The 65,969-nt window shown below is 46.7% G+C and overlaps 7 protein-coding genes, 1 long non-coding RNA gene and 1 pseudogene across 31 annotated transcripts in view; 3 read left to right on the top strand and 6 right to left on the bottom strand.

Moving 5' to 3' along the window:
- The window catches only part of LOC107507935 (histone H4 transcription factor), a 9,742-nt gene extending 7,157 nt beyond the window's left edge, over positions 1 to 2,585 (bottom strand). For 2 of the 3 annotated variants that reach the window (XM_016139386.2, XM_016139388.2), the window contains exon 1: positions 2,484 to 2,585. The gene's annotated coding sequence lies outside the window, so the exon portion shown is untranslated. The other variant, XM_016139387.2, reaches the window with a different exon arrangement.
- Positions 2,586 to 5,471: 2,886 nt separating this feature from the next.
- On the bottom strand, positions 5,472 to 15,094 carry C2CD2L (C2CD2 like). Of its 12 annotated transcripts, none has more exons than XM_036220908.1 (14): positions 14,327 to 15,091; positions 12,255 to 12,350; positions 11,781 to 11,906; positions 11,502 to 11,612; positions 11,297 to 11,413; positions 11,091 to 11,202; positions 10,840 to 10,948; positions 10,061 to 10,125; positions 9,844 to 9,971; positions 9,579 to 9,753; positions 8,773 to 8,895; positions 8,518 to 8,654; positions 8,145 to 8,430; positions 5,472 to 7,106 (listed from the first exon to the last, which is right to left on the bottom strand). In XM_036220908.1, the coding sequence occupies exons 1-14, from the start codon at positions 14,678 to 14,680 to the stop codon at positions 6,895 to 6,897; spliced, it is 2,151 nt and encodes a 716-aa protein (XP_036076801.1). In that variant the 5' UTR covers positions 14,681 to 15,091; the 3' UTR covers positions 5,472 to 6,894. The 12 variants fall into 12 exon arrangements, with proteins under 12 accessions (XP_036076801.1, XP_036076802.1, XP_015994844.2 ...); XM_036220909.1 differs by having other exon boundaries at positions 8,518 to 8,651; positions 8,794 to 8,895; XM_016139358.2 differs by having other exon boundaries at positions 8,794 to 8,895; positions 11,781 to 11,900; positions 14,327 to 15,090.
- A 2,622-nt stretch (positions 15,095 to 17,716) lies between these two features.
- LOC118602819 lies at positions 17,717 to 18,716 on the bottom strand. Its single transcript, XR_004950836.1, has 2 exons — positions 18,643 to 18,716; positions 17,717 to 18,438 (listed from the first exon to the last, which is right to left on the bottom strand). It is a non-coding gene; the product is annotated as an uncharacterized LOC118602819 (long non-coding RNA).
- On the top strand, positions 18,437 to 24,025 carry DPAGT1 (dolichyl-phosphate N-acetylglucosaminephosphotransferase 1). The gene is made up of 10 exons (XM_036220657.1): positions 18,437 to 18,777; positions 18,899 to 19,766; positions 20,085 to 20,205; positions 20,329 to 20,542; positions 20,800 to 20,946; positions 22,008 to 22,092; positions 22,463 to 22,651; positions 22,981 to 23,068; positions 23,231 to 23,386; positions 23,489 to 24,025. The coding sequence occupies exons 2-10, from the start codon at positions 19,606 to 19,608 to the stop codon at positions 23,552 to 23,554; spliced, it is 1,227 nt and encodes a 408-aa protein (XP_036076550.1). The 5' UTR covers positions 18,437 to 18,777; positions 18,899 to 19,605; the 3' UTR covers positions 23,555 to 24,025.
- A 137-nt stretch (positions 24,026 to 24,162) lies between these two features.
- Positions 24,163 to 26,152, top strand: LOC107507926 (histone H2AX). Its single transcript, XM_016139351.2, has one exon. The coding sequence runs from the start codon at positions 24,778 to 24,780 to the stop codon at positions 25,207 to 25,209; it is 432 nt and encodes a 143-aa protein (XP_015994837.1). The 5' UTR covers positions 24,163 to 24,777; the 3' UTR covers positions 25,210 to 26,152.
- A 317-nt stretch (positions 26,153 to 26,469) lies between these two features.
- Positions 26,470 to 33,909, bottom strand: HMBS (hydroxymethylbilane synthase). Of its 6 annotated transcripts, none has more exons than XM_016139350.2 (14): positions 33,147 to 33,905; positions 30,938 to 30,991; positions 30,509 to 30,581; positions 30,082 to 30,131; positions 29,934 to 29,989; positions 29,475 to 29,552; positions 29,172 to 29,249; positions 28,970 to 29,045; positions 28,075 to 28,188; positions 27,797 to 27,835; positions 27,444 to 27,563; positions 27,158 to 27,211; positions 26,961 to 27,047; positions 26,470 to 26,869 (listed from the first exon to the last, which is right to left on the bottom strand). In XM_016139350.2, exons 2-14 carry the CDS (start codon positions 30,971 to 30,973, stop codon positions 26,696 to 26,698), a joined length of 1,035 nt encoding a protein of 344 aa, XP_015994836.1. In that variant the 5' UTR covers positions 30,974 to 30,991; positions 33,147 to 33,905; the 3' UTR covers positions 26,470 to 26,695. The 6 variants fall into 6 exon arrangements, with proteins under 6 accessions (XP_015994836.1, XP_036076552.1, XP_015994833.1 ...); XM_036220659.1 differs by having other exon boundaries at positions 30,938 to 31,047; positions 33,215 to 33,905; XM_016139347.2 differs by having other exon boundaries at positions 33,215 to 33,905.
- Positions 33,910 to 35,005: 1,096 nt separating this feature from the next.
- Positions 35,006 to 44,023, bottom strand: VPS11 (VPS11 core subunit of CORVET and HOPS complexes). 3 transcript variants are annotated; one of them, XM_016139344.2, is made up of 16 exons: positions 43,798 to 44,022; positions 43,056 to 43,204; positions 42,823 to 42,958; positions 42,353 to 42,516; positions 41,534 to 41,781; positions 40,614 to 40,815; positions 40,066 to 40,217; positions 39,263 to 39,449; positions 38,651 to 38,797; positions 38,344 to 38,532; positions 38,075 to 38,236; positions 37,473 to 37,612; positions 37,180 to 37,382; positions 36,882 to 37,053; positions 35,656 to 35,878; positions 35,006 to 35,534 (listed from the first exon to the last, which is right to left on the bottom strand). In XM_016139344.2, exons 1-16 carry the CDS (start codon positions 43,982 to 43,984, stop codon positions 35,370 to 35,372), a joined length of 2,826 nt encoding a protein of 941 aa, XP_015994830.2. In that variant the 5' UTR covers positions 43,985 to 44,022; the 3' UTR covers positions 35,006 to 35,369. The 3 variants fall into 3 exon arrangements, 2 of the variants coding, with proteins under 2 accessions (XP_015994830.2, XP_015994829.2); XM_016139343.2 differs by having other exon boundaries at positions 36,882 to 37,382; positions 43,798 to 44,023; XR_001596218.2 differs by lacking the exons at positions 37,180 to 37,382; positions 37,473 to 37,612 and having other exon boundaries at positions 35,393 to 35,534.
- A 5,528-nt stretch (positions 44,024 to 49,551) lies between these two features.
- LOC118603096 lies at positions 49,552 to 49,669 on the bottom strand (annotated as a pseudogene).
- Positions 49,670 to 50,586: 917 nt separating this feature from the next.
- Positions 50,587 to 62,164, top strand: HYOU1 (hypoxia up-regulated 1). 4 transcript variants are annotated; one of them, XM_016139341.2, is made up of 26 exons: positions 50,587 to 50,724; positions 51,756 to 51,853; positions 52,088 to 52,181; positions 52,364 to 52,442; positions 52,595 to 52,749; positions 52,838 to 52,914; positions 53,173 to 53,354; positions 53,583 to 53,698; positions 54,809 to 55,001; positions 55,214 to 55,348; positions 55,517 to 55,599; positions 55,709 to 55,841; positions 56,002 to 56,189; positions 56,433 to 56,571; positions 57,086 to 57,146; positions 57,315 to 57,394; positions 57,758 to 57,943; positions 58,081 to 58,253; positions 58,405 to 58,492; positions 58,608 to 58,730; positions 58,900 to 59,033; positions 59,168 to 59,252; positions 59,887 to 60,121; positions 60,215 to 60,262; positions 60,530 to 60,580; positions 60,710 to 62,164. In XM_016139341.2, the coding sequence occupies exons 1-26, from the start codon at positions 50,603 to 50,605 to the stop codon at positions 60,769 to 60,771; spliced, it is 3,120 nt and encodes a 1,039-aa protein (XP_015994827.2). In that variant the 5' UTR covers positions 50,587 to 50,602; the 3' UTR covers positions 60,772 to 62,164. The 4 variants fall into 4 exon arrangements, with proteins under 4 accessions (XP_015994827.2, XP_015994828.1, XP_015994826.1 ...); XM_016139342.2 differs by having other exon boundaries at positions 50,672 to 50,861; XM_016139340.2 differs by having other exon boundaries at positions 50,689 to 50,805.
- Positions 62,165 to 65,969: the final 3,805 nt, after the last annotated feature.

Raw genomic sequence — 65,969 nt, 5'->3', positions numbered from 1 at the left:
CTCCAAATGGCATCAATTTTCTTCTCCAGAAGCTGGGTGAGGAAAATAACACATATTGAAGGCCCACCATGTGTTGACCCTGTGGTGAGCCCTCTCTAAACTTTATTTCATTTGGTGTAAAGTACTCTGATTCTTGTCCAAAGATCATGCTCTTCCCCCGCACACCATGCTGGTTTTCTAGCCTCCTCTCCTATCATTTTCCCCTCTTCCTTTCTGATTCAATCATCTTCATCGATAAACAAGCTGCATTCCTTTAAAACTCTCTATCTAAGCAACTATACTCACCCTTTAAGCCCCAATGTCCCCTCTTTGGCAGGCCCTTTCTCAATCTATCCAGGTACATATACCTAGATTATTCTACATACACGGTGTCCACACAGTACTTTGTACACACCTTCATTACAGCGCTTGTTACAAAGGAATAGAATGGAATGCCTGTCTCTCCTAGACTAAGAGCTTCTTAAGGCAGAGACCATCACTTCTTCATTTCTTATGCCCAGAATCTGCACAGAGCTTTGTACTCTCCAGACACGCAATAAATGTCAGGATATGATCCCATTCCAGGAAGCCTACCTAAACTATCCCACCCCTCAGATTACTTTTGCCTCTTGGTTCTATGACTGGTATAGCTGACAACAGAAAATCTCAACCCTATTTTTATGCTGTTCATGGTCGGTCACTCGTGGTTATGAGTATGTTTTCTATTCTCATTTACCTGACTGAACAATAATAGCTACTTCAGAGCAGAAACCATTTCACACCCACCTGTGCCCCTATACTGTGTCCAAATATTCTAAACTCATAGCTGTTGTTAGACTGGTGGGTAAGGCCCAGAAGGCTGGCTATTCAGATATCTAGAATATCTTGAAGCTTAGCAAAGCACCTTGAATCCCTCTTTCACTGTCCCCTAGCCTTCTTTACATTCTCTCTCTCTTTCTGTGCCCTGCTTATTTCTAACCCAGGGAGCTGCAGGAAAGAGTGACTATCTGATCACCATGCTTTCCATGGGCAAGAAATGAAAATGAGGCAACCTGTGTACTACGGAGGACACTGTACCAGCTGTTGGAAAACCTGGGTTCAAGTTTCTTGTCTCAATGACTTTGCTCTGCCTAGAATACAACAACTGTCAAGTACTGTTCAAAGCATCTTATATGTATACAAACTCATGAATATAGGTACCATTATTCTCCTACTTCACTGATGAGGAAATGGGTCCAGACAGGTTAAGTAATTTACTCAAGGTCACAAAGTTAGGAAGTGATGCAAATGGAATTTAAAGCCAGGGAGTTTAGCTCCATTTTCCTTCTACATCTGCCTGTCTTACCGCTCTTTGTCTGATTCCCTCTATAGATTTGGTATCTGTATACACACTACCCCAAACATATTTTATTAAGTATTTATTTTGTCAGTTTACTCCAATAAGCTGTGAGCTACTAGAAAGACTGCCTCCTGCCCTATTCAATTTTAACTACAAGGCCACACATACCTACTGGGGCTCTTTTAATGTTTAAGTAAATCTACAACTTATTACTTTACTTTTGAACAAATCACTTAACTTCTCTAAACCTATTTCCTTAAATGTTAAATGGGATACTAATATCACAGCAACAGGTAATGGATTCAGATCTTGTTAGAAAGCTCCAACATTTACTAGCTAAGTGACCTTCGGCAAGTTACTTAAGCCTGTATCCGAATGTAGCATGGGGATAATTATGCCTGTCTCAATGAACTTATTTATGGTCTAAACTAGGCACAAGATATTTAACTGTGTAGCATAAAACACAGCTAGAACTCAGCAAGTGTTATTTGTGCCCTTGCTAATGAGCGTGAGATCCAAGCACTAATTCTACAAAAAGGTCAAAAGACAATCCGAGGGATCCTTAACACTTCGTTCCATCAGGAATCACAGTAAAAGGCAATGAGCAAATATTTAAAAGTATATATTGTAATGCAAAGTACCGAATGAACCTTAAACAGTACTCAAGAAAAGGAGGGACGCAGGTTCTGAACCTCCTAAGGACTTACAATTTGGCCGAAGAGGTAAGACTGACGTGTGAAGGCAATGACCAAAACAAAGCGCCCGATGAGGGAGATCAGGACAGAGAAATCCCAGTGGGCAAGCGAAGACAAAAAAGCTTGCCCTAAGCAGTGGGGATTTGGCTGCTGGAAGGGCGGGTAGAATTCGAAGAAAAAGAAGACCGTCTCAAGGGGTAACAGCTCTCCCTCGCAGCCCCTCAGGCTTCCCAGAGTCCTTCCCCTAAAGCGCGGCGGTGACCGTGTCTCAGCATCAGCTGAGCCCGAGACGAGAAAGAGGGTTAGAATCGGCGTTAGAGGCCGGGGGCGCTTCAAGCGCCAGGAGGACCAGCGAGGCCGAGCTGCAAGAGGAAACCTCGTTGAGGCGGCTGGGGTTAGAGTCTGGCCTCGAAACCCGCCCACAGCGCACCCACCGACGCTACCCCGCCAAAACAAAAACCCCATCTTACGGTCCCTCAGCTCCCGGGTCTCTTCAGCTCTCCTCCCAGCTCGAACCATATCCGGAAGGGCGCTTGAAAGACGGCCAGAGACAGCCAATCGCCGCTCTCGGATCCCTCTAACAGCCAATCACCGCTGCGATAGACGGAACCGGTGCGCGCCAAAACACGGAAGGGGCGGGAATGAGGGGAGGCCGGCTGCCGGGAAAGGTAGCGTGGTCCGCGCGGCTGGGCTAAGGAAAAACCTGTGACAGCGATCCCAAGGCCTGGAATTACCCCAACCGCGCAGGCTCAGCGTACGGCCCCCCACTGGGCCTGCGCAGGGCTTGTGCTGGGCGCCGACTGGGGTCGTTCCTGCAGGTTTGGGTTAGTGCGTTAACTGGCAGCGTTGGCAGTAATGAGGCGGCCTGATACCCAGTGCTCCTCGGCCCAAACTGGGGTCCTACCTTCATTCGTCATACTCTTAATCTTATCTCTTAAATATCGGTATTCCTGTGCCATCATTTCTGTGTCACCACAACTCTGCCTCTTGTGTTATCAGCCTCAGTGAACATCCAGCCATTCCTTAAAGTCAGAAAGCGGGCAGTCATCTTTGAGTCCTTCCTCGCGCGTCACATCCAATCCACTGTCAAGTCATGTGAATTCTACCTGCTCAAACACAGGATCTCAGATTCATTCTCTATTCTTAATCTCCGCCCCCTCTCTAGTCCATTAACGATGCCCAGTCTGGATACCTGCACTAATCTAACTGGTTTCACTGGGTGCACAGTGCTTCCCTCAAACAGTTCTCGGTGGGGCATTCAAAGTGGTGTTTACAGAAAGCAGGTCTGATCAAACCACCGCCCTACTTCGAACCCTCAAAGGCATTCTGTTGCCCTTAGGGCAAAACCCTAAAACCATACTGAAGCCTTATAGACCCGTCAGCATATGTCCTGCATACTTCTCCAGCTGTGTCTTGAGTCCTGGACCTCACTTCCTAATCTCCAGCCCCAAATTTGTTGGTTTTTCTATCACGCCTAGCTGCTTTTTTCCTCTCCTGCCTTGTACTTGCTGTTTCCTCTACCTGAAACATCTTCCTCTTTTCCCCCTCCCACACTTACATTACTGATTCCTACTCATTCTTCTGGTCTTAATAAAGATGCTTCTTTTTCCAAGAAGTCATCCTTGACATCTCTTTCCTGTACTTCCTCATCACAGCTCTATCACTTTGTATTGTATTTGCCTGTTTCATTTTCTTCATTCTGCACCAGATTCAACTCAGTGAGGGAGGGCAGGGATTGTATATATTCTTCACCTTTATAACTAACTACGTCACCTAGCCTAGTGGCTGAAACTCAATAAAGGTTCAAGATATATTGGTAAAAAAATCTGTACTTTAGTAAAGTTCATTGGGATTGATACTTATTTTGTTGTGTTATTAAATCCTAAAAATAAGCCTAATTTATATAATCAGAAAACACATTAAATGTTCAATATAAATAACAAAGATACCATTAAAATAGTAACGTCATAGTAAAAAAAAATCAGGAATTTAGGCATGAAGTTTATTAACTCTAAATTATAGCTTCGTCCTTGTTTTAAAAGTTTTTAAAATAAATTGAACAGTAAAACATTTTATCACCTTTTCTTTCAGAAGCATATAGTAATACTTCATGAATTGCTAATCTTATTTTAATTCAGATCTATACCACTGAAGATGGCTATTGGCTTTAGTTTAGCAATTTCATGAAGAAAAATTTCATTCAAAGAGCTGAGTAGGGTCAAACAATTTTTATTTACCAAGAAAAAATTTCAGAGTAGCTCTGGGATCCACAACATTTCCAAAATTTGAGGCACTGTCTTGCTGTGTAGCATAATTTCCTTCCATTTCAATCTGCTTCTCTTAAAAACAGGCTACAATTTTGGCTGGATAATTCAGACACATCTTAAGATCTGTTCTTTAAAAGCTGCCACAAAAACTTAAAGCATAATTCATACACATCAAAAGCTGTGGATCTCTTGATATAAAATGGATAACATTAATTAAATTATGTTCGTGGCTCTTTTGCATTCATTTTTAAAATCCCTATTTTGAACATGATCAGACTCTTCTTCATTACAAAATATGTGGTTCCACGGAGCTCTGGGCAGCTCAGCACTGAAAGCAGAATACAATTTCTAGTTACCCTCCACTCAGTCCATAGGTCAAATGGGAATCTAAATACTTGCCCTCTGGAATAGGCAAATCCGGAGAATAAAAAGCATATTAGTGGTTATCAGGGGTTGGGGAAGAGGGGAAGAGGGCCTGATTACTAGTGGGTATAGGGTTTCATAAAAAGGTTCTGAAATTAATGGTGATGGTTGCACAACTTTGTGAATTGAACTCTTTTAAATGGTGAATTTTAGGGTATGCTAATTAAGCTCAATAAAACTTTTTTGTTGGTTTGTTTTAATAAATACCTGTTCTCCCATCAACAAAAGTTTCTTGTGAAATTTCAGGGTCAGTGTGTTTGGCTGTCTTGTCATTTTGGTAAACAAATAAACTGCTCCTCTAAGATTTGAACCACGAAGATTTGTATTCCTTAGATCAGTGGAAGTAACTTGATAAATCTTGAGTTTCCATGACCAAGAGTTAAGCATATTATGTACAAACCAAATATCCACAGTCTGCGACTCTTAAGTATCACATATTCTATGACAGTATGGACAGGCTCACGGAGAATATTAAAAATTCCATGCTATTTACCCAAAGACACATACCCTGAACCCCCTGTGATGTAGGTAAGTCAAAATGGCAAGTCTGGGAGTAACCTGAATGATTATCTAGGCCAGCCTTTATTTTAGAGACAAGGAAGTTGAGGTCCAGAAAGGAGAAGTAGTCCGCTCAAGGTCACTGATGTGTCTGTGACACACTCAGATTTTCTGTCCCTGGTCCAATGCTCTGCCATCCTATAGCAGTTTACCTGGTTCAAGTCCTGTGTAAGGTCCCAGAGAACAGAAACCAGGGACATAGAGCCGACATTTAGGAACATAAGAATTTTTATTATAATGAAACCCTTTAAGACTTCCCCCTCTCAAACTGTCTCTTCTGAGGCAACAGTTAACACTTTTTCATCACTGTCTATATGCCAGTAAAGTACTAAGCACTTTAATCATTTACTTCCCATTTATGAATGATAACTACTATTATCACAGTCCCCATTCTACAGATGAGAAAACTGAGGCACTCTGACATTACATAACTTGCTGAGGTCACACAGGTAATTAGTAAAGCTGGAAGTCAGATCCAGGCAGTCAAGATCCAGAGTTCATGCTCTGGACTATTATATCCTAAAAGGAGCAGCCTTTTCAATAGGGGAATGAAGATGCCTGTACTAGCCAATTGACTTCTTTTTGTTACAACTTCATCCTTCAAAGACTCTTGTTCTCCCATCCTCTTTCTAAATGTCCCTTCCTCAGTGCAGGAACTTCTCAGCAGACCCAGCATATGTGTCACCTAGCCCACCCATCTGTTTTCCTCCCACTTCATCAACACCACAGCCTCACTGCCCCTTTGCCTTTTAAAGGATAACCAGTTGTCCAGTTTATAAACTCCAGTTTGACTTTAATAAATTAAATTCCAAGCCATCACACAGCAATGGACATCTCCCAACATACAGAGGTGCAGCCCTGCTCTTGCTCCATCATCACACAGTCTTTAAATAAAGCCCCTAAAACCATCTCTCCAGGGAAGGCTTCCCACCAAGCTCCTGGACCCCTTCTTCCAACAGAGCCACTGCTCATGGAGAAGGCATCAAGTACAAAAATGGTAATAAAGGGGGAAGGAGGGATGAGGAACAGAAGGGGAGGCAGGGAGGTGGGGAGTACCTGCCCCCCATCCTGGGCACCAGCCCAACTTTCTGTGAGCTGCCAATGTCCTCAGAGGCAGACATTGGTTCTGGTCAGAGTAGGGACCTGAGGGTGGTATAGGAGCCCCATCCCAAAGGGAATTGCCTACCCTCCTAAAACAGGAAAGAAGGGTCACCTGGGAGAGATGCCCTCTATCATCTGTTCCCTGAGGGTCTTGGACCACACATATAAATAGAAAAGGGAATAAATAAGGGAGGAAGGATGAGCTGAGATGCCAAGTACCCTGGGACTCCTCTGAGGGGCCAGCATCAATTTCTGAAGAATGCCCATACATGCCAGGACAGAGCTCTCCTCTTACTCCCCGCCACCACTTCTTCTTCTGTGTCCTCAGCAATGGTGCTCACTTTTCACATGCGTCCCATTGCAACTACTCTTCCAACCGGCCCTCTGGCCCCAGGTAGACAGGGCTTCCTGGAACCCAAAGAGCTTCCCTGGCCCAGGCTGTTGGGAATCCAGGAAGGGGAATGGAAGGAAACGTGGGGATTAGGCTGAGAGGGCTCCTGTCTTCTTTTAGCTCAGGAGGTAAGGAAGGCCCTCAGAGCTGGGGGCTGGGGTTGCCATTGGCCTTGGGTTTGGATTTGAAGGAAAAGCGCTTAATAAGACGGCGAGAAAAGCTGCCAGCCTTCTTTCGGACACTTGGTGTGGCTGTCGTGTTGGAGAGGTCATCGTGTGATTGGCTCAGACCAGCTTCCTTCTGTCGAGGTCTCCGGCGGAAGATGAGCTTAGTGCCACTGCGCAGGAAACTCACTGTGGGAGAAGAATTGAAGCTGTGGCAGAGAAAGGGGCACAATAGGGGTGTGGTGAAGTGGGGATCAGAAAAAGACCAAGCATGGAGGGGTCGAAGATTTAGAACAGAACCAGGCCCTTGGCCTAGAAAAGCCAGGATTCCTTAGGAAAGAAAGTAGGGACAAAACATGCCCTTCATTCTTCCTAAGGAAAAAAAATGTGGTGCTCATGGGATTTTGCATGCACTCCTGACTAAACTGGCCCTGAGGACAACTGTCATAGGGCCAGCTCCTCTGTGAGGACTGATTGAAAACAAACTGGGGTTCTTTACTATGGAAAAACAAAGGTTGAGCAAAAGGTATTCCTAAAGGCCTATAAGATCATGAAGGGACAAGGTGAGTAGATGGTGACCTGTCACATCCAGGACGTGAACAGGAAGCAGTATATGTGGAAAACTTCAAAGAGGTAAATTCAGACCAATATATTGAGGAAGTTGCTTACATAGCAGGTTTTGGACTTAGAAATCTCAATATCCCAAAAAATGATGCAGGCTTAAATCATAAATAGTTAAATACATCTGTGGTTGATAGACTCACTGGCAGAGAGATGAAGATGTTTGGGGGCAAATCTTTCATACTTAGAAGTTAGAAGGATCACAGCTACCCACAGACTGTATCACTGCTGAGGGTTATCCCAGGGTAGAATTTCTTATAAGCATAGGGGAGAGAAAACAGAACGAAAGGTAAGAAAGGAAAGGGAAAAAGAAGGGAAGGAGGGAGGAAAGGGAGGGAGGGAGGAAAAAAGAATGTGGGAAGGAAGATGTATACTTAGACCTAGGAAGAAAGAACAATGGTGGTAAAGGATGCCACAGGACCCAAAGCATCAAGATCCCCTTCTCTACTCTAGCTTGGCTGAAACAGACTGGGAACTCTGGTGATCCTTAAGGAGAGGAAAAAGAAGGCAAATTGGCTTGGAGATTCCATGTCCCTAAGGGTCCGATAGGACCCAGGTCATGATACTGGGTATAAAAAATGGGAAGACCTTCCAATATCTCCCCACCTTTGTGATCCTTGAGGCTGCGAGTCTCCAGGGCACCCGTAGATCCTGTTTCTGACTCAACGTCATCCACAGATGGCCTCTCGGAAATGTCTGAACGTGTCGTCTCATCTGCTTCCTGGACACTTGTGGGACTGGAGAGGGCATCAAGGGGTCCTGGGGACATGGCTGATGGGTCTGAGGGAGGTGAAGAAGGACCTCCGCTGCTCCCTGCATCATCCTGCATTGAGGCTTCCAGAGATGCTGCATAACCCAGAGACAGTGCCAACTCGTCCTGAGCAATGGGCACCTGGCAAGAGGGATAGTTTTAATGGGCAGGAGTGACCCATTAGGGCTTTCTCTCTCTCCTCCCAGCTCCTTTTCTTTGAGTTGTTACCTTGGAAACACCAGAGATGATCAGAGTGCTACGTTTGGTGGGTGTCTTCTTGGCTGCCCGCCCACTGGGCTCAGTCAGCTGGCGAATCGCTGTCTCTGCTACAGGGTCCAAGCCATTGGAAAGGTGGCTCTCCCCTGCTGGAGGTACAGAGAATAGACAACTTGACTCCTCCCCAGTTCCTTCTTGGACCTGAACTCCTGTGCCCTACCCAAAGTGGTTTTTGACTCTGGAGCCCTAGTGCCAACCAACACTTACACTTCCCAGTTCCCCACTCACGGCTGCTGTTGTGGGAGGTACTGCTGGGGCCACTGCTCTCACTCAGCACAGTTGTTGTCTTCTCAGTCACCTCCACCTTGGACGGGGAGCGGGAGGGGGAGTCTGGTGGGTGGGGGAAGGTCAGTGAGCTGGGAGGTGCTTGAGAGTGCCTCCCCCACTCCTATCTTTGTTGAGATGCAGACTTTGGTGACTCAGAGGGCACGGGTGACTAAGAGATTATTAATCCCAGGGGTGATTAAGAAGATGCCACGTGGATAAAAAGACACCATAGAAACCAATGGGAATGTGAGAAAGTGCCATGGGGCCTTCTGAGGGTATGGGGAGAAACTATTAAAATATTGAGAGGTGTAGAGATGGCACAGGGGTCCACTGAAAGTAGGGAGAATTCCATGGGACCCCTAGAGATAGAAGAAATGTCATGAAGGGTCCCTGGGAGTGGGAGGAATACCAGAGGCCACTGGGTATGTTGGAGGATCCCACAGAGTGCTGGAAGGTTGAGGGTAGAGGCAGGGACAATTAGAAGCTGGGGCTGCGGAAAGGGAGGGGAAGAGACTTGTGAAAAGACAGAAGGAACTTGGGGAGGTAGAAGTGCAAAAGTCCCATGTGAGGAGCTGGTGGGTCCAGGATGGGGGAGAGACGGAAATAGTAGGGGAAATGAGAAAGATGTGATCGGAAACCAGGAGGAGTTGGAACTAGGGCTTTCCTTGCCCTTTCCCTGTCCTTTCATGGATCTGCAATCCAGGGGCCCCTGGCTAGAGCTGGGCTTTCAGACTCCTCTTCTTTACCTAATTTGCCATCTACACGAGGCCGGGACTGGACAGTAGTGACCGTGGTGACAATGGTGCCATCGGGCATGATGGTCCGGTCCAACTCAATCTTCTTGGTAGGTGTGATGCTGGGGTGTGGAGTGGAGGGAGTGGGAGTGCCCAGGTTCCGGGGGGAGCCATCCTCATACTGAAGCTGTCGAGGGGTGGAAGAACAAAGAGGCTGGGCCTCAAAGGCTGCCCTCCCCTGCCTCCTCCCATCTTCCCCCAGGGGTCAGCTTCTCACCTCTACTGCCATGGTAGCTGCTGGTCCCAGGGTTTTCCCTGGCCCAGGGATGAGTGGGCACACCTGTCTTCGGGACAGTGGTCTGGAAGGGGAGCCCACAGGCAGTGTGGCCTGGCCCAGGAATTCAGCTGGGGAAAGGGTAGCACTGTGAGCTGGTCCCATGACCAGGCTCCACTCAGCGCTCACCCAGAGGTGCTCCTTCCTGCCCCATACTCACTGTCTCCACAGCTGCTGCTCCTCAGCACTTTGAGGGCCAGCTCCCGGCTCTGGGGGCCCAGATCTCTATGACCAAGAGGAGGAACAGCAAGTAGGGGAAAGGTTAGCAAACAGAATCCACCCTCAAGCTGATCACAGACCAGAAGCAGAGAAATGCACAAAAATGCACATAAATAAGATGATACAAGTACTCCAATCAGATTAATTCCTGCCCTCCAAATATTTTCTCTTCCCAAGAGAATGGGACAGGGTCCAGTGGAGTCCATACTCCCCAGCTGGGCATTTAAACCCTCCCTTGTTCTGCCCTACCCTGCTTTCCAAGTCTCTATGTCAAACCACTCCCCTTCCTTTGTGTAATCTGTTCCCTCTGCCAAAAAACACTTTTCTCTCACACTGTTAAAATCCTACTCTTACTCTAAGGTGTGGTTTAAATGTCACCTCCTCCATGAAGCCAACTCTGATCTTTATTCCCCTACAAGAATTAATCTCCCTCACCTAAGCATTCCCATGTACTTTTTGTAAACCTCAAATAGAGCACTTATATTATCTTTTTATGTGCATCTATCTCTGCCTTGAGCCTGAAATCAACTCAGGGATTTGGAGTATATCTTGGTTATGTCAGTATTCCCAGGACCCAGGTTGGAGTCTAGGGGCTCACAATAAGGGGCTCACACCAAAGTTTACTGAAAATAGAGTTGGTTCAGGCAAGGGCTATGCTGAATGGGGTGATTCTTAGTCTGCCCATGGGAATGAGGGGATGGGGGAGAAGTCACTCCTTACAGTGCCAGATCTTCCGTCCACTCCACCTCGGGACCAGCCCTCATGGGCTTGGTCCACTTCTGTTGCATGGGGTTGTCGAGTTCAGCTACACAGCACAGGTCCCCAGTGCCTATGAGGAAACAGAAATTAGAAGATGCTTAGATCAAAGATGGGAAGCCACTGAAGAATAGAGAGGCTATACCCTTGGCAGAGGAGAAGGAAGCACCTGCGACTATAGCCTTGGCAGTCCCCCAGCTACTTCTAGGTCTCACCTTCCAGCTTACTTCCCAGGTGTGATGCTCGAAGCTGCCGTAGGAATAACCGGGTAGGTCTGGGGATAACTAGCTGGGCCTGGGGTACCATGGGTGGCTTCTCACTGGGTACCTAAAATCAGAAAGAGGTAAAAAGAGCAAGAACTCTGATATAGTACCCTGGGGACAGTATGCCTGCAAACTATTTGCTTTGAGTGCCTACTTACCAAACCCCCAGGGGCAGAACAAGCCCTGAGGTTGACCATCATGGCTGGCTGGGTGCTGACTATGGCATCCTCAATCAATTCCTCAATAGTGGAGAGCACTAATTGCTCCTCACCTCTCTGCAGAGAGAAGAACAAAGAGGTAGGGCCCCCAGTTCTGCCTTCCCATCCCTGTTCTGCCTCTTTCCCCCTAGCCATACACCCTTACCTCTCTGGCTTGCAGCTTGGGAACCACTGTCAGGCTGATATCTGGGCGATCACTGAAAGCCCAGGATATGAGCAGCCCCTCACCAGGGATTTCCTCCAGGTTGACTTCCAACTGGGGACAGAGACAAAGGGATTAGGTTAACTTGCCCCACTCCTTGGACTACTTCCACTCCCCAGGACCCTCCCAGCCCAAATTCTATCCAAGAGAGGAACCAAATTGAAAAGGATGAGGCAATTAAACCACCCCCTGCCCGACTCCATTTCCTACACCCCACTCTACCTGTGTTGGTGGCAGTGTCAGAGTGACGTGGTAAGTCTCCATGGAGACGGCAGCGGGGGACTGCTGGGTCACAGAAACTGGGAACATCACCTCCTCAGCAGAGAGCTGGCAATGCAGCACCTCAGACAAAAGAGGAATGGAGAAAGGATGCCTAATCCTGCTATGCCCTACCTTGTAATGGGTCAACAGACCCCTCCCCACTTCAGTTTTCCTTGAGATTTCACCTTTTGGGGGTCACAAGCCCATAAAAAATCAGATAAAAGCCAAAGACCTCTCTCCAGAAAAATGCAAATATAAAAAGATGTACTATATTTTGCATGTAACTTCAGTGGGATCCTCAGATCTCCTTAAGCCAATCCTTGGATCCCTAAGGCATTCATAGACTTCAAGTTAAGAACCCTTGGAATAAAGGGAACTCTTGGGATCAGCCCACCTCTCGGATCCTAAAGAAGTCAGTGCCCAGCAGATCCTTACCATGGCGTGCTCTGATTGGTCTATGCAGGTCACATGACTAATGCTGGCTCCGGGTGGGAGTTGGGGTACCTCTTCAAAAGTGATTTGGATGGAGCTCTGAGGGAGTAATGTAGACAGAGGGTCAGGTCTCTGGAGCTGCCCCCAGCAGGGCTAGCCTGCTCAATTGCTGACTGGGCCCTGGCACTGCCTAGTCCTCAACTGCAGGCTGGCTTCTGGCCCCTCCTTGGCTAAGGACTATTCGACAGGAAGTGTTTTCCTCAGACCTACCTCTCTGGGGGCTTGCAGCTGCTAGGGAGAGCCTCAGAGACCAGATCACCTTAAGCTGAAAACCCTATATTCCTTCCGGAATACCAGAAGCCTCCCTTTTCTCCTCCCATCCTCCTTTTCATCCTCCACCGTCACCCCAAAAAAAGGGATGCATAGAAAATAATAAAGGTATTGGTTGCCACCTATATATAATAGCTGAGATGAGAGAGACACAGCTGAACTAAAGGTGAAAGCAGTACCGCCACTTATTCAAGACAAGAGCTAGAGATACAAGCTAAGCCTTCTTCCAGTTAAATAGGATGCGGAGGTGCAAGAGTATGCCTCTATTCATATTCCTGGAGATGAAGACAGCTCAGCATGGGGTTGGGGAACTTTACCAGAGACTAGAAAGAAAACTAAGCTCAAAGGGCTCAGGGTCCAGGGGCCTGGCTAATTCCTCTAGGCAGACAGCAGGGTGGTATTAGAGAGCAGAAAGCTGCTTAACTTAGGTCTTGAAAGAGCTTTCCAATTCTTCCACAGCAGTGAAAGCAACCTACTGCAACCCCATCTGGAGAGCTGAATGGGAAGAATTGAGGAGGGGGCACAGACTGAGCTAGCACCTCTCTTTGGGTCTTGGGATGGAAGGAAACAAATCCACTGGGCTCATTTGCCTGGCAAACTGCTCCTGCAGTTGTCTTGTTTGAAGGGCAGGCCCAGGGAGATGGGGAGATGGATGCTTGGAACCCCAATCTCCCACCCCATGCAAGGGAGGCCAATGTCCAGCTGAGTCAGCTGCCTTAGGGAGTCACTTCTGACCCAGGGACAAGGTACAGGGAAAGCTGAGTGGAGGGGTGAGTTTGAGGTATAGACTGACAGAAGCCATCTGGCTTTCTGCTGGGCAGAGGAGAAAAGCAACTTCTTGTTTGGCCACTTCTGTTTCTGGGCATCTACGGAGCTAGTAAAGTTAAAGCCCTTACACTAGGGGTGGCTGGAAATGGAGAACCCTCTGAGCAAGGACCTGATAGATGTGAGGGCAAGGATAGATTATAGTACAGGATGGGAAGGGGCCCCATGAGAGGAAGGCCTCACCTAACACCCCACCTCTCAGGCTTCTGATCATGCTTCCTGCCCCACTTCCTGGGAGGCCAGATGCCCATGGTGCAATGGGAGGAAGTAGGCTGGGCTGGTTTGTGACTGACCCTGGAGGGGCAGCTCCAGGCTCGTCTATGGAAAGGGTGTGAATTGTCAACCTGCTCTCCACCTGAACACTTTTCCCTCAACACATATACTGCAGATTAGCATGGAAAAAGATGTGTTGACTGCAGCAGGGAAATTACTGCGGAATGGGGGCAGGAGTAATTCCCTCTTTTTGGGAATCTGCCTGATCACACCAGGGATTTGGGATACCAAATGTTAAGTAGGTGTTGTGGCATGAGGACCAGGCAAATTCCTTCCGCAGGTGCACCTGTCTCTCTTCTATCTCCGCCCTTCCCACCTCCCCCACCCCGCTTCCCAACACAACTAGCACACAGGCTAGGGGTAAGTGCCCTCAGGCACAGGGATTAGCGTTGCTAAGAGAACAGTAACTTGTGCATAGGTTTGAAGCCAAAGAGTACTAGACCACAAGAATTGCAAATTTGGGACACAGCCAGATTTCTACAACCTCCAGCCTCACCAGCACCCTTTTCTGATTCCATAAAGGAAGAGAAGACATAGGGATCCCCAGTTGATCCCCACCCTCATCCAACCCTCCTGGTATGAACAGTCCTTCCCCTGGAAGGAAAGGCTGAGTGAGGAGACCACCTAGGTGCTCCTGTTCAACTCACCCCGTCCCTGCAGGCCTGCTCGTTGAGCGCTCGCACCCAAGCCCGCTGCCAGTTCTCCCGGAAAGACTTGAAGGCGAAGAGTGACGCCAGGAGGCCCCGGACTCCTGGCTCCTCCCGGACGCCGGCCTGAGTGGCCCGCAGCCGCAGCAGCGAGCGCCATACGCCCATCTCCCGCAGGGAACCCCTAGGCTCGTCAGCTAAGGTGGGTCCTGGGCCTCGGGACCCGCGGGCCCGCACCAGCCACAAGCCCCGAGCATACTGAAGCAGCCAAACGAGCACCGTGAGCAGCGAGGCGGCGAAAAGGATCAGCAGGGCCGCCCAGCCCACGTCCCGCTGCTCCCAGCCCGGATCCATGCTCCGCGCGGGCTCCAGTCCTAACCCCAGACCCGGCTGCCGCTCAGCCGCTGCCCCGGGGGAGCATGGCCCCAATGGGCCGCGGAGCGGGGGCGGGCTCCCCCGGGGCTGGGCGCACGGGCTCGGGGGCTCTCCGGCGCTTGGTGTTCTGCACTAGAAGGTGCTACAGGTCAATAAGAGGTGGTCCTGGGGGTCGTGACGCCGGAGTCCGTCTCTCGGTAGTCCGAGTCGCTCCTCGACTGGTCTGGCAGACCGACCCGCGTTAGTCGCCGGCGGGCGCCGGACTCCTCCCACCCACCACGCGGGCCCCGCGGTACCCGGGCTGGGACTAGTCTGCAGAAACGCGGGGGCTCGCCGGCTGGCGCCGGCTCCGAGAACGATGCGTGCGCAGAGCTGACACTGACAACACGGCCAGCACCCCGCCCCCACCCTCCCTTAAAGGGGCCGCACCCGCGCGGGGCGGGGCTTAAGGAGCCCTGCTTTAGAGAGCTCGAGGAGTACTGGAGGACTAGGCGGGAGCCGAGAAGGTTCCGGAGTTGAAAATAGGCGGGATCTTTGACTACCCCGCCCCATTCTAGAATGGGGGTACTTCCTCCTTCCCCGAGCTCACCGCAGGAGTAACCGCTCACCTTGCTTTCCCTATGTTCCTTAGATTGTTTTAGTTTGAACACCTGTGGTGCTAAGAAGGAGGTGACCCCTGTGGACAGCATTGCCCCTTTTCCCAACACCCTCAGGCTCAGCAGCTTCTTGGTTCCCATTTCCTGGCCGAAGTTAGGCCCTGGGTAAATAGAGCGCCCTCCTAAATAGAAATGTCTGGCAGAGGGCCAGCTGATACCGACCAGGGAAAAACAGGTTGAGAATGGAACACGGAATAATAACCCCCCTTTACTACCCTCCTTTTGGAGCTAGGACATAGGAACAACCTATTAGACTCCTGCTAGTGTACATTTGTTCTGGAGATATTTCCCAAGTTGGGGCTGCTTCTGTTTTTAAAAATAATATATTTCCATAGTAACAGCTCCTTCGAAGCACGTGTAGAGTGGTAATAAGCAGGGAGCTGGCAATGTAGTGCTGGACTATTAATAGATTCAGCCAGAGGACCCTGCCATCCAAATATCTAATATCCCAACAAGCACCTCCAAACTGATGTTATAGGTACACCTTTTCCTAGATTTAAGAGAACCGATTTTATCTCTATAGGACAAGGACCTGTCATTGCTATCTGGAGTCAGGGGAAGAACAATTCTACAAAAGGATTCAAAGGAATCTCTATTTTCCAAGAGGTCCTTCTTCTCTACATACATATGGCAAAGTCTGTGGCACTTAGTGCGTTCTTTAGGGAGTTAAACAGAAAATGTTAAATATCTCTTTCCTAAATCCACTAGATAGTCTTGAGAAATAAGTACCTGGGAGTAAGCAATGCCCCCTAAAGTATGGAGTTTCAGAGCTAGGCAGAACTTGACTGATAAGCATAAGAGGAGGTGGTGAGTGGTGGGGGAGCCTGAGGCATCCCTAGATTTCACTGTAAGGAATGGTGGAGGCTGGGGTAGGGAGGGTGGGAGAGGAGGTAACCTTGCTGCTGCCCTGCCTATGCATCACCTTTGGTCTCTGAAAACAATGGAAGATTCCTAGAGTGGAGGTCTCTAATCTTAAAGGAAGAAGACATGAAATGAAAGAAGGAGAGAACTCAGGGCCAGAACCCAGGGACAAAGGAGCAAGCTGTCAGTAGGCAGAACATCTAAGGAGAGGGAAGCAGGTTCCATGGGAAGTTGTCTGGTGCAAAGTTTCACTATAAAGACTCTCTTCCCCACGAACCCTTCTTTGAAACCCTCCGACCTCCCAGGGGTCTCAGTTCTCTGAGTTCTTGGATTTACTTTCTCAACTCCACTGAGCACTTGGTCCTCTGCTGCCAGATACAGCTGCTTCACATTTCAGTCTTCCATGAGTCTCCCTAATTAGTCCTTCCACTTCCTTCCACTTGTTGCTTAGACCTGTAGCACTTATTTCATTTCCCTTATAGTCTAGCCGGTTGTTTATATGTCTGCTTTTCCCACTCACCAGTAAGCCGCTTAAGAGTGAGGACCATGTCTTACTCATCTCTCTTCCCTCATATTCATCCAAGGTACTTTAATATGCTGAAGTAGACTCCTTGAGGCAAACAACTGCATTTATATCTCTTTGTGCCCCCACAGTACTTAAGAGTTTTCCATTCACATAGCAGAGATTAGCAAATTCTTTGTCATTTTTTAGAAGTCTAACATAAAATATTCTAATATACATGTAAACACTAACATTTTTAAAATTGTTTCCTTCTTTTGAAAACTCATTCATGTTATCCCAGTGGAATGGGAGATCTGTGGCTTGGTTTCAGCTAACAGCTTTTGATAAACTGATAGGAGAGAAGTAGGAAGGGAAAAAAAAAAGACTAACTTAGCTGTCTGGAAAGAGCCACAGATCTGGTCCTCAAGTGTCATAGCCCCCAGGCTATCCAAAGCTGTCTCATGGACTTTTTAGGCACTGTGAAACACTTTTGGGACAGGTTTTGTCAGGTAATCACACTTAATAGTGGATTGGCCTTGCTCACTGGGAAACACTCAGAGCTTCCTAGGAGGAGAAGCACATCTCAGATATTGCTCAGCCCAAGAAATCAGCCAAAGCTATCAACAACTCACCTGATTTGTGAGTCCTAGAACCAGCTTCAGCTTTCAGGCAAATTCTTTGAACTCTTAACAGGAAAGGTACAAAATTGCAAGGGTGGCCAAGTCATGTGTTTGTTTCTCCTGATCAATATGATAATCAACTGGGCATTTACCATCTTGGGAACAAAAATATTCAGATCATATGACAATATCCAAGTAACTATGTTCTGATGGTAACATGTATACTGGATGATGAATCCCTAGTCTTTGAACAAGTCCCCATACCCTCTTCCAGTAGAGGTTGCAAGAGGCAGGGGGAGGGATAATGATCTCTGCAGAAGAAAGAGACAAAAAAAGTTCTCAGTGCACCACTGAGGAGGAAGATTTACTAGGATTGGCCTCCTAATAAAAAGAGAAATAGATACAGATTGTTCCTCAGACATCTAGGGAGTCTTAGCCTGCTCCTCCTGATCAACAGGATAACTGAATGCTGCCTCCTCTGGGGCTCCCATAAGCTCCTCCTTTCCACCTGCTCCTGGCAGCTCACTTTCTCTGTTTGGAAGGCCTTTTCACTCTTGTCACTTACTGAAGTCTATCTAGATGCTACTCTTCCTCAAGGTCCTGTCACTTCCCTTGGTCACAACTAATTGCTCTTTCCATATGCTCCTATTGCCCTGTACCTCTTTCAGACACAGACTCATTCTGTTTGGTGATGTTTTGTATACAGATATCTGTGTGTCCTTAGTCCCTTGGGGATACCCTTTGGAAGAGAAACACTTGCCTCTAGGGAGTTTCCAGACTAAAAGGCACTGATGCACACATATGTGCAGCACACACAGAAAAACAATACCAGTGGGATAAGTTCTGAAACTTTGGTGAAATACTATCAAGTAAATTATTTCATTGTTAATTAGAGCTGCCTTCAAGAGAAGGGACATTTCACACCTGGTTTTGATAGACCAGTGAGGTTATCTTTGGCCTGAAAAGAGTTAACACTTACTCCTAGAGCATGTCATATTCAAAGGAGTGGACAAAATGTCAGGATACTTGAGTTGTCTTCCCAACTTCCTGGTGGTGATTTCATCTCTGAGGAATCGAAATAATTTGCCACCTAGGAGCCTGTGGGTGAATGAAAGAGAATGAAGATTCCGGTGAACTGTTTCTTTGCAAGGAAACAGGTGCTAAGCAAAGGCACGGTAACCTGGAGAAAGAAACCGGGCTGGGAGTTCCTCAACCTCACAGGAAGGCACGTGTGGGTCTGATTCCCCTGCTTCTTTACGCTTTACAACGCCTCAGCATCACTGACTCCGTTTGGGAGCTTACCACAAAGCTGTGATCCAGGGCCAGAAAAGTCAAGTACCGGGTTAAATCCAAGGCCTGAGGGCGCTCCCATCCCCTTCAGCGGTCAAGTGCTCCGCGGGGTTGCCCGGCAACTAACTGCTACTGCGGGGCAGATGGGTGAGTGGGATGATTAAGGAAAAGTACCAGGGTCAAGGATAAGAAAAACATGCAGTGGGAGGGAATTTTTGTCTGCGCTTTATAATTTACATCGTCTTCCAAACTGTGGTTGCGTTTCCAGGAACTGTGTTGTATTTATCCTGGCTTCCGACTACATTGGGAACATTTTCTACACGCAGCGGGCGCTGCTCTACATATCGTCCCTCTTGCCCTCCCTCTTGCTTCCCTTAGCCGTCTTCCTTGATTTCAGAGGCAACTCAGAATAAACTCAGGGTACTGGCCCTTTAAACGCTGGAGGCCGACAGAGCTAAAACTGACGTGGAACCAAGAGTAAGTGGCGTCAGACCCATGGTAGAAGGAGGCGTTCATCTTGGAACCGGGCAAAGAGTTTTTCCTCTTTGGGTTGTACACGTGTAATATGATGATAGGAAAGTATCCGCTTTTGTCTTTAATTGCTTTCCAATATCCTCGGAATGGCTCAACTCTCGAACGACGGACATAGTTTTAAATAACACTTTTGTCCGCACGCTTTTGCCCATATTAAAAATGGCTGCCGCCGCCTTCCGCAACGATAGTTGCTTTGCGAACAAGATTTGTGCGGAAACAGTGGGTAGGAAAGTGCAGTGGGGCTGAGCAGAGGTTGCTTCATATAGGGTCACAGGAGTTCCGAAGGTGGCTCAAGTTTGAGTTGTTGGGGTTTGCTCTGATTAGTGTGGGGACACCCAGTCTGTGGGGAGCGGCCAGTCGTTACTGCAGGGGCTTCAGAGTTTATGCCCTGCTTGAGCGTTCGCTGAGGAGGAGGCAGAGCGGGCCCCCTGGCTTGTCACCATGTGGGCCTTCCCGGAGTTGACGATGCCGCTGCTGGTGAATTTGATGGGCTCGCTGCTGGGATTTGTGGCCACACTCACCCTCATCCCCGCCTTCCGTGGACACTTCATTGCCGCGCGCCTCTGTGGCCAAGACCTCAACAAATCCGGACGGCAGCAGATGTGAGCGGTGGCACACGGTTCCCGGGCAGGGGACAAGGGCTGAGGCAGGGCTGGGTACGGCAGGGGCTGGGACTGGGATGCTTGACTGCGCGCACAGATGCAGCGCCAACCCAGCAGACAGACCCTTGGGAGGTGAAGGGCCAAATTGGGGAAGGGATAGGTGGGGGGAGAGAGAGAACTTTGGCGTGTATCAGGGACTCCAGCAGTGGTGCCCTCCCTCCACCCCAAATTAGATTACTATACTATAATGCTTGCACTAGTGAGTGACCACGCCCCCTTTCCTCTTTCCCTTTCACCCCGCTTGCTGCTGGGCCACAGCCCAGAGTCGCAGGGAGTGATCAGCGGTGCTGTTTTCCTTATCATCCTCTTCTGCTTCATCCCTTTCCCTTTCCTGAACTGCTTTGTGGAGGAGCAGTGTAAAGCCTTCCCCCACCATGAAGTAAGTAGCTACCTGAGAGAGTTGGGGTCTTTTGGGTTTGGGGGGAGGGACTAAGAATAGGAGAAAGACAGGAATTCCTGGAAGGAGTGATTTTGAGTCCTGACTTACCCGATCCTCCCCCAGTTTGTGGCCCTGATAGGTGCTCTCCTTGCCATCTGCTGCATGATTTTCTTGGGCTTTGCGGATGATGTACTTAATCTACGATGGCGCCATAAGCTGCTGCTTCCCACAGCTGCCTCACTACCTCTCCTCATGGTCTATTTCACCAACTTTGGCAACACGACCATTGTGGTACCCAAGCCTTTCCGACCAATTCTTGGCCTGCATTTGGACTTGGGTGAGTAGCCCTGCTACTACTGCCCCTATGTTCTCTACTTCAGGGCACCCTTACCGCCTGAGATATCCAGCAGAGAGCATCCTTCCTGGTGCTCCATATTCTCCGAGTGTCTCTGTTTTGACCTTGTGTCTTCTCAGATCCTTTCTGTGGGCCCTTCATCCGTATCCTCTATCATCACTACTCTTCTTGGAAGAATATCTTTAAATCCTCATTCTGTAGGTGGCATTACTTCTTTTCTTACTGTCTCCTCCTCTCAGGGATCCTGTACTATGTCTACATGGGGCTGCTGGCGGTGTTCTGTACCAATGCTATCAATATCCTAGCAGGAATTAATGGCCTTGAGGCTGGCCAATCACTAGTCATTTCTGCTTCCATCATCATCTTCAACCTGGTGGAGCTGGAAGGTATGTGGGATTGAGGGTAGGTTGAGAAAGAAGTCTGAGTGTTAAGGGAGTTGCTTGATATCTGGCTTTAGGGAATTAGGGGGCGAAAAGCAATATGTTAATTATAGAAGATAGAGAAGGTATTATTTTGCAGATAACAACTAAGATTTATTAAACGTCATTTATAGCTAGATCAGCTCTAATAGGTAGATCATGGTGTTCTCCTATTGAACATAAACAGTTTCACAGAATCCCTAAATCACTCTCTGACATTGATAAAGACAAAAACCAGACCCCTCTATAATGATATCTGAGCACAGACAAAACTACAACACTGTGTACCCCACAAAAATGACCAAGATCCCCCTCTTCTGGTTAACACGAGTGATTGCTGCTTCCTTCTAACAACTCCGTTCCTCCCACTTCATAGACAAAAATTAAGATGCTGAGTCATAGAATTATTCCTGTTGATAGTCCAGGGCAAAACTCTGCCTTGCATCATCCCCAGAATTATTTAAGACAAATCTTATAACAAGTCCTCCTAACACCCCCTTACTGAGGCGTCCCAAGGTTCCCCATGGTATGTGGTTTCCAAAGTCTTCCTTGTTACAAGTTAGTAAATCCAGCTTTCATTACAAGTGTGTTCTGGTGGTCTTTGGTTGATGGACATCAATAAGTGTTTATTAAAGCTAAGCACTTTTCAAACATTTTCATTTAAACTTTGTAACGGTTCTATATGTCAGGTGTTATCAACTGTATTTTACAGGTGAGGAAACTCAGGCTTAGAGAAGTAGTGTATCGTGATCAAGGTTACATAGGAACTAAAGCTTGTATTCAAACCTACATCTGATCAGTCTAAACCATTTGAAGACAATAACTAGTTTAGGAAGCATTTGTGAAAGAGGTGGAATGTTGACAGTTGCTTGGGTGACATGAAAGGGGTAGTGAGTTCCTGAACGATTTGGGAGAGGTAGACAGTACAACTTGGGATATAACTTAGAGGCAAACAAAGATAGGACCAGGGTATGCAGAGGAAGTGGCTTTTCAATTTTTCCTTCTTTCTTTTCTCCCTGCTTCCAAAGGTGATTGTCGGGATGACCATGTCTTTTCCCTCTACTTCATGATACCCTTTTTTTTCACCACCTTGGGATTGCTCTACCATAACTGGTAAGTAGGCCTGTGGATAGGAGGACAGCTATTTGAACATGTGGCAAGTATGATCCTGATCATGACCCAACTCCTGATGGAGAGGCTAACCTAAACGTGTGCATACTCATGTTGAGTGTTTTCTGAGTCTTTGGTTAGTAGTATTCTTAAATTGCTCTCTACCCATCAGTGGTTGGTGACAAGTACTATGGAGCCTCAGGAATAGATGAATTCAAGACCTTGGGTTCTGAAGAACTGCTGGGAGAACTGGAGGGAGTCTCCTCTGAGCCAGAACTAGGGTCAGGGGTAATCCAGTGCCCAGGGTCTGTTATATGAGAGAAAGGATTGGTAATGCTTCTTGCCACTGGCTCAGATTTTCTCCCCCATGCAGGTATCCATCACGGGTGTTTGTGGGAGATACCTTCTGTTACTTTGCTGGCATGACCTTTGCCGTAGTGGGCATCTTGGGACATTTCAGCAAGACCATGCTACTCTTCTTCATGCCCCAGGTGTTCAACTTCGTCTACTCACTGCCTCAGCTCCTGCACATCATTCCCTGCCCTCGTCACCGTGTGCCCAGGTAGCTGCTTTGGGATTTAAAAGGGAAATTAAAGCTTTTTCATTTGGGATTCATAAAGCCAGCCTTACACATTTGCTGTGCAAAGGGAGTGGACCCAAAGAAGGACAGTTTCCCTGTGGTAAACCCTTTATAAATTACAGAGCACATTTACTTACATAATTTCATTTAATGTTCATAGCAACTCTGATCACACAGTAGTAAGCAGCAGAGCCAGATATAGATCTCAAGTTGTTGGACTCCACATTTGGTGCTCTTCCTATTAAATAACTACACTGAGGAGAGTTCTTTAAGTAGTAGCCCAGTCACATAATGCTCTCTTTCCCCTGCAGACTCAATACCAACACAGGCAAACTGGAGATGAGCTATTCTAAGTTCAAGACCAAGAGCCTGTCTTTCTTGGGCACCTTTATTCTAAAGGTAACAGGGGAACAAGGAGGTAAGGCTCTAGGCCACCATCCTGAATTCGGGGAATGGGGAACCTAGGCCTACATCAGATTCAAGGGGATTCTGAAAGTGTTAAGCAGATTCCTGTTCCTGATAGGTAGTAATTGAACTTCTCTCCACTTCCGGCCCTTCCAGGTAGCAGAGAGCTTCCAACTAGTGACAGTGCACCAGAGTGAGAATGAGGATGGTGCCTTCACCGAATGTAACAACATGACCCTCATTAACTTACTACTTAAAGTGTTTGGGCCCATGCACGAGAGAAACCTCACACTGCTCCTGCTGCTGCTACAGGTGCGGTTGGGGATGGGTTTATTACTCTTTGTTTCTCTTTCTCCATGGTTTTTACCCTAGTCTTTTTTTTTTTTCTTTTTTTTTTTTTTTTTTTTTTGGCAGATCTTGGGCAGTGCTGTCACCTTCTCCATTCGATACCAGCTAGTCCGACTCTTCTATGATGTCTGAGTTCCCAGATCATTGCCCTTTTCTTCGTAGTCTCCGGGGTTTCTGACTCAGGACGACCTCATTCTAGACTAAGACTGCCTCTCAGCCCAGGCCTTTCTCACCCTCCATTCTCCATAGAATTTCCATTCCCCTGTGATTATTGACATACTGGGCCTTTCTTGCCCTCAAATGACTGTTGATTGGACTTTGCCTATGATTTTCTTCAACTTGCCACTCTCCCTGTCCATCCTGTCTTTGCAGCCTAAGGTGGGATACTGGATCTGTTATGCAGTTTTCCACAACTCTGACTTTCAAGGACTAGGTTGGGCCTGGTGATAGGGACACAGGTTCAGAGATGACTTGAATTTGACTATAAATTAAGTATTCTAATTAGTAAAAGCAGATGGCGTGTGTGTGTGCGGTGTGTGTGTGGGGGGGGGGGGCTGCCGCAGGTGCTCCCAGTGGTGACAATAAAGTTGTTTTTTTCTTGTTTCTGTAGGTATGTTTCCTATATGGGCATTTTAGGGTAGATTGGGAGGGTTAGTAGAGGCACCTCTTTCAAGAAGATGCCTCTCTCTGACCCATCCTTTTCCTTTTAGAACATCAAGCCCCTTCTAGCAAGAAGTGAGCAGGAAGAACAGACCAGACAGAACATGTTGAAAAAATATTGAAATCCTGATATTTCAGGTGGCATGGAGGGCCATAAGATTGGAGTATGGAATCAAAATTTCAGGGGGTCTCATTTCTTCCCTTTTATCGGACAGGAGTAACCAGACCTGGAAGGGGAGTCAGAGGTAGTTGTAGTGTTGACCCTCTTTAAAACTCTCAGGCCCCCACGGATTTCCCAGAAGCTCTTGAGGTGACTTCTTTTACTACCCTGTTTTCCGGTTTAGGTCGCCGGCTGTAGGGTTTAAATCTCGCGCGCTTCACGTGGATTGGCTACCTGAGGGAAGGGTTGGCTGTCTGCATGCCACCACTCCTCCTCGCCATTTTCCCCGGGCAAAAGGTTTTCAAATTCAGCCAATCGGCGGGCGCGCTCCTCCAGCCGAGGCGCGTCACCAAAGGGTTAACTGTAACCAACCAGAGGCGGTGTTAGAGAAAAGAGCCAATCAAGAAGGCGCGGAGGTGTGCCCTGGGGGCTTATAAGGGCGACCTCTGGGCGCGCGCGGCACTGTTGGACTGCAGCGAGCTGCTGTGTTTTGTGTTCTTTAAGTGCTCCTCGCGGTTTTTCTACCTCGCGCAGCATGTCAGGCCGCGGCAAGACTGGCGGCAAGGCCCGCGCCAAGGCCAAGTCGCGATCGTCACGCGCCGGCCTCCAGTTCCCAGTAGGCCGCGTACACCGGCTGCTGCGGAAGGGCCACTACGCCGAGCGGGTGGGCGCCGGCGCGCCGGTTTATCTGGCGGCGGTGCTCGAGTACCTGACCGCAGAGATCCTGGAGCTGGCGGGCAACGCGGCCCGCGACAACAAGAAGACGCGCATCATCCCCCGCCACCTGCAACTGGCCATCCGCAACGACGAGGAGCTCAACAAGCTGCTGGGCGGCGTGACGATCGCCCAGGGAGGCGTCCTGCCTAACATCCAGGCCGTGCTGCTGCCCAAGAAAACCAGCGCCACCGTGGGGCCGAAGGCGCCGGCGGGCGGCAAGAAGGCCACCCAGGCCTCTCAGGAGTACTGAGGGGTGCCCATACTGCTCCCGGCCGCCGAGTCCTCCCCGTGCCACCACAAAGGCCCTTTTAAGGGCCACCACAGCCCTCACGGAAAGAGCTGAGCTGCGGCGGTCGGCCGCCCCCTCCCCTCAGCCCGCCGGCACTGGCCGCCCCTCCCCCGCGCGGGCTCGCGGGTTCCGGCTCCCGACCTCCGTCAGTGAGCGGCGGATGGACACCGCTCGGCCTGGTCCCAGTAGTCTTCGGCGCTGTGACTCAGCCGCCCTGCCCTCCGAGTGGCTGACGGGCTGTGGTCAGGCAGCTTCTGGAAGGCTGGACCTGCCGCTCTGACGCAGGGCTGAGGTGAGCGGCCGCGGCCTGGAAGGTGAGTCGCCGGCGGAGCCCCTCAGCGCGACCCGCGCGTCTGCTGCTTCTCCAGCTCGGTGCTTAGGCCGCGACCTCAGACATGGCTGTCGACTTCCAGGTTTTGGTGGGGGAGACATTAATCCTTAAACTCGTTCGGGTGCCCCCTTTGCTGCCAGACGCCAGGCCTTTCCCATCTGCTCCTTCCATCTTCATTGTGGGCCTGTGCGGCGCGGCCAGGACAGACGCTGTAACGTGCACACCTTTCCCCGCAGATGCGCTCCTCCCGGGGAGATGCTGGGGCGGGAGAGGGGGCGTCAAGGCCTCCTGCGGGGGTTCGGACGGGCAGTGCGGACCGCAGGGCTTGTGCGTGCCCCTGCAGCTGACGCGCAGCGGGGCCTCACCAATCCACCCATTCATTGCCCCTCCAGCCAGCCCAGCACCTCTATAGATACCAGCACAATCCGGCAGCCCCCGTCTGGACCTAGCCTCCGCTGGCTTCTGAACTGAACTGGAATTTAGCAGCTAACCCATCTAAGACTAGTACCTTAGGTATTGGGTAGTTTCAGATGGACTAATTTTGTTTATTAAAGGGTTGTTTTTTAAAAATGAGTCGCTGTTTTCATTTTGCCGAAAATGTGGGATAGATGACTTTGTCAACTCCTGAGGTAGTGGGGGTTAGGGGGACTATGATTAAAGCCTCTGTGGTTAACTGGAGAGGGGCAAGCTATAGGATTTTAAGGTTATGGCTCACTCGGTGTTTCCTGGGAAACAAATTGCTGTTAGAAGTCAAATGAGAACTACTAAACCAGAAAACAGGAGTGTTCCGGAAGAACTTTGGACAGAGGTCCCAGCCGCCAAAGTAAGGAGTAAAGTGTTTCATATTCTCATCTTTGCTGCAACCCTACCAAAAAATAAACAAACAAAAAAAAACTTAAGAGCTGGTTTATTAGTAGAGTTGGTTACATTCAAAGGAGGCTTAGACTCTCTTAAGATGAAGCCTCCACCTACTGAGAAGGAAAGGCAGTCCCTGGAAGTCTCTGACTGCAGTTCAGTCTTCTGGGGTAAATTACTTCCCCATTAGCAGTGAGAATGGGGCAATAAGAGTTGAGATGTAGGCACTGGACAGCAGCAACCCTGTGCCTCATAGACCAGTTAGTGGGCATCATTAAGCTGCCGTGCAACGTCCAGGATGTTCTTGGCTCCTTTGTTCAGCAACAAGTTGGCCAGGCTGATGCCCAGGTTCTCAGCAGCCAGCTGGGCTACTCGTGGAATGTTCTGAGCAGTGATGCCCACCAGCTGTGGATCATCTTCAGGGCCATCTTCATGCTGGGTAAGAATGTAAGATTTGGTAAGCACAAAATGGGAAGGTAAGGCAGACTTGTTTCTTATCCTCTCCCTCACCCTCCAGCCTTGGCACCTGGGCAGGGACACCAATTGAAGCCTGCATGGTCTCTTGCATGCTGTCTGAGCCATCCAGACTCCAGACTCCTCCAGTCAGGTACAGCTGGGAAAGAAAACAGTTGCCTCAGCATATTCTGAGTGGGAACTGCTCAGAAACCTGGGCTCTTTTTGCTGGCAACTGGGGATGCCCTCCCACCCATCTTCCCTGCTTACTTGCCCATCCTTCATAGCTGTATGCACTGCTACTGGCACACTGCAGCCTCCTTCCTGCAATGAAAAGTTCTCCCTGTGAGGGCCAGAGACCCTTGTGACCAGAGCCCTCAGAAATCCAGAGGGTCGTGAGAACATAACTAAAAAGGAGGCTAGAGACCCAGACCTGGGTCCTTTCTATATACAACTCTAAAAAATGATTTGCCACTAAATACAGAGCATTAATGTGAGAAATCTCCCCACCTTCCTTCCCAACTCCCCACCCTTCCACAGTTGGAACATGACCTACCAGGTGCCTCAGGAAGGCCCGTTCAGCAATGCAGCAGAGCAGAGTCTCAGGATCATGCAATATACCCACCAGATCCAAGATGTCCTGGTCCTTGGCTCGGACTTCCACACCCAGGGCCCCCTAATGAAAAACAGCCTAAGACATCAGGTCTAAATTTTCTCTGACCAATGGAACTAAGGATGAGAACCAGTCCACCCTCACCTGCTCCCCAAGGCCTTTTGGTACAAAAGCTTCCCAAGGCCTGCCCCTCACTAGGAACATTTATGCTCGGGTAAGCAGATGCAGAAAGTATGACTAGCTTCTTGATTGAGAACAAAGGGGCATATCAATATGGCTTCCCTGGTCAAGCATACCTGACCTACAGCATACATGCATTCCTCAGGGTGCAGGATCTGTGGGGGCAGAAGAGGCAGAAGGGTGGAGATGGGGATACCTAAAAGCACGCAGCAGTGAAATGGGGCTTCCTTATCATATAGAAAGCCTGCACAGAGAGAGTCTGGCCTCTGATCCCCAATCTTCCTAGCCTGGGACTTGTTTCCAGCTTGTAGAGTTGGAGGCAAGGTGTTCGACAAGAGCATATAGCAGGAAGGAGATAAAAATCCATTGGGGAGGGAATAGGAGCAGACCTTACCTGCCCCACCCGGTTCTGCCAGCCCATGCGTTTTAGGCCAGCTGCAGCCAAGATGATGGCACTGAACTCCTGCTGCTCGTCCAGCTTCCGAAGCCTTGTATTGAGGTTTCCCCGCTGTGAAGAGATGCTAAGGACCATGAGCATTGTTCCTTCTGCCTGACACATTCTCCTAGCTGGATAACTTCTCATCTTTCAGTTCTCAGCTTAACAGCTACCACCACATACTTACTACATGCCAGATACTATTCTAAAGTGTTTTACATATGTTAACTCATTTAATTTTCACAGAAACTGAGGTACGTTTTATTATCGCCACTTTACAGATGAGGAAAATGATGCAGAGAGGTTAAAAAACTTGCCCAAGATTACAAGAGCTCTAAGAAGCTTTCCTTGGCCCCCAATTCTGTGTTTAAATGTTCCAGTTAGAAGCTTCCAGAGAATTCCCTACTTTGCTCATTGAAGCACTTAACACATACTATTTTCATTTTACAAAATATACTACATATTCATTGTAAAAAGTCAAAACAATATAGAATAAAAAATAAAAATGGAAGCACTCTCCAACCTCCCCTTCATCCCCCTGAAGTAATCAATGGTGAATATCACTTTGTATTATCAATGCCTTTTTGTCTCCCAAAATGTAAACTCTGTGTAAGCAGGAACAATGTTGATCTTGCTCACAATGATCCCCAGTGACAGGCACTTAACCTAGAGCTGAGAAAACATGAAGGAATATGAATGGATGAATAAGTAGATGACTGGGAGGACAGACATCCCTCTTACTGCCCCCATGGACCACTGCCTCGAGAAGCCCCTTCCACTCTCAGGACCCCCAGGGCCCCCTGGACCTCATCTTCCTTCTGGGCTCCTGCCCCCTCCCTCCTCTAAAGGATACAATACTCTTGAACTCCAGATGTGGGAATTTCCTCTGCAGCTGGGCTGCTCTCCGCAGGGAGCTGGTTCCCACCACACTGCTCAGAGAGAGGGTTTAAAATGAGATTTAACACTAGGCAGGCATCATTCCTTTCTTCCTCCTCCTTCCAACCCTCCATCTTCTGTGCACATACCATCCAGATGCATATCCAGACCCTACTCACCTCTTCTCTGGCAAGGTTTCTAGGGTCTTTCCAACAAATCTGGGGTGAAAGACAACAGCATCACAGGGGTTCTCTCGTCTGCGGGTGGAGGGAAAGTAAGAGAATGAGGGAGAGATCTCAGTTCGGGTCACTTACAGTCTCTTGACAGCCAACTAACTGGCATTTTCTGAGTTTTCTGCCATGCTTGATACTCCTCAGGGCAGAGGAGACAGCCCTAGAGGCAGAGGGCCAAGTCTCAAAGGGAAAAGCCAAGGTTACTATGCTGCCTACCCACCCCTTGGCCCTGACTCACAGGACACTTACTTGCAGATGGCTCCAATGGTGAAGCCCGGAGGAAGCACAGTGGGCAGGTCCTTCAGGGAGTGAACAACCAGATCTACTCTAGAGATTGGGATGGGGGTAAGGAGAGGGGGTTTGGGCAGATGGCCCCTGCCCCTTTTCCACCTATCCTTGCCTCTACCAAAGTGGCAGAGTTTGGAACAGTTTAGGAAGTAGGTCTCTCTGAGGGACCTCAGAACCCTGAGACCTGCTCCCTTTCTCCCCAACCTCCTACCCCTTCTCCCAGTCAATCTTGCACTATAGGCAGCCAGATGGCTCAGAACTAGGTCACTCTTTTTCTGATGCCTGAAAAACACACATATGACTCCCTCTCTAGCCTGTACAAGGGTTTAAGACCGGCAGCCTAGCTGATATCGAGGTCTGATGTACACTGGGGTCCTAGCAAGAGGCTGGGAGGCCCACCCTTTCCTGTCTTTCGCTTACTCATTCTTCTCCAGTGCATATTCTAGCTCCTTGGTAAACAAGCTCTTTTCTCCAATCTGCCAGGCAAAAAAGAACCTCAGAATGAATCTTTTGGGGTAGGAAAGAGGAGGGGGCCAATGACTGGGGGGAGGAAGGGGAATATTGTTACCTTAGAGAGTGCAGTATCAAGAATCTTGTCTCCTGTGGTGGACATAGCAACTGAGGAGACAGTCAATCAGTCAGGTGCTCATTAAAAAGAATTTATTGATCCCTTACTGAACCCAACACTGTGCTAAGATTCAAAGTAGACAGGGGCACATAAGCTCCAGTCCCTACCTTTTGGGAATGTATGATCTAGCAGGAAGCCCAGACACCCTCATAAAAAAACCAGAACAAATGTTAATGCCAGTCTAGCCCAGGTAGTCAGAGCTGGAGGAATGCAGAGGTGGAAAGGGCCCTCCGAACTGGAAACAGCCAAGAACTCTCAGAGGTGATGGGACCAGGTTTTGGTCCTAGGCAAAGCCAGAAAAGTTGTGTACTCCCCTCCGGGGGGTAAGAGCTTCCCCTTAGCTTCCATTCCTGTCCAGAATACTCACTGATATCAAACTGCAGTCCTGGGTATAATGCTTTCAGCGTTGCTACCACACTGTCCGTCTGTATGCGAGCCAGCTGAGGGCAGAAATTCAGATTAGTCCTGTCCTTTCTTGGCCACTGCCTTGAGCTCAGGCTCTCATAAGGTCAGGGCAATTCTGAAGGTATTAGGATTTAGAGAGGAGGTTGAACACTCACCTAGGAAGGAGAGAGGGGTCTGGCCTAGAAGTCCTTTGCACCCCAATGACTTTTCCCTGGCCTAGGAACTATCTCTCTACAGAATGCAATCTGCTACTGCATGAATTTAATACCCAGCTGCCCCATTTCCTCCATCTCCAAGCTGCTGAGAACTAACCTTCTGAGCCCCCTAACTTGTAATACTGTGAGTACAGAACTCTTCCGACAAACCTCCTCCTTCCAGTACCTGCACTCACCTGGCTCTTGCGGGTACCCACACGAATCACTCTCATCTTTGGGATGTTTTCTTCCTGCAAAAAGATGTCCCCAGGTCACAGTCCCCTCTGTTCCTTGTGTTCCTCAACACCTTTTTCAAGAACCAGAATCACAGTTGAGCCCCGTGTAGGGAAATATTCCAAGACTGATCCCTTTACTTTCCTCAGTACCTTCTGCCCTCCTCACAGATCCAGAGAAGCAGAGCCCAAAGGGAAGCAATAATAGGACCTGCTGTTGCTGTTGCTGCAATAACCAGGACACTGAGTCCTGAAGCCCATCCTAGCCAAGGCAGTGGGAGAACAGCATATAGCCAGGTGGGTAAAGAGATAAGGCCCATCAGACTAGCCACAGAAAGGGTGGGGCCTGCAGCAGGCAGGGGCAAGGCAACTGGGGCCACACAGGGGAACTTACGCTGAGTCACTGAGGACAAGTTCAGCATCCACAACACAACAGGCACTGAAGAAAGCTTCAGTGCCACCTAGATGCTAAGAGAAGCGAACAGCTACCACACTATGAATCCCCTAATCTGGCTGGAATGATACATAAAGGACTGGGGTCAACAGATCTTATGGATAGTCCTGCTCAGCCTCTTGGCTGTGAACCTGAGCACAGCATCCCATCAGTACATACTTATTCGTCTATAAAATGAAGAAGTTTAAATTGAAGTATCTTCTGCCTTTGATGTTCTATAAGACTAAAAGGCTGAGCTGCCTAATGTCCATTCACTTAAGAGTTCTGCCTCTGGTTTCACCAATGAGAAAATATTGGGATGTCACAGATCAAGCCAAGATCTCAAAGGGACCAAGCCAAGAACTTTGAGGACTCTTCCTCCTGCCAGGGTAACTTGGACAAAGGTGTTCAATGCCAAACAGGTAGAACCAGGGTCTTCAGTTTGGGGTCCTATTTCTTTCTAGATCTGACAGTAGTCACTGTAGATACTGTTGACTTTCCCTGGGATCTTTATCCCATGGAGCTCTTTTGCAGGCAGGCATCTGAGGAGGAGGTGACAGTGGGTTGCGTTTGGTTTATTTCATTGCTATCACTTTCCTAGTAAACAAACCCTGGGGAACCCTGAGCAAATTAGGCTAGGCTTACAATGCTAAATATGGCCACCAAAATTCTGGGCTAAAGGGAGCACACAGAAAGGAATCTAAGGTCCCAGAAACTGCTAGGTTCAAACAATCCCTTAATTACATTGATTCTGCACAGCATATTCAAGTCAAATTGTTCCATCAAAAAATTATTTATTGAGCATGTATATGCTAGAGTTATTGCTTTTAATCTTCATAACCACCTAGTAGGTAGACAGAGCAGGCATCTCTGGGACCACGTTCTAGAAGCAAAGGCTGGCTATGAGGGGTGATACAGTTAATAATGAGCAGAGAGCTGGAGCTAGAATCCAGATCTTCCTACTGCTAGTCTAGTATTCAGGAATGTCTACAACGGCAAAGAATCTCTCTTCTCACCAGCAGGCTGGACAAGGGGAGATAAGCAGCTGCCACATCTCTTTATCTCAGGCTGGCAATGGCATCCACTGGCTCTGTAATTTGCTACTGCACAAGCCCAGAGCCTGGGTGGCAGGCTAGGAATAGGAAGACTCAAGGGTGGTCCCACTCCCACAGTAGTAACCCAGTGTTGTGCTTCAGCTGGGGACGGGATTTCGAGAGTAGGCTGGGGCTGGGTGACCGCCAAAATGGAAAAAGGGGAGAAAGAGCCCTTCTAAGATGTTTGCGTATAGTTCAGAGACTTGGCAAGCTCTTCTCTCTGGATCCGAAGTGGAACACCTTCCCAAGGTGGCCGAATCCTGCCTCGTGGGAAGAGATCCCGGGGAACAGCACCCCGACTTCTGTAGACAACTTTCCCAGGCTGGGTCACTAAATCTAGAGCTGTAGATGCCAGCTTTGGCGGTATCCCACCCAGATTCCCGCAAGGGTGGGGGCTCCGTTCAAGACAATCCCTCCTTTATTAATCCTGTCCTCACCCATGAGAGGTGATGTACCCCTCTCTTCCTAAGAGCAACCCTGCTACTGGCCCTTTAAAAACTGTTCGTACATAAATAAATAAACAAATCAATAAACAAACAAGCAAGTAAGTAAGTAAGTAAGTAAATAAATAAATAAATAAATAAATAAATAAATAAATAGACAGACAGACAGTCGTTCTGACCAATAGACAACAGAAGGCGGTAACCTGGGGCCAATCGTTGCACCGCTATCCCGGAAAAACGAAACTGCGAGGGTCACCGGCGCAGGACTCACCGCCGCTGCAGTCGTGTTGTCGTTACTAGACATGGCTGTTTGGCAATCCAGGAATGGGAAGGGGGGCGGCTGTCGCCAAGGCCCCAGTATCTGGGGAAGCCGGGGGCACAAGCTGGCGGGCACCAGGGCCACGCGACATTGAGCTCCTGCAGCGGCTTCAGACTCCCGACTCGATGATGGGCCCTATGTCACTTCCGGCGCGCGCCCCGAGAGGGGAGGTGCCTCTCTCCTCGCAGGAATTAGATCACGACAGGGATGTAGCTCTTGGATTACCGCTCCCACTCCGTCAGGCTATTGCCGGACATGGCAATGCTTGTCCTAGTGTTTCTAGTTTGAGACCCAGACTTATTACCTACTCATCTCTACTTTTACCTACACCTAGTTCTGAGCCAGGAATACTGATCATATCAGTGGCTAGAACATAGTCCCCAAATTAACCTGCAAAGTAAACTTTGCAGTCCCCTATACAAAGAACTGGACACTCATTGGTTCCTTAGGCCTTCATAACAGCCATAGAAGAAAGGTGTCATAATTCCTAATGTACAGATAGATAAACTGAGGTCCTGAGAAGGTAAGAGTTGTTCTAAGTCAAGGATTATTCATTCATTCATTCATTCATTCAGGTCAGCTGATCCAAAAGAGATGGTCATTAAGCTAAAGTTAGCCCCAAGAAGAAAAAACACATTAACCCTAAAATGTTGCATTGAAAGTAAATGATCCTTAAGCAACTTACCATGCCCTCTAGGCTGGATTCAACATCTACAAATAAGGAGTGCTCCTGGAAGCTAGTCATCCAGAATTCTACATCTTTATCTCCTTAGCTGCGGCACAAGCTATTAGCGTAGTTTATGTGGCGGCTTCCCTTGATGTTCAAATTTAGCTCTGCTATGAACCTGAAGTAGGCAATATTTCTATTTTTAAAATGTGTTAACTGATTCAGAGATTAAAGGTCATGCCTAGAAACATAACTATGAGTAGGGGTGCCAAACACAAGGAAAAAGTGCTTTACCCACTTAACACTACTAATAACCATGTATTGAGCACCTGTGGGCTAATCACTATACAAAGAAATGGACATCCATTGGTTCCTTAGGCCTTCATAATAGCCATAAAAGAAAGGTGTCATAATTCCTAATATACAGATAAACAGGTCCTGAGAAGGTAAGAGTTGTTCTAAGTCAAGGATTCAAATTCAAGTCAGCTGATCCAAGGTTTGCACTCTTAGCCACTACCAAACTAGTGTACTTTGCCTCTTCTAAATATTACCTAAACCACAATGTCCAAGTTGCTTTCTTCAATTAACCCCATAGGAGCAATTTCTGACAGGCGATATAACCCAAACTACATGCAGCCACCAGCACCTTGAAAGAGGGAAAAAATGTTTCAATAAATGCCCTTTTATCCCACTTATCATTTGGTACTGAATACAGCAAGACACCAGCGTACCCATTACGAAGGCAGAGTTAAGCCCAAAGCTCCCCATCAGAATCTGCCTCCTACATGAATACTTTGTACAAATGAGAGCCACAGATGATACCAGCCAGACTAAAGAGCAGGAACTGTATGGGGGCCTCAGTCCAGGCTGCTCTTGGAGCTCAGGCATTAGGTCTTTTAAGGTTCTTCAGTAAGGGAACTCATACTAGATGCCACAGGCTCTACCCACTACTGGAATGAAGTCAGATCAACACGACTTTTAAGAAGCTTTGTAAGGAGGTTACATGGAGCTCTAGGAGAGCAGAGGAAGAGAAATACATTTTTTTACAGTTACAAATCACCAAGAAGTCCCCAGAGTAAATCCTTCAACCCTGAAATTATATTCTTTTATTTATAGACTCTGGGAGCAAGGACCCAAGCACAGCCTGGTGCTCTTGAATAGAGAATAGAGCAGCTACTGTCCAAACTCAAGAGATTGCTGAGGTGCCCTCCCCCGATGGTCTGAAATGATCCACACTTCTCAAAAAGTCAACAGGAGGAATAGCAGGCTGACCAAAGGAGGAGGCAAGAAAAGAAAGTCCTCTTTTGTCCCAAAGGCTATGGCATCAGATCAGAGTGGAGTCCTGGGAATGTCTGCCTGACTCCTGTGCAATAGCCCTGGCTCTGTCGTCCTGTATCCCTACTACTGTGCCTCCACTATTGCACCCCTTCCACAAGCTACTTAAGTGCCCCTCCTGGAGTGCATGAGCAGATCCCGCTGCAGCCCAGACTCCAGGCTCACAGACAGTCGGGCTGTGGGAGGGTCGGTCAGCAGAGTTAATTTGTTGAAAACACCTCGGCCAAAATAGTCTGCAATCACAGAGAAGCTGTCATTGGAGCACTTGAGCTGCAGGAAAAGAGGAGAGAAGTAGGAATTAGAACTGAAGTGCTCATTTCCTCAAATGAAAACAGAAAAGCCCTGCAGTACTCTCTGTGAATGGATAGTCATCTATCCCAGTCTTTCTCACCTGGTGCTGGAACTGATCATGGAGATCTTGTTTCTGTTCCTGGGCCCGGATCATATCCATGACCTTTCTGTTTTCAGGGAGACAGGTGGGGCAGTCGGCATCACTTTCTGAGTAACTCTCAAAGCAGTGTTGGTGAAAGGAGTGGCCACAGAGAAAGTGGACTGAGGGCAATTCCAAGGCACTATTACAGATGCTGCATTTGGTCTTCTGGAAAATCTTCGGACTACAGGCAAGGAAGACCAGAAAGGAGTTGCAAACAGTGAGGGCAGGGCCAAGAGCAAAATGGAGAGAGAAAGGGGTTGATGTCAATAAGAAGAGAGAAGTCCCTCTTACGGGACTATAAGGACCTGCTCTTCCCACCTACAAGGGATCAAATGAGGACAAAAGCGCTAGGCCTGCAGTAAGTCTCATTATGCTCACTGCAAGTCCAATTAACCCAAGGGGATATTTTTCTCTTTCAGCTTTTACAATTGCCACAAAATTGTCTTTCAGATCTTTACTCAGATATGACCCTTTCATTGCACCTTTCCAGAATATCTTATAAATATTTTGTGTCTCTGTCTGTCTCTCTCTCCTCTCTCTCTCTCTCCCTCTCTCCCTCTCTCTCTCACACACATACACACACACACACTCATCCTATGCCCCTTCCTCAATTTTCTCCTAAGAACTTACTACCATCTAATATACTACAATATTTTGCTCATTTAATGTGTTCACTGTCTTTATCTACCTCCACAATGTAAGTTCCATGAAGGCAGTGCTCTTTGTGTTAAGAATAGTGCTTGGGACATAATAGGGGCTCAATAAATAGTTGTGGAATGAACTGTTCTTTAATTAAAGTATTTTACAATGTTAAGGGTAGATAAGACTTAAGAGCAGGCATTAATGTCTACTATACATATTTATGAATTGCCCACTTTCTGTATTTTCTGAAGGAAAGTTTTTACTTCTGAATGGTTTCTAACCACAACTTAGATGTATTTAGAAAATTTAAAACATAGGCATGTGCAGAAAGAAAAGTACCTGCTACAATATCCTCCAAAGCCCAATAAATAATGATCAATGTAATAAATCATTCTTTGGAATTCCTCCATTATAACAGATCTTTAAGCATGAAATGCTCAAACATACTCCATATAATCTTTTGTCTACGAAAGTATTTAATGACATCCTGTGAAGAACAGAGTTAGCCCCTGGACTCCTCCACATATCAAGATGCCAAGTACCTCGCCTTGAGCTCTTGGATCTCCTGACGGATGCGGGTAGTCTCCTCTCGGTACCGCCGCACCCGGAGCTCATCCTGTGCAATCTGCTGGCTCTGTTTCTGCAGTTTTTGGACCAAGTAGTCTCGGATAACAGACAAAGTGGCTGTGGAGTTGTGGGCCAGGGTCTGCACCACTGAGATTGGGAGCCAAGAGGAAACAAAACAATGAACCATCCTCTGGACATAGTCGAAGGGCCCATCCCAGGGCCCCTGACTGTCAGTAGCTGGCACCCGCCTACCCACCCTGTCCTCCCAAGCACCTAGAAGGGGTGGCATGAGGTTCTTGTTCTCAATATGCTTGAGCACAGCTGCCACATACTCCTTGCAGTCCTCTTCCTTGCGGGCAAAGTAGCTGAGTGCTTGTTCCCACAGGGAGGGCTCCTGCTCCCCATGGCGCTCACACACAGCGATCACCTGCCGATACTGTTCATGCTGCATGTGGTAGTGCATAATCTGCTGATACCTGTGGCCACGGCAAGGCACAACTCAGTGGCTGTCCCTGAAAAAAATACCTGGATCTTTCCCCCTTCCCTGAAATTCCCCAAACTCTTACAGCTTCCCCTGTTCATAGAGGTAAAGGACCCCATCCTGGAAGTCGTGCATCTGGCAAAGGACCAGGGCCTTGTCAAAGACGTCACAGAAGCGGCCACTCTTCAGCAGGGAGATGGCCTCTGCATGAAGTTTCTCTTTTATCTAGGGAAGGAGAGTAGAGCTGCTGGACATAAGGGGAAAATATCACAAGGCCTCTTGGGACAAGGCAAGTCAGCTGTCTCTTCCCCTCAGTCCAATTTCCTCTTCATTAAGGACCATTTAGCCCCCTATAGTGAGGTGTTATCGGTATAAAGCGAGGCTCCCCAACCCCTGGATCACAGACCGATACCGGTTCATGGCCTCTTAGGAAGTGGGTCACATAGCAGGAGGAGAGTGGTGGGGGAGTGAGCGAAGCTTCATCTGTATTTGCAGCCACTCCCCAGCACTAGCATCACATCCTCAGCTCCATCTCAGATCAAAAGGTATCGGATTCTCATAAGAGCACCTGTTCCTGGTGCCAAAAAGGTTGGGGACCACTGGTAAAGAATGCGGCAAAAAGTAACCACAAAAGATGGAAGAACTGTCTTTTCTCCAGCACCTCCTACAGTTTTTGCCAGGCCTCACCTGTGGATCCTTCTCATGGGCCCAGTTCTGAAGTCGTAGCTCAAGGAGCGTATCATAGATGCCCTGTGGTGAGTCGGGCTGTACTTCACTCATGTGCTCTAGGAAAGCTTTCAGCTCTCGTGGGTTGTTGGCAAAGATGGGGATGAACTCCTCCGAGTTGGCCTAACTTGGCAAGGGAGGAGAAAGGAGTCCAAGTAAGTGGGCTTGATACCCATAAGACCCCTAAGGTGATCCTTGTTGTCCTACAGCCATTCTCCCTGAGGCCTCACCCTGCAGCCTGGAGCCTCTCTGTCACCTCGGCCTTCGAGGCTGGGTTGATAGTCGGTACAAAGTCCCTTCAGCAACTGGGTCATCTGCTCTGGTATATGGTGCATGAGGATCTTGCCATAGCGTTTCATGTTGCTCTCTGCCTGCTCAAAAGGCAGCCTGCCAATGTATCTAAGGGCTTCCTGATAATTCTGTGAAGCAGTAAAGGGCAGATTAAGCACATGCTCCTATCTCATCCACTAGGAAGCACTATCATCATTCTGAGATGTCCTAGAAAAAGAACAAAACTGAGTCAAGAGTCTCTCCTACCTTGATATCCTCTAGCTGAATCTTCAAGTACCACTCATGATGTGCATGGTTCTCGGCCAAATAGAGGGCATGGGAGTAGTAGCCAGCTTGCCGGAGGACCTTGATGGCTATCTCCACATCAAAGTGGACTTCGCTCTCACTCTTTGTCTGCCAGGGAACATTAGATAGAATTATTCACAGAGAGGTTGTGGTTGGGGAAGAGAAAGGAAACATGCATCTAATTCTAAGACTGGATTCTTAAGATAATAATAAAGTCCATGCTTTTAAAATATAATGTTATCTTGTCTCTCAGAAAGTTTCTAATAACCAAAGTCTTTCTTTGCCCCTATATTAGAGGGATTCCTTCCTCTAGGGACAAAGGGCTCCCCCAATGTTACTTCCTTGGGTTTAGATACCATGGGAAGTTCTGGCATCATAAAACAAGAGGGGAAACAGGAGAAAACTAGTGGGAAAGGCTACTAATCTTTCCCACTTTATAGACCAGAGGGTCCTAGTCCCAGGTTAGTTCTTTCTTCTCTCTACATCCTGCTGAAGAAGGGCAAGCCCTAGTAGAGCTACCTCACATTCAGTGGGGCCCTCAAGAAATCCCCTACTACCAACACCACCCTGCACCTTGATGAACTCCTCTAGCTTCGAGCTGTCCTTGAGCTTGGTATAGCAGTTGAGTAGCAGGGTAGTGTGGTCAGCATTGGCCAGGGATTGCCGATGCAGGGTCTGCAGGTAGGCAGTCAGGTTGTGGATACGCTGGGCATCCAGAAACTTGCGGATCACATATGATGGCTCCAACTTTCCAATGGTTCTAGGGAGACACATGCGTCAAGTAGCATCTGAATCAGTGTACTTCTCAAACTTTAACATATGTAGGAATCACTTGCAGATCTTAAAATGGAAACTGTTTCAGTAGGTCTGGAGTGAGGCCTGAGAGTCTGCATGTCTAACAAAGTCCCAGGTGATACTTATGTAATTAGACTGGACCGGATGAATATCAAGGCTTCAGAGCACTGGTTCTTAAAACTAGTTGAACACAGGAATTCAAGAGAGGTTGAGAAAGAAGGTAGACAGGTTCCTATAATCCCTTATTAGGGCAGAAAATCCTAAGAATTAATACCAAGAGAAAAAAAAGTGAATACCTTTCCCTTTAAAGACAGTTCAAAATAAATGTTAACAAAGATCAAGCTAAAGTTTAAAATAACAGGTATTCATCCACTCAATCGGATACTAGTTATGCAATATTTGACCCTAAACATTCCCTTTCCAATAAAGTATATTGCCTTCTCAATAAGGCATCACAGTTTCTACAGATATAAAGGATGGTTCCTGGTGGAGTCCACCCTGTCCCTCAAGCACAGATTTTAGGCTATTTGGCTGCCTGTCCCTGCATTCAGAGCTACATCTTACAGTGCCTCCAGACTGACCGAATATACTGCTGGACAGCCCCATCATGGTTGCCCTTGCTGTAGAGATGGTCCCCGTACTGCATGAAGATCTGGGCCAACCCATCACTGTCCAGATGCTGGCTCTTGGCCAGGTTAATCGCCATCTCAAATAGGTTCTTCCTAAACAGCATCTGGTAAGGAAGAGAGATTAGAAAGTTGGGAGAAGTAGTACTGAGTAGACATTTTCCCAAAATGCACCCACAACACAAAAGCCAGACAGTCCTGAAGTTCCGATTGCCTAGATCCTAGACAGGGTAAGCCTTCTCAGATACCCCCAAGATCAATATCACCTCACCTCATAAGGTTATCTGCAGACAGATAGGGCCCTGAAAGTGGGCTCAGACTTCCTGCCATTACTTCCCTCTAAAGCCTCAGCCCAAGCCATTTACCTTGTAATTCTACCCTAAGGGAGCTGAGTAACACCATAACCCAAAGGGAAGGAAACACTCTAGCCAAGGTGACTTTGGGAGCCTATTTATAGCTATGTCTGCATGCTGTGGCCAGCTCTGGGAACCTGGTGGCCTTGCCTCCAATTTGGTCTGTGTGTCCTTCTCCTGCAGTGCGTGGACCCGCCCATCCCGCGTCAGCACGTACAGAGAGCCCCACTCAGCAAGCACATCCACTATATCCTCAAAGACAGCGCTATAGGCTATGAACTTGTTGCACAGGTCATAGATGTTGAGAATCTGCTTGTCGGAGCTCTGTGAGTCCCTGCTGGTAAACTCTGACCTGTGTGGAAAAGAAAAAGCACCCAATATTTGTACCCCCACTGTCTCAGCTCCTCTTTATTTCCTTTCTCATGACAACTTTGGTGCTGCCCATTCCACCCAGAACGAATTACCTCTTTGGCATCTCTAGCAGTTCATCCCATAACATGCAGCATGGTGCTGGCAGTTGTAGGAAGAGAACATATAGACCTGATCTTACCCTTTGAGATCCTATACCTAACACAGGCAACAGATTAGAGAATTAAGTTCAAACATCCATTCTTTTGACAAATAATTGGTTCCTAGTATATATAAATCGATATGCTTAGTACTAAATGAAAATAAGCTAATGTCTAACAGGGATTAATTCCATTATGCAGAAGACCCTGCAGCCCCTCTCAGATGACTCAGAGTAAAAATGCTGGGTCCTGCATGTCCCAATTTCTCTACTACTCACTGTTTTGTTCTTATGCCCCAGTTATTTTTGACTGAAGGGTACAAAACCAATACTAGGTCCAAAATTTCCTGGAGCATTCTAGTGTACCAGTGCTACTCAGTAAATGTCTCCAGCAAAAATACATTTTTCAGTAAAAACATTATAACTGAGTCTAGATGTAAGCACAATTTACATAAAACCAAAGTAGGAAATCGACAGGATCCAGACATTAGGGTTTTAAAATCAGGTTAATTCTGGGAACAAGTCCAGCCCTCTCCCTTTCCCTTCTCCCTGGAGTCCTTACTTGGGAGAAACCTTCCGGTCACGAGACACAATGACAAGATATCCTCTAAACCAGTGAGCAATAAGTTTATGGCCCTCGAAGGCAAAGCAGGGCCCACGTTCATCAGGCTGGTACAAGTAGACACACTCATCCCCAGCCACTATGAACTGCAGGTCCTGAGAAGGGTCGCTTAGGGCTGAGCAACGCAGGCCACAACCATGGGTATCCAACTCCACACGAGGGTAGTCCTTTCCAGAAACTATATAGGACTGTAAGAAGTAAGAAAGGGGTTAACAGGTTCCTTTTGAAGAGGTGGTATTTAAACTTTCCCAAAGATATTCTCATTCCCACTCTCTTTCTTTTTAACTCTTAGCACTCTTAAGAGTTTCCCTGGCTGCTTGCCTTCTCCATTAATCATCGCCCATCTACTAAATATAAAAGCAAGGACCACATTTCCCTCCTCTGTATATACTACCTACTACAGGAATTCTCTAAGTATGAGAAATACAATAATCTTTTACTGTTTATTCCTGAGAGTAGGCTATTATAAATTAGGATCACCAGGACCCAGAGAAGTAAAGTAACTTGTCCAATGTCACTTTAACAAGTTAGCTGGGAAAAAAATTCAAGTCTTTTACTATAAGCCAGAGTTCTTTTCATAACTCTAACTCAGTCTCTTAAGTGAAGAAATAAAATATTAAGCTGAACAAATGATTCAAGCCTTTATGATGAAAAATGTGAGAATCCTACTTCTCTCATCAGTCAGTTCCTTACCCTAGCCCTCTGAGCAATAGAGAAGCCTCTTCTGTTTGCCCCTAACAGTGGAGGCCCTGGTCATACCTGAACGTTCTCTGTTGTCACAACAAACAAGTGAGTGGTCTTTCCAGCTTGGCGAAAGGCCAGTCCAGTAATAGGATAGTTGCCCTTGTGTAAAATCTGGGTCTTGCTATGCCGGTCCCGAGTGATGTCTCCTTTGTTCAATGTAACACTGCCATCTGTGAAACCTGCAGACAATAGCACTTCATTGAGGATGGAAGGTCAGGAAGCACAGAGGGAGAAAAAGACCATTTGAAGCACTCATTACAAGTGACAAGCTTTCTTCTCACTCCCAACTTCTCTGATGGTTAACATGAAGACAAGTACTCATGACTCATATTCAAAGAACAACACTAAATGCTTTCCCATTCCAAACTTTTACTATCTCAGAACAAAGTGTTCTTATTAAAACAATGAAGATGAGCTGCAGAAGCAACTCTGAAGAATATCTAGAAAGAATCTTGGAGTTTTAGCTTTGCCTTCTTTCTGCTTACCGATGGCCATAAAATTGAGATTTTCGTGGACGGTCAAACAAGACACAACAGTTGGCTCCGTTCCCGGAATGGCAGGAAATATTCGAGTACAGAGTGGATTACCACCATCTCTCTTCTCCAGGTTCCAGATCTTTACCTGTGGACATACCTCAGATGTGTGAATGCTAGTCACCCTCCAACAAACAACCATTCTCAGGCTTCTGGGTCTTTCCTGGTTCCTTTCTAGAACTCACCAGAGGGTTGATGCCCTCTTCATCCTCACCAACAGATGCCAGAATATTGTGCTGCTTCAGTTGGTACAGGTGTGTCACCCGTAGCTTGTAGGCTTGGAAGCCTGTAAGCTGTAGAGAGCGGGGCAAGAACCAGATCTGGCCTTCCATATGTGTAGAGTAGTCAAGGAACCTCCTTTCCAAGGAGATACTTGTATTTAGACCAGAACCCAGATAACAACTAATATACAGACAGCTCTTTAAAATTTTCAAGGATTTTCCCACATATTATCTCCTGGAACTCCCCATCTTAAAAAGAGTGAAAAGGCCAAAGATTAGTGGCAGCAATAAGAAAAACAATGCAACAAACTGGTGGTCTCATTTACCTCCTCACCCACAGTATTTGGCAGGGAAGATAATGAGGCCTTACCTTACATAGTCATCTTTTAAAGACAACTTGCACTCTTTCTTTTGATTGATCTTAAAATAGCCCTGCCAAATTGGTATTTCATACCTCATTTACAGATTAAAAAATAAAAATAAAAAATTGAAGCCCAGAGAGGTTAAATGACTTGTCCAAGATTACTCAGTTGGCAACAAGTTAGAGAACTTCCTTCTTTCTCCCCTCAGACCACAGAAGGAGCACCAGGCTCCCATCTAAAGAAAAGTGGCACGTAACACGAACCCCTCTGACGGACAGATTCTATCCCAGCTGGTTCTCTTCAGGGATCCAGGGAGGGAAGAGACAGATCCAGAGGAAGGATATCGCCAAAGACTACGCTCCCTCGGCCTGAGTCACAGACAGTGATGCCAGGAGGGAGGCAAAGGAACTTGGAAGCAGCGGGTCCAGAGGTGGGCGTGGCCCCGGGAGTGGCCCCATCGTTGCCCAGCGGTTCCTTCACCAGCTCCTTGTCGAAGAAAACGAAGCGCCGCCACTGCAGGTAGGCTGCCATCTTGGCCCAAGGTCCCCAGCCTGTGGGACAGAGGTCACGTGAGAAGAGCCTGTTGGGTCATGTGACTTGGCGATTTCCTGGTGCCTGGGTGCACAGGCGCTCTCGAGTGAGGGTGACTTCTTCCGGCTGCTGGGAGAGTAAGTGAGGCCTTGTGAAGTGGGTTCCCTCGCCCGCCGCTTGCTCCGCGGTTTGCAATTTTGCCGGTTTTGTAACCGCGCTGGCTAAAATGCTTTTAAGAGCTGGGCCCTTTACCTCTTTAAATATCAGTTTTCTCCTTTATTAAATGCGCGGGCATTGAGGGATCAAGATGAGGACTGTCATGCGCTTTGTGAATTGTAACCTGCTGTGCCTAAGTGTTCTAACAGCACAGGACTGTTTTGATGCTTAAATAAAATAGTGGTATGAAACTGGTTTTCCAACTGTAGGAGAGGAGAAATAAAATTAGAAGTTTGGGTCTGCCACCATAGAGAGACTGAACCATAGTGTCTCATGTTCGTTTTCTGTGCCCTTCTGTCAGAGTGTGTGGCTTGTAAAAGACACTTAAAACATGTTTCTTAACGAAATTGAGAAATACCGATAGGGTGGGAACTCCCATAAGGAGAATAGCAAAAAGTCTGGAAGTGACAGCTCTGAGAGCAGAATGATTTTTTGTGAGGGGAGGAGAACCAAATTATTTGAAGGAATGGTACAAATGAAAGAACATAAGTAGATGGTTTGGTGCAACTTATAGAAAAGGTAAAGGTAACCCCAATCTGCATGAATTCCTTTGGTGACCAGAGGAGTCACCCCGTTGGCTACTGGAAGCCAGCCAAAGGCTTAGCTCTCATCACTGTCTCCCAGGGTAAGCTTGTCAAAGAGATGCCCTGCCATGCCAGATTCTGGGAGCCCCCATCTTGTGCAAGTTGGTAACATGGTCACCCAATTCTTTGATGATTTCACCTGGAGAGCTGAGTGATTTAACAAGTGGCAAGTATCTGAGATATCCCACGGCCACATGTAATTCCAACTCTAGCTAAACCAACTGTCCACGTGGAAAACTAGGTGTTTGTGTATCTCAAAGAGCTCTATACAGGAGTGACAGTCATTTTGAGAGAGTATTTACATCAAAAAAGTGGCCACGTGACTAGTATTTGTGAAGTTTATTTTTACACTCCCCACCCCCTACACACACACACTGCTTTTTAGTTTCAGAACATTTTACTCTTTGTTTCTACCAGCCTTAGTTTCAGAGAGCAGGGGTTGTAATTTGTTGACCATGAACCAGGCCTAACAGAGTCTGGTAGATGCTCTACGTTTGGCTGAAGGAATGAATTTGGATGATTTTGCTCTTATCCCCTCCTCTCCTCAATCTGGTTGATGGGAAAGGTAGTACTCATTTGTCTAAAGAGCCAGCTCAGATTTCTTCCTCCTTGTAACACAGGTATTGGAATTGTTTCAGGATATCAACCCATGGGCAGAAGTACAAATGGAAAGTTGATTGCACCCACTTTCACCTGTTGAGCCTATTCTGTACTACTCATTAGAATTCTTAGGTAGTCTGCCAGTTGTTAAGACTTTGAATATGTTAAAGGAAGCAATATGACAACTGAGAAATGTGAACAGCAGACAGAATGGCATCTTTGTTGACTTGAGTGCTCCCCATACTGTCCGATGGCAGAGGCCCAGAGTCTTCCTTTGGTATCTGAACCTAGTTAGGACGATGCCAATTGGGTCTTCTTACTGATGAAGGTATAAAGGCAGAGATTGACCTGCTCGTGTTACCTACAACTTCTCTTCAGACTTAATGTTTTCCTTCCTTTCCTCCTTTGACAAATATGTGCTCAGTATTCACTATTGCTGGAATTGTAGTGAATGTTGAGACTATAAATATGAACAAGACATGATTCTTGCCCTTCAGGAGCTCAGCAACCACTGTAGGGGAAAGACAAAATGGACTGACAGTAACAGGCCCTTAATTTCATGTAGTGAATTATACCTAACATAGTGCTTTCTCTTTTCATGTACTCTTCATAGCAATCATTTGGAGAAGGATCATTCTCTCTGATGAGAAATGGTGTCTCAAAGAGGTTCAAGGGACACTCTCTGGGCAAAAAACACCGAAGTTCTTTGGAAATAAAAAGTTCTTCAGTTCCCTAACATTTAATTAGATGGTTTTGCTGGGATGTGAAGCTAAGCTATACTTGTCAGAACATACACCAGGGTTTGTCTTTTAGTTATATTTGTCTGAATCTAGGAACTTTAGGAAAGGAAGATGAGCAGGCAAACTGCACAGAAAACGATTATGTGTACAAATTCACTTAAAGTTCTGTACACTGAGAACTTGAATTCTGAAGGGCTAAAGATAAAGAAGTAATTCAAATCTAGTTTGAAATGAAAGAGATTACAACTCAGAATCAATAATTGCCTAGTAATCCCTTTTTTCCCTTCAGCAAACTAGTCCCCCACGATGTACAACAGTCATATCCACTGGAGCAAAACAGGAACACTTCTTGTTCCAGCTGTAAACTTTTATTTTCTATCTTTTTTTTTTTTTCCTCATTTTGCTCTCTGGGTAGAAATGATTTTCTAAACGACAGAAAAGTCTGGGTTTTTTTTCCTTTTAGCTCCTAAAAAGTCTACAGCAGTTTCCACTTTAAAGCGAGAAAGTCAACTTAAAATAAATCCAGAGGTCTTATAGTGCAAGACAGCCCAAGGCTCCAAAGCTACAGTGAAAAAAGGAGAAAGAAGCAATTCCCTGGTTTCTGATTGTGAAAATATGGACTACAAAAGGGAAATGAAATTCCCCACGAACTTGGGAAAGCATTTAACCAAGCTTTTAACACTGCAATAGGCCCTTTTAGTTTTATTTCTCTAGGCTAATATCAAAAAGTGTAAACTGACATGCATTTGGTGCTTAGGCTGTCCCAAGCACTGTACTAAGTCTATTACCCTTTTTCAATTTTTACACCAACCCTGTGAAGTACCAGCATGCCTCTTTTCATAATGTGGAAACAGGCTCAGGAAAGCTAAACTCACATGGGTAGGAAGTGGTGAAGTTCACAGACAAATCCAGGTCTGTCAAATTCCAAAGCCCCGTATTCTGGGTGCTCAATTTATTTTAGAACACTCAGGTCCATAAATTTGTTCATAAGTCTGAATGATTTTCTATGTGATCATGAAGTCACAGAATTTAAGAACACCACGTCTTGCTTTCTCTTCTTGATACAAAATCATCCCTGTCCCAATGCAAGCTGCGAAATGTTCCCAATCCTTTGTCTACTCACCCCCACCCTGTATCCTCTTCAAATTCATAATACCAAGACTTTAAAAATGTTCTAAAATACTCTAGTGATGTTAAGGATACAGGGACTGTCATTTACTGCTTTTGGGGAGTGCATGTTGGTAAACCTTTCTGGAGGACAAATGTAAGCACCATCTCAACTTCTATCACAACAGCTTCATTTTGCCTGTTTTTAAACTTTTTATAAGTGAAACATAAAGTATGTACTCTTTGGTTTCTGGTTTCTTTCATTCATTATAATGTTTGTGGGATTCATTTAAGTTGTCGAATGTAATAGTAGACCATTCATTTTCATTGCTGCATAGAATTCCATTGTTTGAACCTATGCATTCAGCTATTGATAGGCATTCAGTTAGTATTCAGTTTGGGGTCATTATGAATAGAGCTGTTACAGTCTCTTGGTGAACATATTTATACATTTATTAGATATAAACCAAATAACTGTGATAACTAATTTTTAAAATTTTCCTGGACCAGGATGTTTGCCCTGATCAACATTGCTCTCAGCCCATGACATAATGTGCATGGTTAATAATGTATGCACATGCTTTTACTAATGAGTTCATTTTATTCTTCTGTCAGTTTGGCACATGGCCTGCAAAACAGCAACTTTCTTCCCTTGTATTTCTCCAGTGTGAGGGAAGGAGTGTAGTCCTCAAATGTTACTAACAAGTTATTCTGGACAAGGACTAGTGGATTCAGCTGCCTTGGTCAATCTAAATCAGGTGTTTTACATTAAAAATTTACCATTGTTTTACAACTTGTTCTTGTGAAACACTATTCTCCTCTCTGGTCAGAGAATGAAACAGGTGACTCCCCAGGGTACTTGCACCTGCTGCACTTCCAGGGGACAGATATGTAGGTTGAAAATGGTAGCTGCAATAAGACTGTGCTCTCACCAAGGGTATTCTGGGGTGAGAGCTCACTTAGAAGCAGGGGAGGCTTTCTTAGCCTCCCAATTTTCAGCCATTTGGTAAGTTTTTAATAAGTGCATGAAACCATAAAAATACAGTATTCATTTCTCAACAGACTAAGGGAATGGACAAGGCCATCCCCACCTTTGGAAACCCAGCACCTAGTTCAGTGCCTACATATATATGACAGAGACCCAATAAATATTAAAATGCACACTCTGTTTGAAATGGATGGAAAGAATCTACCCTACAGGATGGTTGGCCAAAATAAGTCAGTTATTGAGAAGCAAAATCTTTCTCTGTGAAAATTAAATGACAACTTATATGTCCATCATTATAGCTAAACAGCCCCATACTTTAGTATGTTCTACAGCAATAAACGAAGTGAATCTTTACACAGATATATTATTAGCTACCAAAAAAAGCAAGTTGCAAACAATCTAATTGTGTAATACTCTATCATTTATAAAAAGAGAATAGCTACATGTTTCAAGAGACATATATGTATGTAAAAGCAAAGGAAAAGGCCTGGAACGTTACACACTACACTGATAACAGGTACATATGTCCAGAGGAGAGAATGAGGTTGCAGATCGTATCAAAGGCATTTAGCTTTATCTAGAATATTTGAATTTTTTCAAGATTACATTCGTGTTATTTGTGTAATTAAACTGTTAATTTTTTTTTTGAAATGACCAATGGTCACGTTTATTCACAGCATTGTTTACAATAATTAAATCCTGGAATCAACTTAAATGCACACCAGTAGGTACCTGTTAAATAAACTGTACCACAGCTTTAAAATCAAATAATTTTTAAAACATTAAATACAAATACACAAATATGTGAAGATTAAGGAGGCTCTTATGGTACAGATAGGTAAAGACCAGCAAAGTATGTTAAGTGAAAAAAGCAATGTGTCTAACAAAGGGTATACTGTTTTATGTTTTAAATAACAAACATAAATGTTTGTTATAACATTTAAAAATACTTTGGAAGGTTAAACAAGAAACTAATACAAAAGCTTATCTGTGATGGTGGGATTCCCCGTTGGAAGGTCAAGATCCAGCACAATTTAGAACAGGTGTGAAAGCAGAACTATATCTTGTATTATTTATTTACTATATAAAGAAAAACTACTTAAAATAAAACAAAACTTTATAGCTGATTCAGTGGCTGTAAGTCATTAGTTCTAAACTGTGTTAAAAATTAAGCAAATTTCTCTTCATTTCTACCAATTACTCTAAGAGGTGAAGACAACTATTCCTTTTCTTTTTTTCCTTATGCGAGGCAACCAACCCTTGGTTGACCTCACAGGTTGCAAGGACCTTGTCAATTTACAATCCCTTTTTTTTTTTTAATTTTTTTTTTAATGCATACAGCACCTGGTCTTCCTAGGTGGTCTCCCATCCAAGTACTATCCAGGCCCAACACTGCTTAGCTTCCAAGATCAGACGGATGGGGCTTGTTCAGGGTAGCATGCCCATAGACAAAGACTGAACTATTTTTAAAGGAAGGAAAAATAGACCTATCTCTGGTACTGCCACGTTTATCTTCTAAGCATAGACACCAGACTACTCTCTCTCTCTCTAAACATCATAAAAAATGTAGGGAAAGGAACAGAAGAGTACCTTTAGAAAGCTCTGGCTGTCACAACCGAGATTTTCAAGAGAGCTGTCTTTGAAGGAAGCCAGGTGTCAACGGTGGGGAGAGGAAAGGGGAGACTTATTTTTACATTTAAGAAAGCGCGTTCATCTCAATAAAACTGGAAAAAAGATGAAATAGATAAAAGTGAACTGGCCAGGGACTGCATATTTCGATGGGGTTGTAAGGTACAGGGAAGGGAGTAAGGAGAGCCAAATACCTGTCCAACGTGTTTTAATGTACAAGATTTAATAAAACATGAGGTGGCGTATATATGCTCAACCAGTTACAGCCTCCCAATAAAAGTATCTTTTGTGTGTAGCGCTTTGCAGTTTGGAATAGTTTCTCATACAAATGGGGCTTAGAGTAAGGAGTCCAGGCCTAATTCTGCCACTAATACGAGTGTTATCTCTGACCCATCGGCGAACAACTCTGATTTCTATCCTAAGTCTAGGGCAGTTCATTATCAACCAGCAAGGAAGCACCTCTATGGCGCGAAGGCAGAAAGGACGCTGGCCACTCCCACTCCTCGCCAGGGGCTCCCTAGGTAACCTGAAGAAGAGGGCGCCCACGCGCTCCGGCACCAGTCACTCCCAACCCCAAGCAATTAGATATCCAGCGCCGAGGCCATAAAGGTCCCGCGAGCGCCCCACGGCGGGCACTTGGCCCCATGACGGGGCCCAAACCGCAGCTCGTGCCTTCGGTTTTTCCCCAGCTGGTGGACAGGCCCTCTCGGATTGAGCCGTAGACGGGGGAGGGGCGGGCCTACGACGTGGCCCAATGGAAGCGCGCGCTGGGCAGCAGGGGCGGGGCCGTCCGCGCGGCGCAGGGTCGGACGGCAGAGGCTCCAATGAGCGCGCGCCGCGTCCGGGGCCGGCTAGTGCGCGAGAAGCCGCTGAGAGGTTGGTGGCTAATGTAACAGTTTGCAAACCGAGGGTAGTTGTGAAGGGCGCGGGCTGGGGGACACGCTGCCGGTCTCGTGGGTACGTCCGACGCTGCGTTTGTCCCAGAACTGGGCCCACAGGAGCGGAGGCTAGAGGTAGAGGGAGTAGGAATGGCGATGGGGACCCGCCACCCCTTCTAGAAGAGTCAGTCTGCTAGCTCTGGGGGCGGGTCGGTAGCGGGAGTGAGGGCCGCACGGTCACCGGGTGCTTGGATCTAAGGCGCCCCACGCCATACGGGTGGGCCGAGACTCGTTTCCGGGAATGGGAACTGTCGCCTTAGTCAGGTGAGGCTTATGTGAACTCGGGGCACTCGATACTCGCTGAGCGAGGAACCTTACGTTTCGGGCACAGCGTCTGTGTAGGTAGCGAGGCCGGGAAGTAGGATGGAGAAAGGGGGTGGTGGTGGTGGTGGTGGTGGTGGTGGTGGTGGTGGTGGTGGTGGTGGGTGAGTGTGTGTGTGTGTGTGTGTGTGTGTGTGTGTGGACAACCCGAAGGGATACAGAGGAGAAGACGGGCGCTTTTCTCATACCTGCCTACCCCAACGTCACCACCTCTCAGTTCCTCTCCAGGCCCAGCCTGGTTTTCTGCGCTGGCCGGGGAGCTCCAGGTCTGGGGAGGTGGTTGAACCCTGGGCGGGCGCGGCCGCACCTCAGGTGTCTGACAGCAGGACCAGTGCTAACGTGCGCCAGTTACTGCCTACGGAATAGGAAGGTTCTGGTCCCTTTCTGCTGTCCAGTTATCTTCCTTGTTTAGGGATGTGGAGGGTGGAGCCCAGGACTCATGCTATTTCACCTTGGCCTTTGTGGGCACTTCCGGGGATGATTAGAGTGTTTGGTCCTCTGTCAGGAGTCAGGGTAGGGGATGTAGGCTGTTCTGCCTTGGGTGAGAATACGGTAGGTATAAATCTTAAAGCTTCCCTGTTCTGGGATGAGGTTTTGTTTCCTTCACTCAGGGCATCCGGTTACAAATGTTGTTTTTCTCCTCCCCAGGGGCACAATGACAGCCACTGTCAGGAGGCAGAGGCCAAGGAGGCTAGCCTGTTGGGCATTGATGGCTGTGCTCTTGGCAGACCAGTTGGCACTAAGTGGTACGTACCCCAGTAGAGGGATGAAAGGAGGAATAAATGAGTGAATGATGAATGATATATGGTGAGAAGGGGCAATGAAGCTCTTGGTTGGAACCCTTGAGTTGCTCGACCCAGGCCTTTCCTTTATGTTTTTTGCTATCTTACCTTCTCCATGGAAGATGCTGTATTTTGATTAGAGGAGCCTCAGGAAGGTGGGGGAAAGGGGACTAACTGGCAAATCTATTTCTCCTTTAGACACGCTGGCAGTGATGTCTGTGGACCTGGGTAGTGAGTCCATGAAGGTGGCCATCGTCAAACCTGGAGTGCCCATGGAAATTGTCTTGAACAAGTGAGGGCAGTCTCAGTGCCAGGGGTGGGGAAAGAGGGAGTCTGGGTTCTAAGCCACTGTGTGTTCTTTGAAGTGCCCACAACAGACTTTAGTGTCTGGGTTAATGATTATATGTGTGATGTTCAGGCTCTTGGGTCCATACCCTAGTATAGGCACCTAGGCCCAATGTCTCTTTTCCTCAGGGAATCCCGGAGGAAAACCCCAGTGATTGTGACCCTGAAAGAAAATGAAAGATTCTTTGGAGACAGTGCAGCAAGCATGGTAAGCTAGCAGCCCACCCCCTTTCCAGAAGTGGTGAGCAGAGGAGAGGAGGTGACAGACCCCAGAGTCTGTTACCTTATCAATCTCTTGATGTAAGAGGTAGGATATGGTGGGCTTGAGAGCCTAATATTCTGTTCCTTTCCTCCCCTCAGGCCATCAAGAGTCCAAAGGCTACATTGCGTTACTTTCAGCATCTCCTGGGAAAGCAGGAGGACAACCCCCATGTGGCCCTTTACAGAGCCCGTTTCCCAGAGCATGAGTTAGGCTTCGACCCACAGAGACAGACTGTGTACTTCCAAATTAGCCCGTGAGTGCTCTACCAGAGAAGTGGCCTTCCCTTAATGCCTGGCTTTCCTTGCATCTAACTACTGCACCTTCCTCCCACGTCCCTCTAGGCAGCTGCAGTTCTCACCTGAAGAAGTACTGGGTATGGTTCTCAATTACTCCCGTTCCCTGGCTGAAGATTTTGCAGGTGAGTGACCAGAGTGGGGCCAGTGGTGGCCAGGTTCCCTAGGGTCTCAAATGGGGCAGTTTTGCCTCCCAAGAAATGTTTGGCAGTGTCTGAAGACATTTTTGGTTGTCACAACTTAGTGAGTAGAGGCCATATATGCTGTCAAACATCCTACAATGCACAAGACAGCCCCCACAACAAAGAATTATCTGGCCCAAAGTGTCAGTAGTGCCAAGACTGGGAAACCCTCATCTAACTCTGTTCTGTTATTCTCTGTAGAACAGCCCATCAAGGATGCAGTGATCACTGTGCCAGCCTTCTTCAATCAGGCTGAGCGCAGAGCTGTGCTGCAAGCTGCTCGCATGGCTGGCCTCAAAGTGCTGCAGCTCATCAATGACAACACTGCCACTGCCCTCAGCTATGGTGTCTTCCGCCGGAAAGATATCAACACCACTGCTCAGGTGAGCCAAGGAGGAACTTCTGACCAGACTTACAGGGTGGCTTGTTCTGAGGATGGAGGCCACTTGGCTTGTTTTACATCTATCTTGTTGATATAGACAGTCTCCTCTTGGCCCCCGCTAGAACTGTTGGGCTTTCAATTGAGAGTTAACGCAGCAACTTGGAAGCAGGAAGCAGGGACCTTGGACTTGGATAAGGTTTCTATAACAGTTGCCTTGATGTCTCTCCAGAATATCATGTTCTATGACATGGGCTCAGGCAGCACTGTGTGCACCATCGTGACCTACCAGACAGTGAAGACTAAGGAAGCAGGGATGCAGCCACAGCTGCAAATCCGGGGAGTGGGGTAAGTGGGTGCTAGGAGAAGGGCTGCTTGCTGAGAAAGACCCTCAAGTTGGAGGTATCTTCTTGGAGGGGCATCTACCTCAGTCCTGCTCCCTGCAGGAATGTTCTGCTGGTTAAAGTGTCAGTTGTCGTGAAATACCTCTCCCAAAGAGCAAGGGAAAGATGGGGAAGGGGAGGATGGTTTGGGAAGATTGAAAGGCAGGGAACTTACTGAACTACTTCTAAGAAAATACATGATGCCATAGGCCATATGTAGGATCTCAGATTCAGTCTCTTTTTTGCTCTCATTATTTCCAGTTTTCTTAAATAACTTATCACTGACATTGTTTTATTTTTTGAACCTACCCTTTTCCTTCCATCTCTACCACTACCACCATAGTTCATGCTGCCATCACTTCTTACCTGCAGAATTCCAAACATCTCCTGCTCTCAGTGTGGGTTCTTTCCAGTTCTTTCTCTATGTTGCAGCTGGAGGGTTGTTTTCAAAATGCCAATGTGATTATAACCTGTTTCTTTAAAAACTCTTCAGGAGCTCTGAACTGTTACCTTGGCCTGTAAGGCTGTGCCTGTGTCCTTGTCTCTAACCCTGATCCTCTTGCTCTTTGAGCTTTAGCCATACTTGCCCTCTTTTGGAACTTAGCATACCCTCTCCTACCTCAGGGTGTTTATGCGTACTGTTCCTTCTATCTAAAATATTCTTTTCTCTCATTTTCACGTAGTTAACTCCAACTCATCCTTAGGTTTCAGCTCAAGCATCTTCACAAAACTTTCTTCCACCCTTCTAAATAGCTGAGGTTTCCCATGTATGTGTTCTAATAGCATCATTTGCCTCTCCTTTATAACACATGGTATGTGTCATATAAATTTCACATTTATATGCTTATGTGATTGCTCATTTGTAAGTTTCTTGACAGCGGGAACCCTGTCTTTTTTTTTTCCCCTCATAATTACACTCCCAAAGAAATATAGATAGTTAATACTGTGGTTGAATGAATGAGTGGGTGAATTGTCATTATGGGGTGTCACCATGTGAGATGAGAGTCAGGATTCTATATAGATGAAGGGACTCCACATGTTCTTCACACTTTTCTCTGTTCCCTTTCCTGAACAGGTTTGACCGTACCCTAGGGGGCCTGGAAATGGAGCTTCGGCTGCGTGAGCACCTGGCTGGGCTTTTCAATGAGCAGCGCAAGGGTCAGAGAGTGAAGGACGTGCGAGAGAACCCCCGTGCCATGGCCAAGCTGCTACGTGAGGCCAATCGACTCAAAACTGTCCTGAGTGCCAATGCTGACCACATGGCACAGGTGTCAACATGTGGCTGGTTGAGGGCAATATTCCCCACCCAGAGGGTAGAGGAGCCCCTATCCTGAGCTAGGCTGCTTGTGCTTGGTGTGGCCCATCTGTTCGTCTCATGCCTTCTGCCATCATTCCAAAGTCCTGTTCCCATTGTTTCTGGCATGTCCACTCAGAAAGTAAGACCTGGGTAAGACCTCTGACACTCTTCATCCCCCCTCAGATCGAGGGCCTCATGGACGATGTGGACTTCAAGGCAAAGGTGACTCGAGTGGAGTTCGAAGAGTTGTGTGCAGACTTATTTGAGCGGGTGGCTAGGCCTGTCCAGCAGGCCCTCCAGAGTGCTGAAATGAACTTGGTGAGGGGGTAGTCAGAGGTGGGCCTGGGCTAGGAGACAAGTGAGATAGAAAGTGATTAGATGGGGGGAGGAGGGAGCAGGGGGCAGGAACATTAAGGTATGAGTCGATGCTGAGGAGGAGGGTCAACAATGTACTGTCATAATTTCATATTCTTTCTCCCTCTGCAGGATGAGATTGAGCAGGTGATCCTGGTGGGGGGAGCCACTCGGGTCCCCAAAGTTCAGGAGGTTCTGCTGAAGGCTGTGGGCAAGTGAGTTTGAGGGTTAGGACTCCAGAACTGAGCAGCTGGAAGGCTAAGAGGAGGGAGGCCAGGCTGGGAGCTGCAGAATAGATGATGCTGAAGCTTGGGACTTTGACAGGGAGGAGCTGGGGAAGAACATCAATGCAGATGAAGCAGCTGCTATGGGGGCTGTGTACCAGGCAGCTGCGCTCAGCAAAGCCTTCAAGGTGAAGCCATTTATAGTTCGAGATGCGGTCATCTATCCTATCCTGGTGAGTTAGCCTGTCTGATCAAGTGACAAGCTCTCTTTACCTCTCCAAATGTGATCTCTTCTTTTATCTGCTCTAGCTTGTCCCTCTGTCTTTCTGCCACCCACCCTTATCCCAGAACCTGTTCTGGTTCCCCAGTGTGCCTCCTCTGCCTGCTGTGTAGGTGGAGTTCACAAGAGAAGTGGAGGAGGAACCTGGGGTTCACAGCCTGAAGCACAATAGGCGTGTTCTCTTCTCCCGGATGGGGCCCTACCCTCAACGCAAAGTCATCACTTTTAACCGCTATAGCCATGATTTCAACTTCCACGTCAACTATGGTGACCTGGGCTTCCTGGGGCCCAAGGATCTTCGGTGAGGGGGTAGGGTGGGGCAGGATTGGAGCTCCAGGGAGGGAGGACTTGGGGTCTAAAGGGCTAACCCATGGGAAGCAGATTGCGGGATTGGGGTTAGGTTGAGCATCTCCTCTGGAGGGTGCTGCCTTCCTCCTAAGTGTGTCCTTGGGGAGAGCGTCAGCATTTTGTTCCAGGAGGCTGTATAGTCTAGGGCTGGAGGCAGACCAGGTGGATTCCGCTGAATTGCTCTCCTCCCAACCAGGGTATTTGGCTCCCAGAATCTGACCACGGTGAAGCTAAAAGGTGTGGGCGAGAGCTTCAAGAAGTATCCCGACTACGAGTCCAAGGGCATCAAGGCGCACTTCAACCTGGACGAGAGCGGTGTGCTCAGCCTAGACAGGGTGAGTGCAGAGGGAGAGACCCTGTGTACAGGGTCAAGGCCCAGCCCCGCCAGCCTTTTAGAACATGAGAAACAAAAAGGATTTCGAGTTTGGGTAAATGTTGACTTTAAATGAAGCTAACTAGTGATCTGATGTGGGTCTTCATGTAATCTGTAAATACTTATGAGCATTATAAATTTCAGAATCTACAATTCTGAAATTTTGTTTATTTTCAAAGAATAATTCTGAGGGTTAACATCTGAGGGCAAACTTACTGTGAGAAATAATGATTCATTCTGTTGAGTGGAGAAATACAAGGCTCTGGGGCCAAAAAGGATCTGTAATCCTGTCTTCAGACAGCTCATATTCAAAATGGGGAGGATGACTTGATCCAAGAGCCTTTAGAAGAACACAGGCGAGAACACAGCTGGGAGTTGCATGGATGTGCATAAGCAGACCCCCACCATGGCAGGAGGTTTGTGGAGAGATGGTGGGTTCATGTATGCGTTTTTTCATCTTGAATCCCTATTTTCAGGTGGAGTCTGTGTTTGAGACTCTGGTGGAGGACAGCCCAGAAGAAGAATCAACTCTGACCAGTAAGAGGCGCGTGTGCACGTGAGAGAGAGACAGAGACAGAGAGAGACACAGACACAGAATATGAGAGAGAATATACTTGTGTTTTGGGGAGGTGGGCAGGCCTTGCTCTTGGGTTAAGAGCTGGAGTCACTGTTGTTCCCTTTGAGTCTGGGCTTTCTTCCCTCTAGAACTTGGCAACACCATCTCCAGCTTATTTGGAGGCGGTACCACACCAGACACCAAAGAGAATGGTACTGATACCATCCAGGTAAGGCTAGGATGGAGCCAGGAGAGCATGAAAGATGGTGTGTGGGGGCAGGGAGTTGGGGTGGGCATTTCAGCTGCCTAGCATTTAATAGTTCTCTTCTTCCTCTCAGCCCATGCTAAATAACCATACCCTTCTCTGCACTCTGAGCTGTGCTTGAGATCCAAGGCCATTCCCCTCCAGGTCCTTCTTTGTCTAGACAGCTGCAGTCCAAACAGCTCACTGCCCATTTCCATAAAGTTGTCCTCTGCCTATCCCCAAGCTGTGAGCTCTTTCAAAGTAGAGTGAGGGGGACCTGGAATTGCTGAGCTGGTCCTGCTCCATGGGTCCTGACTGTCCTCTTTGGTGTGTCTGTGATTGTCTCAGGAGGAAGAGGAAAGCCCTGCTGAGGGGAGCAAGGATGAGCCTGGAGAGCAAGTGGAGCTCAAGGAGGAAACTGAGGCCCCAGTGGAGGACACCTCTCAGCCCTCACCCCCTGAGCCTAAGGGGGATGCAGCCGCTGACGGAGAAAAAGCCACAGACAAAGAAAACGGAGGAAAGTCTGAGGCCCAGGTAAGCTGCAGGCAGAGTAAGGCCATACTGGACCCATAGGCTAAAGGAGCAGATGCCTGCCTTGTTTCTCAAGCCCTGCATGTGGAGAATAGAAGAGCCTGAGCTTTTCCTGACATCTTCATTTCTTTCCCCCATAGAAACCAAATGAAAAGGGGGAGGCAGAGTCTGAGGGTATCCCTCTAGCCCCGGAGGAAGAAAAGAAACAGAAATCTGCCCGGAAGCAGAGAATGATTGAAGAGGTTGGGGTAGAACTGGTTGTTCTCGACCTGCCTGATTTGTCTGAGGACGAACTGGCCCAATCAGCACAGAAGTGAGTAAAGACTGAGAGAAACAGACAGAACGTGTGTATGTGTATGGTGGTCAGAGTGTGCAATGGTGCCTCTGGGAGGGACGGTTGTCTGACCAGGGCTCAAGTTCAACATGCTATCTTTCTCGTGCCTGTTTTCCCTTTTGTCCCACAGACTTCAGGACTTGACAGTCCGAGACCTAGAGAAGCAGGAACGGGAGAAAGCTGCCAACAGCTTGGAAGCTTTCATCTTTGAGACCCAGGTTGGTAGGCTGGGAGGCACACTTGTCCTGGGATCTATGTCTGTGGAGGCCCTGTCTCTGCAAGCCTTGCCCTCAGGAGCTCACTGCATGCCTGCGCTTATGTGCACCTCCCTAGGACAAGCTGTACCAGCCTGAATACCAGGAAGTGTCCACCACAGAACAGCGTGAAGAGATCTCTGGGAAACTCAGCGCTGCTTCCACTTGGCTGGAGGATGAGGGCTTTGGGGCTACCACAGTGGTGAGGGGCCTCTTGGGATATGATAGATGGGATGGGAACTCTCTCCTTCCAGGGTCAAAGAAAGTGAGAAAATTGGGGTCTAAGACCATAAAGAAGGTTGCAGGGCTGCCTCCAGGGCTATTCTGTTTTCTTTAAACCCCTCTACCCACTCCCACTGCACATCTATCAGATGTTGAAGGAGAAGCTGGCCGAGCTGAGGAAGCTGTGCCAAGGGTTGTTTTTTCGAGTGGAAGAACGTAAAAAGTGGCCTGAACGGCTGTCTGCTCTCGACAGTCTCCTCAACCATTCCAGCATGTTTCTCAAGTGAGCAGACCCTTTGCCCTTTCTTCCTTATTTAGTCCTGCCAAGCCCAGTGACTCTCATTCCCATTATCTTCCTATTCCCCACATCCATACATTACTTACTCCTGGGCTGATGATCTCCCCTCTGGCTTCCAGGGGGGCCCGGCTTATCCCAGAGATGGACCAGATCTTCACTGAGGTGGAGATGACAACATTAGAGAAAGTCATCAATGAGACCTGGGTAATCCCTGTGTAAATTCTTAACTAGATACTTACCTGGCAAGGTGTGCCATCTTAAGCAGCATGGGAGATGCAGGTACTCAGCAGTTTCTGCCTCCTGGCTTAGCAGCTAACTGGGAAGGCAAAAGATGTTTCCATTTGAGGCCTTATTTAGTGCCAATTAAGGGTCAGAGCCCTTAGTGATCAGACTGGAGGAACAACAGAGCCATTCCCTGTGAGGTTAGAGAAAGCTGCTTTGAGGAGCTGGGACTTGAGCTGGACTCAGAAAGTAGGCCAGGGTTTAGATTATTGAGACTGATTTGCCATATGAAATAGAAACTTTTGGTTGTGTGGGGACTTTTTTTGAACCAGAGCTCAGAAGTAGAGAGACAAGAAGGGAATAACCAGGAGGTTCAACTGTAGTTAGTCCAAAGTAATAAAATATAAGCCAGAAACATGTAGTTTGAGACTCCCTTGTGGAAAGCCTTGATTGCCATTATGGGCACTATGTACCCTTGTGAGGCAGATGGACAGAGGTGGCAGAGTGATCTGAGGTCCAAGGGAAGACCCTGAGGCTGGTTGGGGTGTATTTTATGTGGGACAGAGATGTCTGCTATTTCCATGGTTAACTGAGCCTGTCCTGGCCTCACCCACAGGCCTGGAAGAATGCAACAATGGCTGAGCAGGCCAAGCTTCCTACCACAGAGAAGCCCGTGTTGCTCTCAAAAGACATCGAGGCCAAGATGATGGCCTTGGACCGTGAGGTGCAGTATCTGCTCAATAAGGCCAAGTTTACTAAGCCGCGGCCCCGGCCCAAGGACAAGAATGGGACCCGGGCAGAACCTCCACTCAATGCCAGTGAGCAGGGAGAGAAGGTCATCCGTCCACCAGGTAAGGCAGGGTGCCTGGCACCAGGTGTTACTAGGCAGGAAAAAGGCCTCATTTCCCTCCTGGGATTACATTTTATTCCTGGTTTTCTTCCAGGCCGTACTGAAGATGCAAAACCCATTTCAGAACCTGAGAAAGAGACTCGTGAGTTGGGGAAACTGGGAACATGGATATCACTTAGCCTAGTGGTTGGCAAACTGGCAGGCATAGCCTGTTTTCTGGACAGCCCATGAGCTATGAATAATCTTTTTTAAGGTTATTTAAAAAAAAGAAAATGCAAAGAGACCGAGTGTGGCCCACAAATCCTAAAATATTTACTATCTGGCTCTTTACAGAAGAAGTTTTTGCCCACCCCTCCATTAGCCTATTCCTCCCCTCTACAGACATTAAACTATTCCTTCCCAAAAGCAGGATCTGAACCAGCAGACACTGAACCTCTGGAGTTAGAAGGTCCTGGAGCAGGTGAGGGTGGAGCCAGGGGTATGCCGGGAAGCCTGGCAGGGTCTGGGGGAAATACCTGCATAGAACTGGAGCTAGTTATCTCCATTTCACTTTATGTTTTCATTCCTTTGTCTCCTCAACTCCTAACAGAATCTGAACAGAAGGAAGAGCCAACAGAACAGAAGCGAACTTTGAAGAATGATGAACTATAACCCCCGCCTTCCAGCTATCCATTCAGCCCCATCCCCTTCTCTACCACCTCTATTTATTAAACATTGAGGGTTGGGGGAGGTGTTGGTCTAGCCCTCAAGAGGCTTAAGTTCCTTTTCTCTCACCAGTGATTGGAGGTGTGGAGAAGGGGAAGGAAGGGACAGCTCACCAGTTCCTTCCAGAGTAGTTCTGTGGTTAAAACTGAAATTGTTCTATCCTTCAATCCCACCATCTGGTTCCCTACCTGTCCAAGCCCTAATTTGGGAAAAATCACTATTATGTCTTAATTCTTTGCCTGTGGGTAGGTGAGAGAGTAGCTGTCAGTGGTTGGCAGACCTCATAGCGGGAAGAATGTCCTGGGTTATTAGAGTCTCCAATCTTCTCTGGTCATCTTCCTTTCTTTTCTACCACAAAATCAGTGTCACATGGAGGCCAGTGTCTACAGAGGCTTGGTCACTAGGTTTGGTTTCTGAGTGCCTATCCATGTTCTTTTCTCCTCTAAGTTCGTTTTTCCTAAAAAGCCCTCTCTCCCCATTGACCCCTCTTCCTATGGGTTTCCTTGATTTCTTGTTGCAAGTTAGGCAGCCTCTTGCCCAGAGCCCTTCCATCTAGACTGGCTGAAGTAAATATGGGTGGATTCCCACCCACATGTACAACCCTTGGTGGCTGGAGTAGACAGGGAGAAAGTGAACAAGGGAATCCAGCCACCTTTCCAGGGAGTAAGCCATGTGAAAACCCTGTAGCTCCCACCTGTGTACTCTTGGGCCCAGGAATTCCATGTGGAGTGGCCAGCATGGGATGCCAGCATCCTGTAAGCCTTCTCAAAATCTGCATCTTCCCAGTAGCCTGGTATTCCATGTCCCTTCAGCTATCTACCCCACTTTCTTTCCTACTGTTCTACCTTCCCAGACAGCCTTTCCCTCACCCCCTGGCCCCTTAGGCTGAATAAAATGTGCTTTCTACTGTGAGCCCCTAGCCTAAGAATCCGGGGGAAGGAAAGAACATGGTATAAATGTAAAAAATGCCACCTAGCTCTCTGAGGCCTTGTGGGTAAAGGAAGAGGCTGGCTTTCTATGCATTGCTCTGCTAAGATGGGGTCCCTTTACCCACTATGCCGATGTTGGGGAGTGTGCCCTCCAGTATGTGTCTGTAGCAGGAGCCAGGGCAGGGCAAGGGGGAACTTGGTTGAGTCCATCTTTTATTCCCTTTCCCCACTTTTTTTTTTTTTTTTTTTTTGCCATATTGGCAGAAATGAAACCTAAGGGACCCACCCTGTCCTGTATGTTTTAGAATTTCTTTCATTGGCAGTTGAGGCTGGTTGGACAAATTTGAGTCAAATTGTACTTTGTTCCATGGTTAATTGAAAAACTTTCAATAAAATATTATTTTCTACAATTTCTGTGCTGTGGCTTTAAAAACTTTATTTTCTGAATATAAATAATGGATGTTTATTGTAGAAAATTTGGAAAATAGAAGTTCGAATAATAAAATTACCTGTAGTATTATCACCAATACATTCTTAACATTCTTGACTTAGTTGAGAATCATATACGGACATTTTTTTCATGCAAACAAAATTGTGGTTTTATTTTTCTCCAACATTATTTGGACCCTATGTTATTTTTAGGTAACTTTCATTTTTAAGGTAACAACCCCATTTTACAAATAAGAAATTGATAGCCCATAGAGGTTCAGTAATTTGTTCAAGGAATTAGATATTAAGTGTCGCAGCTAGGTTTGACTTTAATTCTGACTCATTATCTCGCTGCTACTACTCTGACAAGAGAATATGTTGCCAGAGAGTCACCATTCATAGCACAATTAATTTGGATTTTCCATCAGTTGTGATGGAGCCATATTTTACCAAAGGAAGACCACTAGTCATTTACGTGTCTAAGCAGTTGGGTAACAGTTATTATTAAGGTCATTTTTCTCTAAAGGTTGAACAGGTCAGACAAGTTTTGAACCTGGAAGGTTTTTTTGGTAACACTTTTAGAGCAGTTTTAGGTTCACAGCAAAATTGAGCAGACAGTACAGATAATATGCCCTCTGATTCCATACCCACAGCCTCCCACTATCAGCATCCACTAAGAGTGGGACATTTAAAACTGATGAACCTATATGTCGTTATTACCCGAAGTCCATAGTTTACATTAGGGTTCACTCTAGGTATTGTACACTCTTTGAGTTCGGGCAAATGTTAAGTGATGTATTCATCATTACATGTCATAAGAGTACTTTCACTTCCCTAAAAATCCTCTGTGCTCTGCCTATTCATCCTTCCCTCCCCTCTAGCCCCTGGCAACCACAGACCTTTTCACTCTCTCCATAGTTTTGCCTTTTCAGAATGTATTATAGTTGGAATTATATAGTATGTAGACTTTCAGATTGGTTTCTTTCACTTAGTAATATATAGATAAGTTTCCTCCATGTCTTTTCATGGCCCGATAGCACATTTCTTTTTAGCTTTGAATAACATTTCATTTTCTGGATGTACCACAGATTATCCACTGACCTACTGAAAGGACATCTTGGTTGCTTTTCTAAGTTTCAGCAATTATGAATAAAGCTGTGAATATTTGTGTTCAGGTTTTAAGTTTTCAACTCATCTGGGTATATAATATATATATTTGGAATTAACATCGTAAGCATGCCATTAGCAATTCTTGAATATAAAAGTACTGAGCTTTTTATTAACCATGATCTTTAAAGGTTTGATTCTGATTCTTCTAGTTTCTTCATTAGGAGGGCATTATTAACAACTCTGGTACACTGACTAGGTATAGCACAGTTTACTTAATCTTTATTTTTACACATATAGGGTGTTTCTGCTTTTCAGCATTATAAGCAATAGTGACTACCTTTGGGCATAGAATTATTTTCATCATTTCAGGTTACATTAGAAGGTAGGAATATTTAATGTAGTTGTTGTCAATCAGGCAATTTTGCCAGAGGACATTTGGCAATGTCTGGAGACATTTTTGGTAGCACAATTGTGAGGGGCAGGGGTAAGAGGAGGGTTACTGGTGTCTAGTGGGTGCATGTCAAGGATGCTGCTAAACATCCTACAATACACAGGACAGTCCCTATCAATTACCCAGCCCAAGATGTCAATAGTGCTCTGATATTGAGAGACCTGGTGTAAATTTTCAAATATTACCTTTAATATTACCTTTAATATTACCTAATGTGTATGGGAAGGAGCATCATTCGTTGATTAAGAACATGCATTTTGCGTTTTGGAATCCATCATATTAGGAACTGGGCAATAACCTACTAGCTTTGTTCCTGAGACAAATCATTTTGATTTGATTTGTCTATAAGAAGATGAGACCCAACCTTTCATGATTTCTAAAGCCAACACAGTGTTCTTTAATTTTGCCAACCTGATAGATAAAAAGTGGCATCAATTTTAATTTACAATTGAGGTTAAGCATCTTATTTAAGAGCCACTTGTATTTCCTTTCTCTGTGGCCTACTTTCCTTTCTCTATTCTCTACCCTTTGTCATTTTTTTCTACTAGGTTGTTGATCTTAAAGATTTTTAAGAATTATTTATATATAAAGGAAATCAGTCATTTGTCTATGAATTGTAAATATGCTTTACCCAGTTTATGTTTGGGCTTTGTATATGATCTATCATAAATTTATTTTGGGTAGAACTTACTAATATTTTTTTATATGGCTTTTAGGTATTTGTTACACTTAGGCTTTCCCCACCAGAAGAGTATAAAAATTTTTTCATGTTTTCATCTAGTACTTATGGTTTTACTTTTTTGCATTAGATCTTTTAATCCTCCTAGAGTTTATTTTAATGTAAGGTATGAAGTGATCTAATCATCCAGGTGTTACAGTACCATTTATTGAAATATATTTTTTCTAGGCTAATACAGAAAGTTGTCTTAATCATATAATAAGTTCTCATGTATTTGGGCTTATATTGTGATTTTTAATTAAATGATGTGTTTCTAATATGACAGTAGCACATAGGTTTAATTGTAGTTTTATAACTTTTAATAACCTTATTATCTTTAAGAAATTTTCTTAGGTGTTCTTGATTATTTTTACCTATGACTCTAGAATTGGTTATCTGGGAGGTAGCAAGACTACCTGGATTTATACCCTGACTGCTGCTTGTTAGCCCTATAACTTGGGCAAGTTCCTTAAACTCTGTGCCTCAATTTTCTCATAAAAATTGTACCTATCTGACAGGGTTGTTGTAAGAATTAACTGAAATGATATAGAAAAGCTCTTAGGACAGTGCCAGGAGCATAATAAACGCTGTCTAAATGTTTACTATTATTGAGAATCCTGAAACAAAATTATAGATGATAGAATATGAGGATGACAAGTAGAGGAATTAAGACCAAGGGATTTATTTTGTTAAGGGGATGACATCAATTTTGAAAAGCTTAAGGAATTGACAGAGAAAAAATAAATAAGCATGGGTCTTAATAAGGATATGCTGCCTGCAAGAGACTCAATTCAGATAAAAGACAAAAATAGGTTGAAAGTGAAAATATGGAAAATGATATCTCGTGTAAATAATAGCCAAAAGAACTCTCTTGGGTCCTCGCTTCCAAAATGACCAAGAAAAGAAGGAACAATTGTCATGCCAAAAAGGGCCATGGCCATGTGCAAGCCTATTGTCTGTACTGCCTGCACCCGATTTGTGCCCAAGGACAAGGCAAGACCATTAAGGATTTTGTCATTTGAAACATATAGAGGCCACAGCCATCAGGAATATTTCTGAAGCAAGTGTCTTTGACACCCATGTGCTTCCCAAGCTCTGTATGAAACTATATTATTGTGAGAGTTGTGCCATTAACAGCAAAGTAGTCAGTAATCACTCTCCTGAAGCCTGGAGGCACCTAACACCCCACATCAATTTAGACTTGTGGGTGCTGTCCCACGGCCTCCACCAAAGGAACTAAATCCTTAAGGGCTGAAAAATATATTCTCTGGGAAAAAATAAAATGGAAATTATACTTAAAAAAAAATAGTAACCCAAAAGAGAGCTGGTGGCTCTACTAATTTCAGATGAAATAGACTAAGTCAAAGCTTTTATAATAAAGAAAAACATTATATGTTAATAAAAGAGTCAATTAAGAAGAACCAAAAATTATAAACCAAGTATGCAACCAATTATAAACAAGCTATATGCATCAAACAAAAGAGACCTCAAATGTATAAAGCATACA

Source organism: Rousettus aegyptiacus, unplaced genomic scaffold, assembly GCF_014176215.1.
Source record: "Rousettus aegyptiacus isolate mRouAeg1 unplaced genomic scaffold, mRouAeg1.p scaffold_m13_p_5, whole genome shotgun sequence".
NCBI lineage: Eukaryota > Metazoa > Chordata > Mammalia > Chiroptera > Pteropodidae > Rousettus > Rousettus aegyptiacus.
Note: the sequence above shows the minus strand (reverse complement) of the source record. Positions and strands in the feature narration are given on the sequence as shown.

What these genes read in the sequence shown, in the direction of transcription:
- HMBS (XM_016139347.2), bottom strand. Translation starts at nt 33,247, where the DNA reads ATGTCTAGTAACGACAACACGACTGCAGCGGCG. An exon ending in TGGGTACCCGCAAGAGCCAG is followed by an intron (nt 30,582 to 30,937) that starts GTGAGTGCAGGT and finishes TTCTGCCCTCAG; the next exon opens with CTGGCTCGCATACAGACGGA. An exon ending in CAGCTATGAAGGATGGGCAA is followed by an intron (nt 27,048 to 27,157) that starts GTAAGCAGGGAA and finishes TTTCTTTCCCAG; the next exon opens with CTGTACCTGACTGGAGGAGT.
- DPAGT1 (XM_036220657.1), top strand. Translation starts at nt 19,606, where the DNA reads ATGTGGGCCTTCCCGGAGTTGACGATGCCGCTGCTGGTGAATTTGATG. An exon ending in CAACCTGGTGGAGCTGGAAG is followed by an intron (nt 20,947 to 22,007) that starts GTATGTGGGATT and finishes CTGCTTCCAAAG; the next exon opens with GTGATTGTCGGGATGACCAT. An exon ending in CCTCGTCACCGTGTGCCCAG is followed by an intron (nt 22,652 to 22,980) that starts GTAGCTGCTTTG and finishes TTTCCCCTGCAG; the next exon opens with ACTCAATACCAACACAGGCA.
- LOC107507926 (XM_016139351.2), top strand. Translation starts at nt 24,778, where the DNA reads ATGTCAGGCCGCGGCAAGACTGGCGGCAAGGCCCGCGCCAAGGCCAAG.
- HYOU1 (XM_016139341.2), top strand. Translation starts at nt 50,603, where the DNA reads ATGGAAGCGCGCGCTGGGCAGCAGGGGCGGGGCCGTCCGCGCGGCGCA. An exon ending in AGAAGAATCAACTCTGACCA is followed by an intron (nt 57,147 to 57,314) that starts GTAAGAGGCGCG and finishes TCTTCCCTCTAG; the next exon opens with AACTTGGCAACACCATCTCC. An exon ending in AGAACCTGAGAAAGAGACTC is followed by an intron (nt 60,263 to 60,529) that starts GTGAGTTGGGGA and finishes TCCCAAAAGCAG; the next exon opens with GATCTGAACCAGCAGACACT.
- C2CD2L (XM_036220903.1), bottom strand. Translation starts at nt 14,680, where the DNA reads ATGGATCCGGGCTGGGAGCAGCGGGACGTGGGCTGGGCGGCCCTGCTG. An exon ending in TGGACGGAAGATCTGGCACT is followed by an intron (nt 10,126 to 10,839) that starts GTAAGGAGTGAC and finishes TCTTGGTCATAG; the next exon opens with AGATCTGGGCCCCCAGAGCC. An exon ending in CAGCTACCATGGCAGTAGAG is followed by an intron (nt 9,754 to 9,843) that starts GTGAGAAGCTGA and finishes ACCCCTCGACAG; the next exon opens with CTTCAGTATGAGGATGGCTC.
- VPS11 (XM_016139343.2), bottom strand. Translation starts at nt 43,984, where the DNA reads ATGGCAGCCTACCTGCAGTGGCGGCGCTTCGTTTTCTTCGACAAGGAG. An exon ending in TTCAGCTAGAGGATATCAAG is followed by an intron (nt 38,533 to 38,650) that starts GTAGGAGAGACT and finishes ACTGCTTCACAG; the next exon opens with AATTATCAGGAAGCCCTTAG. An exon ending in ATGATCAGTTCCAGCACCAG is followed by an intron (nt 35,535 to 35,655) that starts GTGAGAAAGACT and finishes CTTTTCCTGCAG; the next exon opens with CTCAAGTGCTCCAATGACAG.